General features: G+C 33.9%; 2 protein-coding genes, 1 long non-coding RNA gene and 1 pseudogene across 6 annotated transcripts; 3 read left to right on the top strand and 1 right to left on the bottom strand.

The window, feature by feature from the left end:
* Positions 1 to 19,958: 19,958 nt before the first annotated feature.
* Positions 19,959 to 30,520, top strand: LOC114321656 (oxysterol-binding protein-related protein 3C). 2 transcript variants are annotated; one of them, XM_028268849.2, is made up of 11 exons: positions 19,969 to 20,300; positions 21,663 to 21,765; positions 22,731 to 22,824; positions 23,245 to 23,361; positions 23,452 to 23,524; positions 23,612 to 23,730; positions 23,966 to 24,087; positions 26,160 to 26,336; positions 28,293 to 28,437; positions 29,470 to 29,648; positions 30,130 to 30,520. In XM_028268849.2, exons 4-11 carry the CDS (start codon positions 23,266 to 23,268, stop codon positions 30,374 to 30,376), a joined length of 1,158 nt encoding a protein of 385 aa, XP_028124650.1. In that variant the 5' UTR covers positions 19,969 to 20,300; positions 21,663 to 21,765; positions 22,731 to 22,824; positions 23,245 to 23,265; the 3' UTR covers positions 30,377 to 30,520. The 2 variants fall into 2 exon arrangements, with proteins under 2 accessions (XP_028124649.1, XP_028124650.1); XM_028268848.2 differs by lacking the exon at positions 21,663 to 21,765 and having other exon boundaries at positions 19,959 to 20,300.
* Positions 30,521 to 42,018: 11,498 nt separating this feature from the next.
* On the top strand, positions 42,019 to 45,241 carry LOC114321657 (scarecrow-like protein 9 pseudogene; annotated as a pseudogene). Of its 2 annotated transcripts, XR_014342023.1 has the most exons (4): positions 42,019 to 42,125; positions 42,534 to 44,880; positions 44,976 to 45,029; positions 45,130 to 45,241. The product of XR_014342023.1 is annotated as a scarecrow-like protein 9 pseudogene, transcript variant X2 (transcript). The 2 variants fall into 2 exon arrangements; XR_014342022.1 differs by having other exon boundaries at positions 44,976 to 45,146.
* LOC114321658 (oxysterol-binding protein-related protein 3C-like) lies at positions 45,006 to 49,596 on the top strand. The gene is made up of 7 exons (XM_082891422.1): positions 45,006 to 45,042; positions 45,910 to 45,948; positions 46,145 to 46,268; positions 46,359 to 46,431; positions 46,520 to 46,638; positions 46,874 to 46,945; positions 49,224 to 49,596. Exons 3-7 carry the CDS (start codon positions 46,173 to 46,175, stop codon positions 49,317 to 49,319), a joined length of 456 nt encoding a protein of 151 aa, XP_082747548.1. The 5' UTR covers positions 45,006 to 45,042; positions 45,910 to 45,948; positions 46,145 to 46,172; the 3' UTR covers positions 49,320 to 49,596.
* On the bottom strand, positions 48,279 to 48,642 carry LOC145801117 (uncharacterized). The gene is made up of 2 exons (XR_014342024.1): positions 48,527 to 48,642; positions 48,279 to 48,481 (listed from the first exon to the last, which is right to left on the bottom strand). It is a non-coding gene; the product is annotated as an uncharacterized LOC145801117 (long non-coding RNA).
* Positions 49,597 to 72,089: the final 22,493 nt, after the last annotated feature.

The following is a 72,089-nucleotide window of genomic DNA, read 5'->3' as shown; positions in this document are numbered from 1 at the left end:
AATTTCATATAACCATGAGTGTAATTATAACCATAAAATAAATCCATATAAAAATCCTAAACTTGGCATACACAACTAATCAAAATAATTAAAATCAATCAATCAACTAAAAACCCTAAACCTTACATACACAACTAAACAAAATAATTAAAATCAATCAATCATCTAAAAACCCTAAACCTTATATACACAACTAATCAAAATAATTAAAATCGATCAATCATCTACATGCAAATATGAAATCAATTCAACATCAAATAAATAAAAATAAATAAATAAAAACAATGAATTAAATCAAAATCAAAAAAAGTGAATTTTATACTCACAATATTTTTTTAAAAATCAAAAAATTATTTAAAGAACTAATAAAGTTACCAAAACTAAATCTAATATTTTTTTCTCCTTTCCTCTTCTCTCTTTTTTCTTCCTCCCGCCGTTCCTCTCACTCGGTTGTACTCTCTATTTTGTGATTAATCTCTCTATCTCTCGGCTACTGCCTCTGTTTTTGTTAATTTTCTCCTTTCTTTTTTATAGACTATAACCTAATCACATCCTATATAACCTAATGGCTATTCTATTATATAATACAAATACAATACAATATAAATACAACATAAATAAATATACTTTATAAAATCAATACATGTAACATCATCTTTTTTTTATATATAAATATAAATATTTGAATTAATTATATACAATTAACTAACACATTAAATTAATTAAATACCACATTAAATTCTCATGTATCCACACAAATTAATAAAGTCAAAAATAAAAATAAAGTAATAATAATAATAATTAATGACTTAAGAAAATTAGAGTCGCTACAGAACTCAAATCATGATTTGAATAAAAAAAAATTAAATTATTTTCAAAACTCTTTATAAAACTATATTTTAAAAAAAATATTCATTTTTTTATTATTTTGTACTTTAAATTATTTTTTATTTGTTATTTTTTTCAAAATATATATTTATTTTTTTTGAAGAAAAATATTTTTTATTTTTTTGAAAAAATATTTTGTTATTTTTTAAGTATTAGCCAAATATGGGCGATCCACAATTTTTTAAAATTAAAAAAAGTTTCAAAAAAATTTAAATAAAATATTTAAATAAAATAAAATATTTAAAAAAGAAATTTTTTTAAAATATTTAAAATAAAAATTATATACTTAAAATATTAAATTGTTTAAATATTTTTAAAATACAATACACGAATGTAGTCAATGCAGCGCACATTAAAAAAAATATTTACAATAAAAAATATTTACCCTAAAAAAATAAAATTAAGAATTTTTTTAAATATTTTTAAAAAATAAACCCAAAAAATTTCAAATACAACTCAAAATTCGAAAACTCAAAACTCAAAATACAACTCAAAACTCTTTTCAAAACTCATAATCAAACAACTTTTCTCTTTTCAAAACTCATTTCAAAAACTCAAAACTCAAAATACAACTCAAAACTCAAATCATGATTCAAAAACTAAACCAAATGGAGCCCAAGAAATCTCCTCTCAAGATTTGCACTAGTTCATGATGCGTGTATTTGACAACTCATGTGCAATTGGGCAATGCAGATCATTTCTGGTCTATTGAAGGGAGAAGTTATGGATTTGCTTGTTATGTCATGGTTGGTTGTAAGAATGTGGTTTCTAATGTAAAGTTATGGAGTATTTACTGATGTATGGTAATATAAGAATGAATGGAATATGTAACCTATTTATGAATGATATGTAATGGGTGAATTATTATTAATGAAAAAATCTGATTTGGAAATGAACATTTTGTGCCCATCCAATGGGTATGCTTAAAATATAAATTTTAATTTTGAATTGAAAACGTATATTCTATATTGTTTATTGGTGAAAGTATTCTTTAAGTCTATGGTTATATGTTAAAGTCTTGTGCCTCTCTTGTAACTACTATTCTTTTCACTTTTGAGATGGAAAATATTGACACTTGGCGCAAGGAAAGAATGTCACATGGCGCAAGGAGAAAAGAAAATTCATGGACACCAAGTGAATTGTTCACTTTTAATTTATTTTTATTTTTTTTGAAGAGAGAGAGAGAGAGAGAGAAAAGAAGTTACATAACTTCACATTTGAACATAGTATAAATAATATATGGAGTATTGTTTTACATGCCAAATAATTTGGTCAACATTCAATGTGATATCCGGGTACATAACCCTTCTTATTCTCCCATAATCGTGTTTATTTTATTGTGTGGGGTGTTGAAAAACAAATTTGAGGCTTCGTCGGTTGTTTAAGTTCATCATTCTTGAAGTCTTCCTCGAATTTGCATCTCCATTTTTTTGTTTTCGGAGTTGAGTTTCTTGTTTTGGTGGCGTAATCGAAGCCGGGGTTGGTAGCACCTTCTTGAACTTGCAAAATTTGGTGCTGGAGCAAAACTACACGTGAGGGGGTTGGAGCCGCACTTGCAGAAAAGGTGCCCCATGTATGGGAGGGTAAGTTGCACGTACGAGGAGGGAGAGTTTTTGGCAGATAGGGACTGAAATTATTGTAGGTGTAGAGGACACGTGCGAGGTACGTGCCGCAGTGCAGATAGGTAAAGGCTGAGTTCGAATTTTTTTTCCTCTTTTTCTTCTCCTTAGGCTGAGTGTATCTTATTTCCTTTCATCTCTCTCTCTCTAAAAACATATTTACTCTCCATTTTCTCTACAAACACCCATCCAGCACCATAAATTCTTGATTTCTTCAAATCTATTGAAGATTTGACCTAACTTCCTTCATTAATTTTGGAGAGCTCGTCAAGGGTTACATCTTGTGCGGTGAAGATTGGATTTTAACACCGTTAATTTTGGGGGTTCTTTATCTTCTTCTCCAAATTTTGAGATAGGAATTTCTTTGAGTTATATAACATATTTGCAAGTCTATGGTTATTTTGATATTGTTTGGAGTGTATTGATTTAGGATTTCATTTTATGATATTGTATTTTGTTCAAAGAGGGGTTTTCTCAAATCTTTCATCAAATCATTTAATTTATGAACTATGAGTATGTATTTGGAGTTTCATGAGCAAAAATCTTTCAAGTATAAGGAAATCCTTAATTTTGTGAAAACCTTAGACTTGAGGAAATTGAGAAAAATGTTGTATTGCAAATCAAAATATGAGTTGTGTGCTAGTTGGGGTTTCTAAAAGTGTTAAATCTTTTTAATTAGATACTTTATCTTCTTCTTTTTTTTTTTTTTGTGAAAATCCTAGATTTTGGAAATTTGGAGAAAAGTTGGAGTTTTGTGAAATCATGAAATGTTGAGATCCATTTTGAGAAATGATGAGGAAATTGTTATACTTACCTTTATTATTGAAATTCCTTATAAGAGAAGAATTGATATTGAGAAAATAGTGAATTGAATGTTGTTATATTTATCTTGAAAAGATGAAGATTGAAAAATGATGATTTTCATGTTAAGATTTCCTTGATTTAAAGAGAAAAGAAATGTATTTGATGATGTGTTTTTATATATCTCTTGGAATATATATAAATTGTATGTATATATATTGATTAGAGATGTGGAACTTGATCACAATGAGAAATTGTGTGGATGAAATGAGAAAGTATTTGAGAAAATTTGAGAAAGTTCAAAGTATTAATATTGACATATGTTGTATTGGCATTTCATTTCATGTTTATTGTTTTCCTTTTGAACTGGTATTGTTGAGATCACTTTTGGAATGGTAGGGTCGTGGAACAAAAGTTGATAATGAATGGTTTTGAGGTAAATACAGTGGGAAATCCTATTAGGAGGTGTAGTTTTAAAATTAGTTGGTCTAAATGTCCTTGGTGTAAGACCATAAACACGTACGTGTGGGTGCCTAAACCCTCCGGTTAGAAGCCAGTAAGGTAAGATTTGGTAGTGCCTAATAAACCCACTTACAGACATTGGCCCTAGGGATTGGCCTAAGTCATATTTACCACCCTTGTTGATTTATGGAAATCATTGGATTGATTATATTTTCAAACGAGCATTGTGCATGAGATTTTCAAAAGAGAAAAACTATTTTGAGCATGGTATGACATACGCATCCATCTCATAAGACTGTGGAAAATGTATATACTTTATTAAAAATTTTGCACTGAGCTTTATGAGGAGTTTTGTGTTCACCCCTAGTGGATTTGTTGTAGGAAAAGTTGTTGTAATCCAACCAAAGTAGAGGCGTGAAGAATTGTTTTGGAAGCACGAGACTCTTATCTCTTATTGTTTTATTTTGATAAGCCAAGAGTTATATTTGTATGGGTTTGAAAACCATTGATCTGTAACCAAGCTCTAGCCTCGGAACGTGTAGCCTATAGGGGCATTATTTGGGGTTTTAATTTCTGTTAAATCCTCGTTACATGTTGTAAATTATTGTCTTGAAAGTTATGAACGTATAAAGACATGCAGAGCTTTTCATCTCTAAAATAAGGCCAAGTTTGGCATGTCCAGGAAAAGCCAAAAAGCTAAAAAGTTACTAAAAAAGTTAAAAAGTTAACACTATTCACCAAAAGTCAACAATTACGGCTGCACAATTCTCAATTCTAATTTTCTCCTACAAACCAATTTTTACAATTTTTTATTACACATTTTTCCATAAAAAGTCAAAAAGTTAACCCAAACATCTATATTTTCTTCCTCAATTTTTTAGTTCAAAAAGACAAAAAGTGCACTTATTTAGGACACCCCAAACAAAAATATCTTGAATATACACATATGATTATTAAATTGTAAATGATTCATAATTAATGAGGATTGAGGATTTTTTATTAGATGCCTATTTATTTTGGGGCATTATTTGATGTTTTAATTTCTATTGAATCCTAGTTACATATTGTAAATTACTGTCTTGAAAGTTATGAATGTATAAAGACATGCAGAACTTTTCTTCTCTAAAATAAATGTCTTGAATATACACATATGATTATTAAATTGTAAATGATTCATTATTAATGAGGATTGATGATTTTTTGATAAGTTAATCAGAGTTATCATATGTCTATTTATTTTGTGGTGTTACATTCAAATCGAAACGCACACTATCACAACTTCGAAGTATTAATAAGCATTTTTAAAACAACATTGCTGGAGGTGTAATTCAGACTGATCAAACTTCAGAAACCAGAGCCTAATCCAATTTTTGTAAGGCTTAAGTAATATATTTTTTAAACTAAAGTACAAGTGTTGGCAATAATTTAGAAGTCTAAATTGAATTTTGACCGGCAAACACGCCGGGCAACTTGAGTAATTTTAAGTCTGAATTATATATAATTTAATAGAATATTAAATATGTTGGAATAATTCTTATATAATATAACTATACCAATTATATTATTCAATTATATAAAAGAATATAGGGTTTTTTTTTTAAGGTCCCTGGTATTATGATTTTATAGCATAAAGGACACTCGATATTTTTATAATGTCTAAGGTCCCTCAACATCAATCCAGAGAAAATTCAATCCAGTGAAATTCTTTTGTCCAAACCCAGAGAAAATTCAATTTCATCTTCTCTGGGTTCATTTTCAAATTCAAATTTCTTTAGATTCATTTATAAACTAGAGAAAATTCAAATTTCTCTAGATTCATTTTAACTAATTTTCTCTAGTTTATAAATTATTGTTCCATCTGATAATAGACCCTGCATTCGTGAAAGGAAAACTCCAATGTTATGCTCAAGCATCATTAGGGATGACTAGTGGATTCTAATAATAAAAAAATGACTACTCTGTAATTGTTGATACCATCACTCAAGGATCACCTTAATTTTTCAAAGATCTGCATTTCCCAGCAGACGCAAGTTTATATATTTTGAAAATAAATTACCTTGTAAACTGAGCCAAAACCACCCTCTCCTATCCTGTTTGTTGCATCAAAGTTCATAGTTGCAACTTTTATCTGTCTTAATGTAAACAATCCAGTTTGTAGGAGTGATGTTGAGTGTGAGGTTATTCTTCGCAAAGAAATTCGGAGATTCTCGAAGATGCAGAGAAGACATGGTCGCAGAGGATTCTCTCCCCGTAGAAGACCGTCTTCACGGCGATCTTCATGGCGTGACTTCACCGGACACAGCATAGTTCGGTCTATATCTCTACAGATTGCTCAGATTCGCATTGAAAACGAAAGGTATAGAGAGTGAGAGCATGAAATAGTGTCACAATGAAAAAGATGCGATTCCTTTGGGATTTGACTGGAGGAGAAGCAGATAGATACGTTTAGAGAGAGAGAGAGAAGGACCCTAGACAGTCAAATTTCTCTGATATATGTTTAGGGACCTTAGACATTAAAAAATAATTTTGTGGATCTCTTCCATTACGAAAAGTGGGAGAGGGACCCTAGACTAATTTTCCCAAGAATATAAGTTGAAAACAACGTAAATTGTTTGGGTAAAATCAAACCAAATCATATACAAAGAATCAAAAATACTTACTGACAGATTGTATAAATCTAGAATCAATAACAATTTAATCGAGGCTTGTGTTGGACATAATTTTCTTAAGACAAATTCGACCCTTGCTATGGTGCTCACGAATTTTTATTGGACGTTCGTTTCTCAGGATACAATGCTCGAACCTTGCAAAAGCAGCACTACCACTGCAAGTTTGGCGAACCTTATTGTGCATAATTTTTTTTTTTACAAAAGAAGTACAGAGTGCCAAAGAAGAGAAAAACATAAGATGACTTTGATGCTAAAAGAATGCAATGGGAGCCTGTTTATATAGGAAAATTGATGATTCTTCGAAATGTTATTGTGACTTTTCAATGAAGAGACAACTCTTCCATTGAATAGGTGTAATAGAACGAAAATGATTGTTCTCACAAACGGGTTCAAACTCTGTATCGAATCCGGTTCAATTTTGACCAAAAAATAATGAATTTATTTAAATAAAATTAATTTTAAATTAAATAAATTTTATCTTAAAACCATACTCAAATAGTGCACTTTAGAGCCAATTTCTCATTCACCTATTAATGGTTTCCAAACCATTTTTCCAACAAAATATAAATGTAAAAGTTGATTATCGGATTATCTTAAAATTATTTCTATTATTAGATTGACTCAAGTATATATATATATATACACTATTACAAAAATAGTTAAATATCACAGTTTGACAACAACAAAAAAAAATCTCATTTTTATAGCGTGATAAAAAAAATTAGATTGATATTTTAACCACACTTAATTTGATTGAGTGTGATAATATTCATTTTTTATGTCACTTTTCAATTAAGTGTGATTATATATATATTTTTTTAATCAGACATTCTAATTAAAGTGTGATTATATATATATTTTTTAATCACACATTCTAATTAAAGTGTGATTATTTATATATTTTTTAATCACACCTTCTAATTAAAGTGTGATTATATATACACTACTACTTTTTAATCATACTTTTTAAATAAGTATGATTATATATATATATATATATTTTAATCACACATTCTAATTAAAGTGTGATTATTTATATATTTTCTAATGACATCTTTTAATTAAAGTGTGATTATATATACATTACTATTTTTTAATCACACTCCACTACAAGAAAAAGCATCTTTCGCGATTTTTGGCGACTAAAAATCTATTTGGTTGCCCATATATGGCTTTTACCGACTAAAAAAATTTTAGTAGCCAAAAGTAAGGCTTTTTGGTGACTAAAAAAAATTTAGTAGCCAAAAGTGAGACACTGGGCGACTAAAAAGATGTTTGGTTGCCAAAATTGAGGCTTTTACCGACCAAAAAAATTTTAGTAGCCAAAAGTGAGGCTTTTTGGAGACTAAAAAAAATTTAGTAGCCAAAATTGAGATATTAGGCTACTAAAAAAATGTTTAGTAGCCAAAAGTGAGGCTTTTTGGCGACTAAAAAGAAGTTTAGTCACCAAAAGTGGTAATTTTAGCCCGAAAATTAAATTTTTTAACGACTAAAAAATAATTAGTTGCCAAAACTATAGAATTGGCGACTAAAATTATGTTTAGTCGCCAAAAGTGGTCTCTTTTTTTTCTAGTAAATAATTTATTTTTACATAAATTATGTTCAATAAAAAATAATTATCTTTATAAATAAATACTTTTATATTAATATGGGTCTATGTACTATATAAATAATATACGTTGCATATATAATTATATGATATTATAGAGGCGTAGTGGAAAGAGTGCCTTGTATAAGGTTTATGGTGTGAGATGGGTTGATGGTTCGAATCTTTACAAGAGTAAATGAGAAGCTATTGAGTGTATTAATCACACTTAAAAGGACCCCTTTTAATCACACTCCCAAATATCACACTTTAATAAAAATAACATACATCACACCCAAAGATCACACTTTAATAAAAATAACATACATCACACAAAAAAAGTGTGATCTTTATCTGTTTTTGTAGTAGTGATAATATATTATTATGTTGGTGTTGTAGCTTATTTGTTTTGATGTTACTTATTATTTTGTCAAAAACATATTACCAAGACTTGACTTTAAAAACCTAATTACCCTAGTCTTAAAAAATAATAATAATAATAATAATAATAATAATAATAATAATAATAATAATAAAAAATTAGACAGGCACTGAAGGTGAATTTTGGACAGATTTGGATTACTCTGAACATTATTCAATTTCGAACCCAAAACTTGATTCAACCTAGTTGAATTGTACGTTTTAAGTATTACTCTCATGAGACAAATCAATAGGCTTTTAAAATGGATCTAATATGAATAGTAACAACCATAGGACACACCACTAGACTTTTAAAATGGATCTAATAGTAACAATCGTAATCGCAAGGTGTTACTATAAAAAAAAAAAAACAAAGGTCAATATTTGTTTATCTATCCGCATGCATGCAGTGAATCCAAGCAACTCTAGTGGTCATTGGCAAAGCCATTTTTTAGCATAAAATTGTATTTAAATACCATTTCTTTGTTGTAGTATTGCAATGATACACATTTCATTTTAGCACAACCAATTCTCATATCAAATTTTGGCGATAAAAATAATTTTCTAAATAGTTTTTCGTAATCATGATGGAGTGTTACTGAGGTGGCATATTAAGCATTTGCATATGGCACAACCATTGGAGCACTCCTTTTGGAAAATCATGCCATTTTTTTGGCAATTTTTTTAGTACAATTACCTCTTCTTTCAAGCTCAAGCATGGCTAAAGGTCTTTTTTATTTATTTATTTATTTTTATCATGACTTTTGTTCAAATTCTCACTAAAATTAGACTGTGATATATAGTTAAGAGAGATTATATATTCAATAATTTCAAAGTGTATATAGAATGAAAATTAGTCGAGATGTAAAAATACTCAATATTTCAATACCTTAATTAGTTGCCAATCGTGGGATTATAATTTGTATCAATAGCAACTTTAGAGCATCTTTATCAAACTAACCATTTTTGTTGTGTAGTTAAAATAGTGAGTAAATCACTAAATTTTACTTCCATCAAACTAACTATCAAGTTAGTTATTTTAGTTTTGGTAGTTTTAACTCAATAAATGTAGGTAGTTATTTCTCACCTAATCAAACATTAAAAAATAGGGCATGGCTTCTTAATCGGACTGGACCGTGCTGTTGGGCTCGTGGAGGTCTACCACTGGTCCCGTTTTGATAATCTGAACCGGTCTATGTGTAGAAATCGTCGAGTACTATATGCCTGTAAAAAATCACGTTAATCGGATATCGATAGCTATGTGATCAAATCATTTTTGTATAACAAAAAGGAGACGGTGAATAAATTAACGGTTGACAAAAATCTATTTTGATCACATAGCTATCGATATCCGATTAATGTGATTTTTACAGGCGTATAGTACTCAATGAGTTCTACATATTGAACGGTTCAGATTATCAAAACGGAACCCGTGGTGGGTCTCCACGGATCTAACAGCACGGTCCAGTCCGATTAAGGACTGGACAGAAGCCATTCCCTAAAAAATATTACTTTTTCATAGTTTGAAATTAATTGTGTTGAGTTATAAAAAACAATTATAATTAAAATAAATAAAAATAATATTTAAATAATATAAAAAAAAGAATAGAGAGTTTGTTAGACAATGTATTTGAAAGTCATATAGCCAAAATAAAAAAAATAAAAAAAAAACTTTTAAGTCAAAATATAACAAAATTTTAACGTACTTCATTGAGATACACTTGGACTTAATTAACCAAATTAGGCAGGCCCAATAAGAAGAAAAGGCCCAAGAAGAGTAGGATCATCGTATGTGATTAACGAAAATTGTCAAAGGAAATAAAGCTATAAAATTTTAAAAAATAGAGGGCACATGAATACTACGAAGAAAAGGAAAACAAAAGAGCAACTTAACATGGTTATTGCTATTTAAATGACATGCCATTACTCGGCACACATATACTTTTTTTGGGTTTTCTATGCCCCATTTTAAATTATTTTTATTGACTCTGACCATTTAATTTTCGACCTAATATCACTAATGATGTGTGGATTTCGTGTAAATGATGAGACTTGTAGCAACCCACGGCCAATCCCTTTTCCCTTACACATCACTGATATACAATCCGTTATTGTCGTGTTATGTACAAAGTGGCCAACTCAATTAATCCATTTTCATTGAACCAACACTTAATCGTATTTATAGAGTTTCATCAATGATAAACTATCCAAATAAATTATTTATAATCAATTAAATTGACCAAGGATATTATTATAAATAACCCATAGGGGACACGCTTAGGAAACAACGAAGGCAGATTGCAAAGGAACAAACTTAGGAAATAACGAATGTAGAGAGCAAAGTAAGATTGAAGATCTTGCATATAACGCAAATAAAGGAACAAACTTGATAATAGATTGCGAAGTAAAATAGAATAGCCTCTATTCAAAATTATTATTTTATAATAATGAATGATAATTTTATTTTTAATATATATTATTCAGCAAATCATATATAAGAATGCACATTGTAATAAAATGATCATTTTATTAAATTACACTCCAGTAAACCAAAATGGACATAAGTCTACCTTTAAAACATGACCAAATATCATTTTTGGGCCTAATGTAACTCGAATATTTCTTAAGGTCATACCCGGGAACAAATTTAAAAAATTTATTTAAGAGGGGGCAAGATAAGTTTACAAAAATTATAATTTAAACAAAAGAAGATAATTTCTTATCTTTAAAAAAAGTACAAAAAATAAATATATTTCTCTTAATCATTTCTTAATACTTATCTCAATTAATTGATATAATGTCTGAGCTATATAATTAAGATCTTAACATTTAATTTACTATAATGTAATTTAAAGACATTTTATTAATTGATATAATATATATATATATATATTTTAAAAATGAGAGAAAATTACATAACTTATACAATTTACTTCTATTAATTACTTTTGAAATGCAGTCCAAAGCGGTGTAACCACTTTAGACTGCTTTTTATTTGACCATATACAAATTCCACTATTACTTTTGAGATATAGTGCATGTTTGGTGCAGTAAAAGCTGTTTATTTCAGTTTTTAACTTAATTTAAGCTATTTAATGTGTTTGGTTTAGCTTATAGCTTATAACTTTTTGGAAGTCAGAAATCAGCTTATTGTTTGAATGGGACAGGAGATGCTTAATTTATAAGTTAGAAATCAGCTTATATTCATAGTTATAAGCTATAAACTGTTTAGGCATAAGTTATAAGTACTTTCCCACAACTCTACCAAACAGGGCCATAATTAATAATATTTACATAACCATCGCCATATTTCTACATAATTTATATATGGTGTATGTACGGGAAAGAAATATACTTTCTCGTATAATCCTGTTGACTAAGTCTACGCTCCTCCGTACGACGTCGCTTTATCACCTGAAAACACAAACGTGAGCTAGCCGGCGGGTGTGTGCCGGAAACCTTTCCGATGCCTAAGTCAGCAAATTTGACAAATAGACAAAGCTCTATGTGTTCAGAAAGGAAAGTTGTGTGTTACCTCCTCCAAGGTGATGTTTGTGAGCTTTTATAGGTTTCGTGTGGCGTAATCCTAGTAGGACTTCTATTCCTCCATGCAGAGTCCTTCTAGGATTCATACTCCTGAAGGATAATGCTTATCCTCCAACACCCCCCTCACTGCTTAAACCAAGTGAGATGGTTTTTACCATGGCCGAACTTCCATATGACCGAAATAAAACTGGCTATGCTGAGCCACAGAGTAGGCCGAACTATCCTTAGTTCGGTTCCACCTTTTACTCCATCCTTATCTCGGTTCTCTTATGTACAAATCATGGTGTGTTTAGACCGAGCTTCCGAGTAGCAAAGTTCTGACCGATCTAACCATAATACGTCGTGACCGGACTAACTCTGAGACCGGACTAACTCCAAGTTCCCTCCGGACCGGAGTAGCTTTACATCATCTTGGGCCGAAGTAACTTTATCTCTTTTGGGCCGGAGTAACTATATCTCTCTTGGGCCGCAGTAAGATTACGGCATTTTTACCTAGTCCTTCGTACTTTGGGCCACAAAGGCCATCTCACAACTCGGCCAAATTTTCACCAAAAATTACCCTCTCAGTGTATATTATGTTTTTAACAGTGTAATTTACATATGGTTTATATTTATGTTTTTAACAGTGTGTATTGTGTCGTATGTTCTTCAAATATTAGGAGGTCAATGTAATTTATCAAATAAAAAAAATCATAAAACTCATCAATTTTATATTAAAAAAAATGAAAATAGATTTTGAAAATTAAGCTTTGTTTGGTTGAATTTTTAGAATCTATTTTTGTTTTTTTTAAAAAAAAATTATGAAAAAAAGGGTAAATTACAAACACCCATCCTGAGATTTACTTAAATAACAAATTACGTCCTGTGATTCTTGAAATTATATTATGTCTTCTAAGGTTTATAATTTCATAACAAATGAGTCATTTATTAATAAATCATTAAGTTAATTAATAGTTTTTAATAATGTTAAAATTTTATTGCAATTAATAATTCAGATAATTTTATTATTGTATAGGTGAACAGCTAAAAATTTCACTTTTTCAATTAATTTTGTTAAATAAAAAATTATGACAGAAAGGTATTTGTAATTTTTCAAACCACAGGAGACAAATCGTATTTTAAGCAAGCCTCAATGGTGTATTTGTAATTTACCCTAAAAAAACTACAAGCTAGTTTGACAAAAATAAATATAAAAAAGAAATTTTGAATTTTCTAAATAAAATTTTTCCCAAAAAAGAAAAATCATATAAAAATAATGAATTTTTAATTTTTAAATTTTGGTTACCAAACTAATTTTTTATTTAAATTTGCATATATATATTATGAGAAAATTGGTAATAAATTCAATTTAGAGATTTTTTAAGACATTAGGTTCGATAGATTTTTTTTGTTAGTGAGAGGTCAGCCATTTGTAAAATAGTTTGGTGAGAAATCCTTTTGTTTATTTTGAAAAAATATTTTGTTTTCAATTTTACCCCTTAATTTATCTGTTGATTTTTTTTATTGGCTGACTTTTGTTGACTATTTGTTCATATTTTACATTTACTGTTGAAATTTTTCCTATCTGTTTAAAAAATTTCCTATTTGTTTAAATTTTTTTCCCTATCTATTCAAATTTTTTTGTCTATTTGTTCAATTTTTTTTGTCTATCTATTTAAATTTTTTATGTGTAAAGTTCAAATTATTTTTATCTGTTAAATTTTTTTATCTGTTTAAATTCTTACCTGTCAAAATTTTTATCTGTTTAATTTTTGTCCAAATAATATTTATATGTTCAACAACAACAACACATTTTTTTTTACCTGTTCACTAAAAAATTATGGAATTGAAAAACTATTTGTTCGAACAAATGTTTTTCAACAAAAAATTGAAAAACTATTGTTCACTTCAAATAGATCTATATTTGTGATCTATTCAATATCATGCTCTTCACAACACAAACACAAACAAAAACATAAGCAAAAACAAATTTAAACAGATAATAACAACAACAAGTAAGATAAAATATAACAAAAAATTCAAATCTAAGAAAAAAAATATATACATATTTTGCAATACCAAGCCAAACCAAACCTTACCTATTCAAAAAATATATATTTTTTCTATCTGTTCAAATATCTCTCTCTCTTCTATCTGTTCAACACAAGAGCCAATATATATATGTGTTTGTGTGTGTGTGTTTCTTCATCATCATCAACACCAATAACAATAATCTAAACTTACATAAAAAAAATTTAAAAAAATCATATCTGAGAGAGGGAAAGAGAGAAAGTTGCATATATACATATATATAAACATATATATCACTAAGGTAATAAACATATATGGCACTAAGGTAATAATAGATCAGATCAAACATATATATAGCAATAGATATATAAACATATATAGCTAGGGTTCAGATCAAATGAAGAAAATTTGTAGTAATGGTGTAATGATCCGGACTTGTATATGATTAATTAGTCATCTAATTACATTGTTATGTGCTAATTGATTATGTGTTTGATAAGAAATTGTATGTGAATTCGAAAGATTTGCCTATATATTTGTTAAATGGAGAAAAACCTGTTGAAATTACAACTTTAAGCAGGAAATTAAAGGTCTTGGAGGCACCAGAAACCAAAACCAATTAAAGATTTGTGATCAGCATGATTTTTAGAGCCTAATATGAAATTTTGTAAAACTGTGATTCATAATGAATTAATTGGGGTTAATTCTATATATATATATATGCATGCAAGCCTTAGGCCCCGTTTGGGAATAGGTTTTTTTAGTAACTTTTTAGTTTTTTGGCTAAAATATGATATAAAACAAACTAGTATGTTTATGATGATTTTTTGATTTTTTATGAAAAAATGTGTAAAAAATAGAGAGAAAAGAGAATCTTTGATTTTTTGTTATAGGTTGTTGATTTTTTGATTTTTTTAGTGACTTTTTGGCTAAAAAAGTCACTTGCCAAACAAGGCTTTAGTGATGGCTTTAGACCTAACAAATATCTGAGAGATAGACTTCTAGAGACTAAGAGAAGAAAGAAGATAAAGAATAAGAGTAAGGGAGATTAGGGCTAAATCTTCAACAAAGAAACTAGCAAAGGTATGAATTTCTTGCTAGTCTCATAAAATAGGGTTTATACATTCATAATCTTGAGGGATTAAGACTAAGAATTGATTAGATTTATGGTTGTTTTAGAGTTGTGAACCTTACGAGCTTAAAAGAGGGAGATTGTGAATATGAGCTCTAGATTTGATCATACATGGCATTTTTTCATTATCAATCACTTGTTCCTTGCATGATTCTTGAAGATGAAGGATGAAACTCCATGGATTTTGAGTCTGAAAGTTAACATGTGCATAGTTGTTGATTTGCCCTTTAATTCAAAGTTTTGATCTTTACATGGAAACTTGAGTTTTGTTTTAAATTTATGATTTTGTTTGAAGTTAGAAAGTGATCATTCAACAAATTTTTTTTTTTAATAAGTTTTAGGCCTTGATTTTCATGAATTTGAAGTTGATTTTGCAAAAGAAGGAGTTTCCATTCAAAATAGATTTTCGGACTGGTTTTACACCTAGAACACTCAAGCGGCATGGGCCACCGCATGAGCAGCCGAGCCTCTTTTGCCCAAAATTGTATACTGCTTAACCACCGTTCGTGCGGCCAACATGTCATTTTTTTCCCCCCCACCCCCCTCCTTGTTTTTTTTTATTTACATGGTTTTCACGTGTAATAGGCATCCATAGGCATAACATGAACACGAAGGGAATTAAAGAAAGAATAAGAACGCTTTAACGGATATGTAAATAATGAGCTGACTAAACAAAGTGAATGAATGTGTTTTGTTGTGCTTGGTTATATTTCTATAGATTAAGCCGTTAAGGTGGACCATCCGACCAAGCACTGTGAGTAACATTTTTGTAAAGATATGTTTGTATGGTATATGTTTAAACTGTTATCCAATAAGCTATGTTTCTAAAATGTTATTTTGATACGCGAACGAATATCCTATTTTGATCTATTATGGCATCCACAGATAGTCCCAAGTCATGGGAGACGACATGTAAATGCGGGTCCATGACATATGATTGTTTATGAGATCTCGTTAGCCTCTTCATTGTGGTGATATGTGTTTAATTGGTATCCAAAACCGATTATTCTAGTTGAAAGACGTTTTGATATGTTCTATTAGATGTACCATTACTATGTTTCGATATAAGAATAATTGTGATATGATTTGTTTTACAAATGTGATATATTTGGAATGCGTTCACTAACCCATTTACTTTAATATTATTCACTGGGCTTTAGCTCATTATGTATATCTATATGTATAGGTGGACGACGTGAAAATCTAGCCTAGATGCACACCGTTAGTCGAGCCACTGGTTAAGCCTATGGAGTTTTGTTTTGGTGCCTTTGAGTTGGGGCTAGGTCTTGTGGACCGTTGTTAAGTTTTTGATCATGATGTTGACATTTTGATATATATGTATATGTCTATAAATTTTTGGTACAAGATGTGATGTATGTAATACAGGGTGTGTAAATTAATGTTTTGTGCACGTATTATTCCATATAGAATCACAGCTTATTGGACTACTTGTTAGATATTTTTATATAAAGCTTCTGCTAGTCTCGATTATTTGGATTTGTACATGAAGATCTTTGGTAATCTCGGATTATTGGCCTATTTCGACGCTAAACCTATAGGGGCGGGTTTGGGTCGTGACAAAATGACTTCTATTCAGAGAATGAAGCTTCGATGAAGATGAATGTGGAGGTCAGCGGCGGCGACAGGGGGGCAACATATCAAGCTAACTCCGCTGAGATGGATCTAGAGAGAAACAATACAAACAAGCAGGGACGAAACCAAGAATTCATTTGCGGGGGGGGCAAGACATAAATAAAGTTTTTTATATGAATTAATATATTGGTGGCATTGACTTCATTACATACATGGTTAATATTCTATTAGAAATTAAAACCAATTGCTAATGTAATATATATATATATATATATCACAGGACATAGAAAATTTTTGTGCCTAGAATAACAAATGTAATTAAAACAAATTTTATATAAATTTAAAAATTCAGAATTCAGATTCAACACATAAATTTTATACAAGTCTCCATTCATTTTAATTTTGAATTTATAACACTTAATCTGAATAAAATTAAATTTGCCCAAATATGATTAAAAAAAACCCTAGTAATTGAAATCATACGTCCTAATTCATTATTTTTTTTCTTAATATGTAAAATTAAAAAAATTACAATTGTATCAACATGACATTAAAAAAGAGATAATAAAAATATTACAAATTAAAAATAACAATAAAAAGAATATGAATCACATACCTGTAATAATGAGAAGATTAATAACAAAAGTAAGACTTTTCTTCATTTTTTTTTTTTTTTTTTTTGTTAATGTATCCCAAGTTTATTTAACTCAAAAAGAATCCTATGCTTGCATTCAATAAGTTGAGACGGCGTAGAGCAGGTCATAGCAGCTAGGTTTTCTTTCTTTCTTCCTTTTGTCTTTTTCTGTTTCTATTCAACCTTTTTTTTTTCCCCCAAAGAAAACACATGGCCCTCCCTGGCCATCTAATAAATAGATTAAGCCCATCCCACAAAATAAAGCAGGGCCATTTTACTTTATATTGATAATACTTTATTGAAAAGATATATATATAAGTCTTTTTTTTTTTTAAGCGAGGGGGCCGTGGCCCCTGACAGTCCCTTCATCGGTCCGTCAGTGCAAACAAGCACGCAAATAATGTAAAAACCATAAATATGAGTTCAAATGAAGTAGATCTAAGCAAGACTCTAGTTTGTAGATGATTGACAACCACAATAGAGCTCTAGTTTGTTGCCGTTGATGACGAAATCCTAAGGGAGATTGAATGAGACCACGGCGCAGGAAGGGCGGTAAGAAAGGCGGAGACGCGGGTGAGGCGGAGGGTGGGGGATGGATAACGGTGATTAGTGACAACAGAGAATGGAGAGAGAGAGCAGAAACCAGAGACAGAGAGTGGAGATGATTTTTTTGAGGTGTGAGGATTTAGTTTGTATATATAGCCGAGGATATTTTGGTCATTTTATCTAAACTTCTCCTTATGTACAAAGTATTTGAGCGCTTGAACTTCTTACAAAACAAAACCTAAATTTGGGATTTTGAATCGAATGTCCTGAAAACTTATCAAGCCGATTATTTTTGTGTGTTTATTTTTATTTAACTAATACTATGTATTTTTAAAAATAGAAAATAAAATGAAACAAACAAAGAAATGACTCATTTTGTATGCAACAATTGTAATAAAATAGTATAAACTCATAATGATTATATAAAAAAAAAAAAATAATTACACAATATAATATATAAATTGATTGCATTTTCATGATATTATAAATATTTTATGATCCCAAAAATAGGTTAAAATTCAAGCATTGTTTGGCAAGCATCTGTTTTAATCTAAAAGTTAAAAAGTTACTAAAAAAATTAAAAAACCTATAATTTATATAAAAAAGTCAAAATTTTAATTTTCTCGCTACTTTTTGCATATTGTTTTGTAAAAAAAAAATTCATTCTGAACGTATTAATTTTTTTGCCTCATATTTTAGCAAAAAAATTAAAAAATTAGTAAATTGGGAAAAAATAGTTTTAGCTTAAAAATCAAAAAATTGCTAAAAAAATTTAAAAACCTATAATCTATACAAAAAAACCAATTTTTTTTTTTCTCCACTCTTTACAAATTTTTTTTGCAAAAAACTAAAAATTCATTTTAAACATATAAGATTTTTTACTTTATATTTTAATTAAAAAATCAAAAAATTACTAAAATGAGATTTTAATGAGGGAAAAGCAAACAAATATCTCATTGTTTTTCACTTCAACCTAGGGGTGGGCGCAGGTCGGTTGCGTCCACGAAACCTCCAATTCGCCATCCGTCCGCTAGATTACTGGATTGGAGAAAATCAATCCGCATCCGTCCGCTAATCCAGCGAACGTGAATTGAGCGGATTGGCGGTTTGACGGATGGATGCGAATCGGGTTGGTGGTTTGAAATTTTATAAATTTTCAATATAGTTCAACTTATGCACTTCCTCAAAAAAAAAAAAAAAAGTATTACTTAATGGTTTAAAAAAGTATTACAATTACTGCATGCATCATTCAAAGAAAGAAAGTTTGAAACTTTAGATGATTGGTTTGGGAAGTGGGTTGGCTTTTTGACTTTTTGACTTTTTTTGCTATTTTAGTCTGGGCTAAAAAACTTGGTTTGGGAAGGGCTTTTTCGCTTTTTTGATTTTTTTTGTGAGAGAAGAGTATAATGATTATGGGTTGGATGTGATGTTTTGTTTGTTGTGATTAAAATAGCCTATTTTGTCTTTTATAGATAAAATAACCAAAAAAGCCCACAACCTATCTTCCCAAACGGAGCCAGAATATCACAATCACTGCATGCCTCATCTACATATTACAATCACAGCATGCCTCACCCACATAAAATGTTACAATATGTGGTTTTTAAAATATAAAAACATTTCAAACTACCAAAAACATGAACAGAGCAATAATAGAGATTGTCTCTATATTGTTACATTTATATATGTTTTTTAAAACAAAAACCAACCAGCATATGTTATATTTTTTATTTATTACTTTTAGAGTTAGATTTAAAAATAAAAAAAATAAATAAATAATACGTTTATTTTTTTCAATTAAAAAAATATATTCAAGTTAATTTTTTTTTTAACCGAATATTTGAACTCTTTTTCAATTAAAAACACAAATAAAATATTTAAACAAATTAAAAATACAAAATCTTATAAATTACTAAGAGTGCTCGTGATTTGACGGTTTAATTGCTGCCAAAGAAACCTCAAATCCACCATCTATTAATCAAATTGACAAATTAAAAAAAATCAATCCGTAACTAAGTAGTCATCACACATCCATTTAAAATACAACGAATCAATTCTGTTCAGTCAATTTTAACGATCGGTATATCAGCTGGTCACCGACGTCCTGGCTGTTTCTTTTTGCACACTACCTGCAGCCTCTCTTTCTCTCTCTCCTCCGGATCTTCGAGCCATTTGGGGATCCAATCACATTTTCGCTTAGCCGCCCCGTGACCTAAAGTCTGATCATTGACAGTTGTTCTTCAAAGAATTCACCTTTGAACTAAGGATTTGGCTTTAGGGTTTCTTTCACAGCGACGATGGCTTCTCAGGACAAGAAACAAGCTGGTGGGTTCTTCGCATCAATTGCTTCCAGTTTGTCCAATTTCGGCAGCGCAATGCACAAATCAGTCAATGGGTATGCCTCGAATCGTTCATATCTTATCTTTTTTCTTCTTTTCACTGTTGCGATCCATTAATGGCGTTTCAAAATTGAGATTTTTTTTTGGGTATATATTTATGGGTTTTGCATCCTTTATTGCTAGGGTTTGTTTGATGATGATTTTGCTATCACTGACGTTTCATCACATATATATATATATATATATGTATATATCTATCTATCTATCTATAATAGCGAATCACTGGTTTAGTTAATACTGGGCATACTAAACTCGAGGTTGACCCTCTGCATAAATTATGGCAAAGTTTAGTCTTTACGCAATAATGGGGATTAACTATATATATATATATATATCTGTACATCTTCTTCTAATATTCTCTCTCTCTCTCTCTCTCTCTCTATATATATATATATATATACACACACATATATACTATACTATCTATACTATTATATAAGGTCTAGGTGTCACATATTTTATTTGAATTGGTGAGCACTTCCATATGAAAATCAACAATTTCTGTGACATCGACACCAATTCCCACCTTCACTTTATAGATAGTATAGATAGATTACAAAACTCACTTGATGTCAACATCTATGTCGGCCGTGAGGGTTGTACCGTTTGATGGGTGTGCTCTCCAAACAATTGCTCAGGTTCGATTCTTGGGGCCAGGCTGGGAGAATGTAATTTCTCGTGAATTCCCTAGTCATGCATGGATGGTCTGCCTTTTACCAGACTAGGGAGAGGATTAATAGAGGTGTGTGTGAGCCCTGACCGCTGAACCAAAAGAAAAAGAACACCCATGTCACTTAATTCCTAATGCCCCAATGACAACTATGTAACTGTTCAAGTTTCTGATGTCGTATTTTTTTTTCCCCAGTTTTTTTCTCCTCCATCTACATTCAAATTTATTTTTTCAGATGACGGCTACAACTGTCTTCTATTTCTGCACACACATCGAGTGTTTGCTTAACTTCTAGTATAAAATGTATATGTATTTCCCAATGCTATTTGGTTCGCAACTTGGCTAATCTTCATGACCTATTTCTCATTTGCTCAAGCAAAATGTTACCTTGAAAAGAATGAATAAATAAAAAAGATCATATTATTGTATCTAGTAGTTGTCCAGAGTTCCCAGTACTCCCTTATTAGCGGGAGTGGTTTAACTCAGAGGAAGAGAGAGTATAGTGGAATATCCCGTGTGACCCATCTCGAGTATTGAAACTTGACCTTCGTTAGCAAACATTCTTTGGTCTTTTTTCTGATGCTATTTCCCCGTGTAGTATTTTGGAGCAAGCAAATTTTGCTTATTGATAATGTATGTGCATGCCATGATTGTTGATGTCTTTTCTATTAATATATATGCCTTGCAGTGTTGAAAATGCTTATGGAAGATTTTATTTTGCTGCACTTCGAGCATGCATCAATAGGGTGACGTACAGTTCTGCATTAATGGTCATATGCTGTTCCTGTTTGGTATGTATCAGTGTTACCAGAAAACACGCTAATATCCTAGCGATTTATGTTTTGGTATGCACGTTTTGAAACCTGGTACATTCTTATTTTAAAATGGTACATTTATCAATCCAAAGTGATCCCAAAACTTTTTCCAATTATTTAAATATAATTTTCATTGGGAGGGAAAAAAAAATCAAATATAATGAATTAAATCTAGAGAAAGTGGAGTTTTAGCTGGACAAAATGCAAAAAGTCGGTCACAATATTGAATAGCTAATTGTTAAAAGAAGATTGCTCCACCAGTAAAAATGTAGCCTATGCAAGCCTCTCTCTATCATATCACATTTTATAGCATGTGGTGTACCACATTCCTTACCTGTTTCCGTTGAACAATCTGTGTTCTATTTGACGTAGGTAGTATTGTCACATGAGTATTAACTGAGCTTGAGGGCAATGCTTCTTCCTCATTTGATCACCATGACTGTCCTATCTATAGCTTCACAGATTTTGAGATAATACCCTCTTTAGCAGCTTGGTTAATGATAATCCACTTAGCAGTGGTTGCACAATGCTATGGCAGTTTCTCCTCAATTTGTTTGACATATTAACTCCCTAAACTCTCGCACATGCATAATGAATTGTTCCCTCAAATTCTGACGTGCATTTACTCCCTAAAGTGTCACTGCGCACACATGAATGACTGGATAGCTGAGTAACGTCATTTACATTTAAATTTATGGAGACACTGACCATTGCTTCCTTAGTAATTTTCACAAGTTGTGGTTGTTAATTTTTTGGTCTATGCCCTTATTTTACCTAGTCATGTATCACAACAATGGTTTTTTTTTTCTGCTGATTGAAGCTGAAGTTCTGTTATCTTGGTTTGTCATTTTTGTACAATGTTCACAATATATATATATTAGTTTCATTCCATGTGCTGAAGATTCTGGTTGTCATTAACCTGTGTTGTTTTCCTTCTCTAGTTTGCTGGGTTATGAAGGCCTGGAAGTTATAAATCCTGAAGGGGGGACTGAAGATGCTGAAGAGGAAGCACACAAAGGAAGATGGAAGCAGGAGGTGCAATAATATATACTTTTTTGCTTCTTTCATTTTATTTTGCTGATGCTAGTTTTGCTGTGTTATTTCTAGAACTTTCTGCTTAATTTTTCTGCTATGTCATGGTTTTTTTAATGTATTTCAGTAGGCTCTTATATAGGTTGAGAAAATTCAACAGGATTACAAGGTATAGTTCAAGGCCATTAGGCATCATCTTGAATGCATTATGTATGTGTCTATGTGGGTTCTGATCCTCAAATGTGGTGTATGACAGAAAATTTGTATTTATTGACAAAAGCGGATGTCTTGTGATTCTAGCATTTCTTGTTGACGTGTGTTATTGTCCATAAGTAATGCTTAGTAAATCTCTCTCTGCCTCTTAACAGAAATAAAGGCGTATCTCTCTATTGACAACTTTCTTTCTTTTCTTGTGTTTCATAGGATCGGGACAGTTATTGGAAGATGATGCAGAAATATATAGGTTCTGATGTCACATCAATGGTGACACTCCCAGTCATCATTTTTGAGCCAATGTCAATGCTTCAAAAAATGGCAGAGGTTTGTGTTTTTGTACCATACTGATGTCTGTGTTATATTTGATGATGCTTTTCTTGTTGAATATCACCAATTGTGATATGTTTGTAACAGTTGATGGAATACTCCTACCTTATGGATTTAGCAGATGAATGTGAGGATCCCTACATGCGATTGGTTTATGCTTGTAAGTACCATTCTGCTCTCTCTCTCTCTCCCTGCGCGAGTGTGAGTGTGCATTTTCTGTTGTGAAACTTATGGTTCTCCATTTCAGCATCCTTCTTTATAACAATCTATTATGCCTGCCGACGAACCTGGAAGCCATTTAATCCAATTCTTGGTGAAACTTATGAAATGGTCAATCATGGAGGTGTTAAATTCATTGCAGAACAGGTGAGCTTGACCACATTTTCCACTGGATACATTTTTCTTATTTTCTTTGTTTAAATGCTAGTTTTGGTCATGCTGATTTTGATTATAACCAAGAAGGAATTATTATTTTCTGCCTGTATTTTAGACTAGTGGAACTTTGTTGTTAAGTAATTAACATTTTGATCATGCTCATTTCTTTCATCTTTATTTATGTTTTGCGTCATAGTGCTGTGTAATAATTGCAATCCCTGTTCAGGTTAGCCATCACCCTCCAATGAGTGCTGGACATGCTGAAAATGATCATTTTGTCTATGATATAACTTCAAAGGTGAAGACCAAATTTTTAGGAAACTCACTCGATATCTATCCCCTTGGAAGGTAATGGTTGTTTTGGTTTGTTAGTCTCAATTGCTATGCTTTTGTTCTTTAATATTGACAACTTGCAGCTGTTGTGGGATTCATTATCATTTGGTTTTAAATTATGTTATATTTAATGTTTCTAAAGTATATTGGGGAAGTGGTTGTGGAGATACGCCTGTGAGGAGGACAAATGGTGGAGAATAGTGGTTGGTTTGAATTATAGGTGTGGCTGGGGGGAGTGGAACTCTTTAGAGATATCTTTTGTCTTATGTTAAAGACCTTTGGATGGGTATTAGAGAATGGATGTGATAAGCTTGTCAGTAATGTGAGCATGGTGGTAGGGGATGGGAGTAAGATGAGTACGACTCGCATGGTGGTAAGAGGGATTGAAGAGAATCTTCCCAGCGAATAGGAGTGTGGCAGTGGTTGGTTAATGTTGTAGAGAGGACACTTTAATTTTTTGGGGACATTTTGCTTGATAGATTGGAAGCTGACAGAGTTCACGGAGAGATTGTGCATGGCAACTATTATTGGGATGATGGAAGACCCCCTAACTTGGAATCTATCTAGATTTTCAGGTCAAATCTTTCTATTGGGTGTTGATTGGTTGGGACAACTCATTATTTCCTTGAAAAGCTATTTGGGGAGCCTAGGGTTCCCCTCAATCTTACTGGTGATAATTTGATTTGACGAAGTTACATGCTTGTGAATTGTTGTTGCATGTCCAAGTATAAAGGCGAATTGGGGAATTGTCTTCATATTCACTGTCAAGTTGCAAGTGAGCTTTGAACTTGGATTCTCTCATGGTTTACGGTGCAATGGGTGTTTCCCATTGGAGTAGTAGAGTTGCTTCATAGTTGATGAGAGGTTGGGGTGGGGGATAGGAGGAAGAAGATATGGTCATTGATTGCATTATGCATTATGTGGATTCAATGGATGGAGAGGAAGCAGAGGTCTTTTGATGGTATAAAAGTTCCTTTGTATAGGCTTAAAAGTTCATTTGTTTCTTTTTTGTATGGTTGGGAGACGAGGATTGTTAACCCTTCTCTTGACCAATATTTATATTTTGTAGAGCTTTTTGATACATGTGGGAGGTGTATAGGATTTTGTTTTGCCTCCTTTGCGTCTATGTTGTATATAGGGGTGGTATCCCCTTAATGCCTTCTTAACCAAGTCAGCATGGGTGCAAAGTTATGCAATGCTTCTAATTCAATGCCGAACATGTTTTAGAGTAATTTCAAAGCTTTGAAGCTTTTTTGTGATTATTTGATTTCTTCTTCTTTATTTGTCTCTACACTTTTAGCCCCTCCTCTAAAATCCCTTCTTCTTCTTCTTCTTCTTCTTCTTCTTCTTCTTCTTTATTTGTCTGCACTTTTAGCCTCTAAAATCCCCAAATAACCAGATTGATTTGTTGCCCTTCTCGTGCCATTAAACCTTAATCTCTAATCCTAAACCCCTTTCTATTCAATCCTTCAAACTAATTTGCGAAATAATCCAAAATTAGCCTAAGGTACTGCTAATAATGCCCAAAACAGCTTTGAAATAGCCCCCCGAAGGGATTTGCTTGGTTGAGTTTTCTCACATAGCTCTCTTTCCTTGTTCCCTATTTCTCAAACTCCAAGAAGTGAGATATAATTATTAATACCCATTCTATGTGTAGTGAAAAAATAACTGTAGAATATTATATTTTGTAGTTCATTTGATTAAAAAAAAATGTGACATCTTAAAAAATAGGATAAGCCAAAAAGGTTGTCTGCTTGCTTTGTATGATAATAAGATTTTGTGTTTGTTAGCTTAGCTAGTAAAGTATCTTGGTAGTTGTATCAATGACCTGGTGTTTAATCTTGCTATCCATCTTGGTTGGGGTTTCATCCATTCCCGGTTGGGGTTTTATCCAGTCCCTAACCCCATCATCATACTTGGATTTCTATAAAAAGAAAAGGAAAAAAGAACAGAGAAAAAGTCGTTTCATCTTTCACCTGGTCTGGGCCTGACTTTTTATGGAATTTCTTTTCTTGGGGTTGTCTTTCAAAATCTTTGTGGTGAGCAGTGTATTTGTAGCTCACTTCTATATATATATACATATGCAGGACACGGGTGACCCTAAAAAGAGATGGTGTGGTCCTAGATTTGGTGCCTCCTCCCTCAAAAGTTCACAACCTGATATTTGGACGAACTTGGGTTGATGTTCCAGGTGAGATGATCGTGACAAACATGACCACAGGGGACAAAGTTGTGCTATATTTTCAACCTTGTGGCTGGTTCGGGTATGATGCCTAGCAATTATGTTAAGTAATTTTGTTAGTTCTGTCGGTTTATATATATAAAATACATGTTTGCTGTTTTTTTCTTTTTATTTTGACTAGTTCATTTTTCTGGTTTTAATGAACAATACACGAAGGGCATTGGTCTTGATGTGAGGTTGCAAATGTATCAGAGAATCTGTTTATTTATTTAGTCAATCATTCATCCATTTTCCTTTTTAGTGTGTTTGTGCGTGCATGTGCATGCACTCGTTTAAACTACTGCTTTGATACTTTGACAGATGGTTATGAGATACTGTGTAAGCTTCTTATCTAGACCTATGTTACAAGGGCTCTTCTAAATTTGTAAAGTACCCTTGTTGAACACTCACACTTGAGTAAGGATATGATATGTTTCTGACATATCTAGTTGACATGCAGTTGATTTTACATAATAACTATGCATAAAACTCCTATTTTATTCATGAAATATTTTATGTAAGTTTGTGAACACCATTTTGCCTTAATAAAATAAAATAAATATGTAAAAAAAATGATATCTAGCTGTGTTCTGGTGTCCTTGGAAATGAGAATTAGATGTATCTGACTCTTAGATACTTATTCACACCCGACAACTATACCCAAGCCCATGCAACATAGACCTAGACGACTGATCAATCTAGACCGATGTTTCCTTTATTTTTCTGTTACATCTACTACTGCAATATTATTTTCTGTTGCATTTTGCTGGTTTTCCATTGACTTGTATATTTAGTGCTTATATACCATTTTATTCAGTAAGGGTTGTCTTATGTGGGTAAATAAGACATAGGGAGTGGAGAGAGGAAGGTGTTTGAGTGCTGCTGCTGATTATGACAGAATGTGTTAGGTGAGCTGTCCATGTTACTGGGGGCCACCAAATTTGTGTTTGTAATGATAATTCTCCTATTTGGTTTTGTTTGATTTCTTAACGTGGGGCCATTTTGGAGAAAAAGGGTTGTCTTCACTTTGGTTTTTCACTCTTGAGGAAAGGCAGAAAAGGGTGTTTTTTTTCTCCTTTGTAATTAATACTCTTTTTGTATCAGCCTAGTAAATTGATGAAAAGTAAAAAAGGCAGAGCATTAATTTCTTCAATGTTATTGTGGCTTTTCACATAGGGAAGTGCACGAAAGGCGGTACTCATGACGTGAGTTTTCTGAGTATGTAACAATAAGGTGGTGAAGTAAATATATAAATAGGAGATAGCTGATCAGTTGATCAGAGTGTGAAGTGTTGTATGAAGAAAATCTATTAGTCTAAAAAGGGTGTTGGGTTTGCACATAGAAGAGTGCAAAGAGTGAGGAGAGAGGGTTGAGATAAAAAAATATCAGAGAGCAAGGAAAACGTTTACAATTTTAGGGCTTGGGTTTTTGGTATTTTTGTATCTCTTATTTGTAATCTAATCTCCACTATTTTGTAGTGTATTGTTTCTCGTCTGTGGACATAGGTGTAGTTGTGCCGAACCACGTAAATCTCTGCGTATTTTTTTGTGCATTATTTTTTTTTTCTGTATTTTTCTTTTGCATGTGCATTATTTTTTATGTGTGCTTCTGTGTGCGCATGTCAAATCCCAACAGAATGTTGTGCTCTAAAGAATTTGTGGTCTTGTAGGAACTTTCGGCTCAGCTAAGAGTTGTTTTCTTAACCTCTTTCCACGGCAATTGTTAGTAATGACTGGTTGTTTATCTTGCATTCATTCGCAAAATTAAAACTGAATGTGATCAGTGGTTTTATTTTGGGGAATTTTAAAGACTACATTTTGATTGAACATCATATAAGTTCTCTTTAAAGTATCGCCAGATTGTAATACAGTTTACTTGCATAATGTGGGGATTAAGCCCTAGGAAGTGACCGCTGTTCAATTAGTTAATTTATCTTTTCTGTTAGAATATTATCTGGAGTTCTTGGAACTCTGTTTTCATGCCTCGTGTTTGGTTGCAGTTCTGGTCGTTTTGAAGTGGATGGATATGTGTATAATGCGGCTGAAGAACCCAAAATATTGATGACTGGGAAATGGAATGAGTCAATGAGTTGTCAACCTTGTGACATGGAAGGGGAACCCCTACCGGGCACTGAAATGAAAGAGGTTGGCTCTGTTAACCTTCGTTTGTCTTCCCCTTTTCTTGCTGGTGTAAACATTTTCCTAAATTTGACTAAACAGTATATGCTGTCATTTTTAGCTGTGTTAAACTTACTCTTCCACTTCCCTCAGTGTACCTGTATCCACCGATGTGACTAAGGTAACATTATAGTTATATGTGCTTGATACCCGTATCCAATTTAGACATTTGGATCCTCTAATTTTATATGATGTTTAAAGAATAAGACACTCACATTTGTTAGTAAAGAAACATTTCTAACTTCTGACACGAATACACATAAATTCTATATATATTTTTTTATAATCCCATTTAATTTGAAGTATTTAAAAATAATTTAAACATCTTACCTAAGAGTGTTATATAATATGCAATAGTTAGCATATTCTGAAAGGAGACAGAAATTTATATAGTTAGCACATTCTAAAAGGAGATTGTGACGTGTTTGCTTCCTTTTATGGAGTGAAATTATTATTTCAATTTGCAGGAGTCTGCCGGGGAATTGGAAAGGCCGTCATTCAAATACTGAAACCATCTGTTTAGCAGAATACCAGAACCTATTGTGGAAATTGTGCAACTTAATTATATGTTACTCTTCAGCTAAGAAAAAGAAGAGGAAAGAAAGACAAGAATTAAGTTTTATATGAAACGTTATTACAATTTACATTGGTTTTAAATGTTATTCTTCATATTGTGGCTTGCCCTCCTAAGCCTGGTCTGAAAATTGCTGCAAACTGGTGTGAGGATTACCCTATATAAAGCCTCGACAAGACCCAGAGGTTTGGTCTGCACTAGGTTGTCCCGCCCTAGTGCCCTGCATTTAGTAGGAAAACATAGATAATAGCTTTCTATCATTGTTGTAAATTGTAGTGACATTACAAGACCCATGAAATCTCTTTAATAGCTTTTTTGTTTTTCCTAGACAGTTGTTCATATTGCTGGTAGTTAAGCTGGTAAACAAACTATTTATTTATCAACTAAAGCTGCTGGTAATTGTTGTGATGCTCCCCATTATGCAGGTCTGGAGAGTTGCTGAAAGTCCTGAAAATGACAAATTTCAGTACACACATTTTGCACACAAGTTAAATAGCTTAGACACTGCACCTAAGAAGTTGCTGGCATCAGATTCTCGCTTGCGTCCGGATAGATATGCACTCGAGAAGGATGATTTATCCAAAGCTGGTTCAGAAAAGAGCAGGTTTCTGTGTGTGTGTGTGTGTGTGTGTGTGTGTGCGCGCGCTTGTGCACGCAAGATGTAAAGTTTGTATGATGGCCTTTGACTTGGAACATTGTGAAGAAATATAAGGGCAAATCTGGAATTTCAGCATGCAACATGTTTAGGTCATCATGGTGGTGTACTACATCCATCTAATTTCTCACTACATCAACCTCTGTTTCACATGCATTGAAATTTGTGCCCTCATATATAGGTGAATGTAATGAGAAAGTTGGTGGGTGTAAATAGAAGCACCTGACATCATGGAATTTGAAGCATTGGGTTGATTTGAGGTTTAACTTTTTGTTTAGTTTAAGCTAGAATGTAGCTGGGCACATTTGGCGGCATTTTATTCGGTTTGGGTTTGTTTTGTTAATTTTATATGGTTAGCTTGGGCACATTTATGCAAAGTTTGGGTTGGCAAATGAGTAATTTATAGTTTCGATTGTCATGATTTTTTCAGGCTGGAGGAGAGACAGAGGGCTGAAAAGAGAATTAGAGAGTCGAAGGGCCAACAACATATTCCAAGATGGTTTGACCCATCTAGTGATGTTGCACCTACCCCTTGGGGTGATTTGGAAGTTTATCAGTATAATGGCAAATACGATGAACATCGGGCTGCTATGGATAGCTCAGACAACATTGGAGAGATTGATGTCAGATCGACAGAGTTCAATCCCTGGCAGTATGGAAACTTGGCTACAGAATGAGATGTACGTCATGTATTATTACCTTGATATTTTTTGTTTTTATTTATTTTGGGGATGCCAAATGGCTCTTGTTTTATTCTGTTAGTGTGAGCTTCAACAACTTTATAAACTAACATGCAGTCAGCGAGTTTGTTTTTGTTTTCATCACAATTTCGTTAATTTTAGTATAGAAATGAGCTGAGCTTGTGGTGTCATTGAAGAAGTGAACAGATGTGGACAATTTTGGATGTAGAGCCCAACCCGCTGCCTAAGTTGGATTCAGTTTGAAATTTTTCCACAGGAGGCTGTTTAGATTTATCTGAAGAGGCTGAAATATATATAGCATTAGAGTTTTTGTGTCATTCTGGGAAGGACTTTGAGCCAAGTATGTCCAATGAAGGATAGCCACTTGGTAACAACCCGTTGGGAAGTAAAATTTAGGGAAAATGACCATCTTATGCAGGTTATTTTCAGCAGCAATGGTCCCTTTTACTTTGAATTGAACCTTTGGCAGCTAATTTTTTATTAAACTTGTACTTTTTTTTGGGGGGTGAGAAATAGGAGACATCTAAGTCAATACATAGTAAAGATATCTATTAAGCACCTTGACTCCTCTAGTTCAAAGAAGAATAAAAAACAGCACCTTGACTCATGGATGGTGTTTTCGTTATCTTGAATAGTTTGGTTAAATCTGGAAATGATTGATTCAAAGGTAAGAGAGCATACATTTCAAGTGGAGTGTTTATTATGCTGAATATTTGCAGCCTTTGCTATTCTTTTTTGGGGGTTCTTTTGGGATTTTGTGGGATCTGCATATGTTACAGGAAAATGTGAAAGAAAGCAAAGTCGGTTTTCTATTCATGTTGCCCATACTGGTCTTTTTACAATGTAATGTTATTTATGGTTCATTCTGTTATATATTTTTTATTTGTTGCTTTTTAATCTCATCTTCTTGTGAGGAATATAAACAAGGGTTTAGGAGGAAGAGAAGAGTAGATGTGTAAAGTACGCCCTTCTTTTTTGGATGAGGATCAAGTTAAGTCTCATTTGTCAACTATGGGTCCGTTTGGGAAGGGTTTTTCTGGACTTTTTTGGCTATTTTAACCACAAAAGGCAAAATAGGTTATTTTAGCCACAAAAAATAAAACATCACATCCAATTCATAATCATTACATTCTTCTCTCACAAAAAAGTCAAAAAGTCAAAAAGTCCTTCCCAAACTAAGCTTTTTAGCCCAGGCTAAAATAGTTAAAAAGTTAAAAAGTAGTTAAAAAGTTAAAAAGTCAACCCACTTTTCAAACGGGGGCTATATGTTTTAGTCAACAAGTTATTATAAATTGTCACATTATTTTTTATTTTTTTTGTACATCTTTTTAAAAAAAATTAAAAAATTATTAAAATAGTTTATTTTCAAACAAGGATGGTGTTGTATTGAAATTGGACTCGCGATCGGCACAATCACTTGCAAAACACTTTGAACCCAAGATGTCCCAGTTTATAGTTTCAAATAGAGTTTGTCCTCCGCTGGGCTATCTGTGCAGTTTAGTAACACCTTTCTTACACAGAATGTCATGAAAGTTTAATGTTGTGATTAGTTGGGGGATTTGGGGAGGGATTTGGAAAGGGAAAGGGAAAGGGAAAGGGAAAAAGTGCGTGAAACTAGGTGAAATATAGACATATTTTATTCACATTTCACTTATCTTTTTCATTTCTCTTTCCAAATCCCTCCCTAAATCTTCTAACCAAACACAGCATTAGTGAATCTCGGGTTTGCCAGAACTAGAAGCGGACCTGAAGTGGAGATTATGTGGAATATACATATATGTATATATATATATATATATGGGTCATGTTGGGTATTATATATAAGTTATGATATAAATTAGTAATAGTTATGATTTATTATGATGTTTGATTATGCAGTATTGTGGTAGTGTGACCAATAAATTATAAGATTAAAATTTAAATTGTTTATGCCTTATTATTTTTAGGGTAAACTATTAATAGGTTTTAATAGTTGAATTTATTTTCCATTATATTGAAAATAATTTTAGTAAAATCTTCGTTAAAAATAATTTTTGTGATGATTTTTGCATATATTGTTAAAAATTGACAAATTAGTGGCTTTTTTTTTTTTGTCATGATTTTTATAAATTGTTGTTAAAATTTACAATTATTGATATTTTTTCAAATTTCTCTAAAAATTGAAATTAGTAACTTTTTTGACATTTTTTAAACTGCCGCTAAAACTTATAATTAGCGACTTTTTGTGACAAAAATTTTAAACTATTATTGAAAATTAACAATTAATGATATTCTTTTAATAGTATTTAATGAAAAATATCATTAATTATCGTAGGACTTATTGGGTAATAAGTTTACTTATTAGAATTTATACGTAAGTCGTTCTTATTTTTATTGAGCTAAAGTTAATAATTAAAAAATAAAAGTTAAAAATACCATTTCTCCAATTTTCAGATCATTAACTTTTTTAAAAAAAATTATTTAAGCTATATTTGCATTATAAATTATGATAAATTATAAATACACCTGTTAAGATTTGTTTAAAATATGAATTGGTCTTTGTAGTTGTGGAAGTACATCCTGGCTTTTTAAGTTTTTAATTTCATAACAAATGATTTATTTTATTAATAAATCATCAACTTAATTAATAGTTTTTAACAACATGAGAAATTTATTTCAATTAATAATTTAGGTAATTTTATTATTGTATAGGAGAGTAGTTAGAAATTTTTATTTTTTGAGTTAATTTTATTAAATAAAAAATTCTGATAAGAGAGCATTTATTATTTTTTAAATCACATGGCACAATTCGTATTTTAAACAAATTTTGGGGAGTATATTTGCAATTTATCCTATAAATTAGGATTGGAAATTGCATCAAACACTAACAAAGTAAAATAAATAAATTATAAACAATTCTAATAAATTGCACCAGGTGAGATTTGGCTTGAGTTACAAATAAAGTGGATTTTAGTTTTGACCTAAATTGATATTAATTACTACCCAATATTAATATAATCAATAGCTCTGATTCATTTTCTGAATTTAACAATTAAAATTGTGAATGCATATTGAGAGGGTAATTTTTGGGAAGAATTGGGCCGAGCTGCGTGATTGGGCTTTGAGGCCCAAAGTGTGAAGGACTCAGTAAAAGGCCGCAATGATATTCCGGTCCAGAAGAAGCATAGTTACTCCGGCCCAGGAGAGGTATGATTACTCCGGTTTAGGAGAGGAGTAATTACTTCGGCCCTAGATGGTATAAAGCTACTCCGGTCTGGAGGTAACTTGATGTTAGTCCGGTCTCGGGGTTAATCCGGTCGCGGTGTATTGTAGTTAGGTCGGCCAGAGCTTGCTACTCAGAAGCTTGGTCTAAACGCATCATGGTTGAACGGAGGAAAGCCGAGATAAGGAGTTGAAGGAGAATACCGAGCTAAGGATAGTTCGGTCTTCTCTGTGGCTCAGCATAGCCAGTGTTACTTCGGTCATATGGTAGTTCGACCAAAGTAAAAACCATCCCACTTGGTTTAAGCAGTGGGGGAGGGTGTAAAAGGATAAGCATTATCCTTAGGAGTATGAATCCTAGGAGGACTCTGCATGGAGAAATAAAAGTCCTACTAGGATTATGCCACTCGAAACCTATAAAAGCTCACAAGCATCACCTTGAAAGAGGTAATTGAACACAATTCTTTCTGAGAGCATAAAACTCTATCTATTTGTCAAGCTTACTGACTTAGGCGTCGGAGAGGTTTTCGGCACACACCCGCCGGCTAGCTCACGTTTGTGTTTTCAGGTGATAAAGCGACGTCGTACGGAGGAGCGTGGACTTGGTCAACAGAATTATACGAGGAGAATTATTTCCTCCCTACATGTTTCGGATTGTGTAATAAAATTTCTCTCTGTTATGATATATTTCTTTCTTAAAAAATTGTAAGTGAAAAAGCTTTCCATGTGATTCTTGAAAATGGCCCCTACACACGGCCAACAACTTGATTATCATTACGAAATGACACTAATATTCTGGCCACTAGTACTTTAGTTGGTTGACTTTTTGCCTGAATATGTGCCGAGATTGAAACTTAAAAGGAAAATTAGGACTGATTTGGCATATTTGAAAAAAATTAAAAAGTTAAAAATTTATTATTCTATTTAAGTCGGATTATTTTATTTAAGTTGTATCACCTCTCTAACACATTATTTCAAATCTAACCCAAACACAACTCATATTTTATAAAAAGTCAAAAAGTACGCTTATTTAGATCATCCCAAACAACCCCTATATTTTTTCTGTTTGCATCATGAATTTAGTTAAAGATTTAAAAATAATTTTTTTAAAAAAAATTTATATTATTTTAATTTTTTTTTATTTATAATTTTTTATTTAAATTTATAATTCAAACTCAACTTAAATCTTTGGAATTAAATTTGGGTTATGGTGAGCTTCAGGTGGAGGTATCTTGGAGGGCCCAAACGAGTGAAAAGTGTAATATATTTGATCCGTGGACCAATTCTTGGCCCTCTAAAACAAAAGGTAGGACAGCATTTAAAAATCAAAGACAAGATCTGAATGGGAGAAAGAAAAGAAGAGGAAGGGTAAAGGAGTAGTGTTAGCCCATCCAATGGATGGAAAGCATTTAGCTAATGATTATCCAATTATTTTGAGCTTCTCCCCTTATGTTTGCCCAAAAGAAGAAGGTGTGTTTTCAGTTGTTTTATTTGTACAAGGACAAATTATAAAATTGAATATAATTTTCTTATATAGATGTGAGATTTATTAAAAAATTGAACTCGTCTTATATATATGAGAGTTATATTTGAATCTGTAATCTATCTTTGTTTTCTTAAACTTTTTTTTATGCTTTTAATGTTGAGTTAGACTTTGTGAAGGAGGAAATTTAGTATCCAAACTCAACGATGATAATGGAATTGTGGCCGAAAGTCTCCTCTAACAAGAAGATAAAGAGAATTGCTTTTTAAAATAAATGATTTAAATAATTGAAATATGAGCTATGGTGGATTTCACGGGTCCGAACATCCTTCCAATTCAAATCTTAGAATGGAGGAAAACCAAACACTTGAAAAAAAAACAAAAATAAGCTATAAAAACTAGAAAAAATTATAATTTATTTTTTTATACTCATAAGTGTGATAGTTGAGTTGTCCTTTCAAATTATTTCAAACATCAAAATTTCATTACTATACGTGACATATGCAGTGAAATTTGTTTCCTTTTTGCGAGTGGTTAAACTAGCGCACATATTTTGAATGAGCTATGTTGTTGGGAGGATTGAGAATTACTATAGACTTTTCTTGATCAACAAATTTACAAAATAGGTAGGATTATTTATGAAAGCATTTACCTACTCAATGGTAGGAAATTGATTTCCAATTTGCACTTGTGTACAAATTGAGGTAGACCTACTCTTAGTTGCCGTGCAAGATGTGAAATTAGGTTTTATTTCACAATTCAATTAACCAAATGATACCTCTATTTGACTTGAGAATTCTAATATCCAAGGAAAGGGTAAATCCGATCATACATCATTCATATCATGATACAGACTACTAGTGCATGTCAAAGTCATTTCTTGATATAAACAAAATTATGACCTTGTACAGGGTTTGATTTAATTTTTAGCAATAATGTTAAATGTATAAAAACAGAATATAGAAAAATATATATAACGTGTATTGTATAATTAAAATTCATTTTAAGTATAATACAGATCAGACTTAAAATAAAAATTAGTTGTACAATACGCTTTTTATATAATTTTTAAATTATTTTTATGAACCTAACACTGTTTAATTTTTAATTATTGATTTTGGGAATCTATTTCCACACTACGCTTTCCATTGTAAGGCTTATTACTTAAAAACGTTTAACATGTTTGGTAGAAATTTCAAAATTTAGAACATTGGCCATATTTGTTTAGCGTTTTGGGAACGGGAGTTGGACTAATAATTTGTAGGATTTACTTAAAGGTTGCGTTTGTTTGAACAGACTGGAGAAGCGAGGATTTTAATCTATCGGACTATTAGTCCTGTGATACATTATTTCGGGACTATTTGATTGAACTAAATTTGTATCCTATATTTGTTTAGTCATAGGATTAGAGGTCTGGATTATTCTATTGAATCCCATGTTTGTTTTGGATATTATGGAGAAGGATAAATGTTCAAAAGACTATTTTATCTTTGTAATTTATAATTTTTATTTAATATATAATTTTAAATTTCTAATCTATAATTTATAATTTAACAACACTAAAAAAATTTAATTTATAAGGCCATAATTTTTAATTTATTATTTTCAATTAAATTAAATTTATAACTTATAATTTATATTTTTTTATTTAATATATAATTTTAAATTAACGACAATAAAAAAATAATTTTATTTAATATATAAATTAAATTTTCAACAACACTAAAAAAATTTAATTTATAAGGCCATAATTTATAATTTATTATTTTTAAATAAATTTAATTTATAATTTATATTTTTTATTTAATATATAATTTTAAATTAACAACACTAAAAAAATAATTTTATTTAATATGTAAATTTAATTTTTTAACAACACTAAAAAAATTAATTTATAAGGCCATAATTTTTAATTTATTATTTTTAATTAAATTTAATCTATAATTTATAATTTAAATTTTTTATTTAATATATAATTTTAAATTAACAATACTAAAAAAATAATTTATAAATGTTCAAAAGATTATTTTACCCTTTTCTAATTGTTTACTAAGTAATAGCATGGAGAGTAAAATGGATATTTCACAAAATAATTCCATGGGATACCAACCCCATAGTTTCTATCCCACCCTCTCATGGGATATGATAGTCTCATATTTGTGGGACTAATAGTCCGTGGGGATTATTAGTCCGGAACAAAATTTTTAAAACAAACAATGGACTATTAGTCCGGTGGGACTAATAGTCCAATCCCACACCCTTAAGATTAGTAATCCCCCATGTGATAGGACTAACAAAGCTATGAGAGGGTTGGAATTAGAAATTAAGGCCTTGTTTGTCATAAACTAAAAAAAGTCAAAAAGTCACTATTCTATTTAAGTCATATCATCTTATTTAAGTCACATCACTTCTTTACCACATCATTTTAAACCCAATTCATATTTCATAAAAAGTCACAAAGTGCATTTATTTAGATTATCTCAAACCACCTCTTAGGTGAGGGGATTAGTGAATTTTAAATAATTTTTAAGCAAAAATTATATTTTTTAAAATAAAAAAATTACAATATTAAAAAATATTAATTTTATATATTAATACTATCTATAATATTATTAATCCAGTAGTGTACAAACAAACATTCTTTAACCTACATTTCTAACCTAATAACACTATATTAATAATTTTTTTATTCATGCTCACCATACTTTTAATCCCTTTCATCGTATAGCGCCAAACAAACGTGGACATTGTGTCAAGAAATATCATAAAGGTAGAACTAAAGTGAACTTCAATGATTATTATATTTTTGTGATGATTCCAACTCAACTAATATCTAGGAACAATTCATGAAAATAAATAAATTCTTGAAAATATGATTCTCCCCTCCCCCATATTTCATCATTGAAAAAAAAGAGAGATTTTTCCATTTTTAATTTTTAATTCTAAATTTTTTTGTCTAACTTAATTTTCTCCCCCTTAATGACGATCTCTCACATCGTCCACTAAAATGTAATATCATAATATTTGAATCTTTACTCTTTACTCTTTTCATTTTTTTATTTTTTATTTTCTATCATTTTTTACGCACCTTTCTATCAACCACCTTCCTCACTCACCTAACACCCATGAGAGTGTCAACATCAAACTCGTTTTATTTATTTTTTAGGATTTGTTTAGGATGTTGGTTGATTTTTTTTACTTTTTAACTATTTTAATTTGGAGTAAAAAATCTTATTTGGTATAAATTTTTTAGTTTTTTTGATTTTTATGAGAGAAAAATGAAATGATTATAGATTAGATGTGACGTTTTGTCTTATTGGGTTAAAAAACCTATTTTGTCTTTTTGTGGTTAAAATAACCAAAAAACTAAAAAGTCAGGCATGCCAAACGAAGGATTAGTTAAAGGGGTGTTTTGAAAAGATGATTAAAAGTTACTTTTTAATTTTTTTTGACTTTTTTGTGAGAGAGAGAGGGAAGTGGGTTAAAAGTTAAAAAGTGACTTTCAACCCACTTATCAAAATGAGCCACAATAGTGAATAAATCACTAAATTTCATCTCTATTAAATTATTTATTAAGTTAGCCATTTTAATTTTAATGGTTTTGACTCAATATATAGAGCTAGTAGACCCTAGCCAAAGATTAAACAAGCATTACTTTTTATATTTTAGAATTAATTGGGTTGAGTTTATAAAAAATAATTTTAAATTAAAATGCATAAAATAATATTTAAATAGTATAGATAAATAATAGAGTTTGTTAGAGAATATATTTAAACAGATGTAAAATCAAAATAAAAAAAGTATTTAAATTAAAATATAACAAAATTTTAATTGGTTTAATGTTGATGCTCTAATTAACTACCCATTTAATTTTTTTCATTTTGCAAAAATAATGTCTTAACACAAAATTCTCCATCGTAAATTCATTCAATTGTCACTTATCATGATCCACTGTACTTCCATCAATCTTTTCTTCTCCATTCCACATTCATTTGCTCATATCACCTTCACCATCGGTTCAAATCTGTCTCCTAATTTCGTCAACTAGCCCCCAAACTTTGATTTGCAATTCCTTGGCTTATTCAATGGTACATACTGTCATTTCTCATTTTCTTTCCACAAGAAGTTGGTTTGAGTTTGGATTTAGAGACCAAAGTTAGAAAGCTTAATTTTTGTACATTAAATTGAGAAAACATATATATATATATATATATATATATATATATATATTGAGATTAGGGTTGGTTTGGGGTGTCATAAAAAAGTGTACTTTTTGTCTTTTTACGAAAAAATATGCAGAAAAGTAGAAAAGTGATGTGATGAAAAAAAGATAAAAAGATAAAAAGATGGATTATATAGGTAACTTTTTATGAATCAAGAAAAATTTGAGTTTTGAAATTTCAAAATTGGAAAAATATTAAGACATTTTAAAAATTCCACAATTTACTTGTAAAGGTCTAACAAGTATATGTTATTTTTTGATTTATCACAAATTTAACTATGTAAGATTTAATTTTCTTACCACATCATTTATGAGTGAATTACAGGTTCTAATTTGTAAATATCTAGCATTCCTCTTTCAAATTTTTTTTTTTTTTGATTGTGCAACATTTCTTCTTATTCTTGACGAAAGTTGGTGATTCAACCAAAGTGGAAAATGTCAAATTATTTAGTCTGTATTTACATTATAGATTTAGGTAAATTTATAAGATGAAAGAAAAATGATGAGGGAGATGCATATGAAATATAAATTAATTTTTTTTCAATTTTCTTTTTTTTTCCAATTTTTTTTATTTAAATTGACTATCTAAACGAAATGTTAGGGACTAAAATGAAAATATTTTCTTTCATAGAGCCAAAGTGAAAAATAATAGTTTAGTGATAAAAGTTTTCGTTTGGAATATGAATTAACTTTTTAAATTTTTTAATTTGAGATTAAAAAGTCTCATTTGTGATAATTTTTTTTAATTTTTTTGACTTTTATAAAAAATAAAATAAAATAATTATAAATTAAACGTAATATTTTATTCTATTTAATTAAAATAATCAATTTTATTTTGTATAATTATTTTACTCCAAAATATTATCACAAACATCGAAAAATAATTGGAAGCACCTCGTAAATGCGTCAAAGGCGTCTGACCCCACATCCAAACTGGCGGTCAACTTATCCCACTGGGTACGCACGCACTGCAAGTCTACATCCACTACGGAAGGCCAGTTTCGCAAGAGCTTTTTTTAATTATTTTAGTCGCAATAAATAAAATATTATATTTAATTTATAATTATTATATTTTTTTTTAAAAAAAAATAAAAAAGTTAAAAAATCAAAAAAATTATTCTCAAATCAAACATTTTAGCCTAAACTAAAATAATTAAAAATGTCAAAAAGTTAAAAAACCAACTTACTTTCCAAACGGAGACATAGTCCACTTGGGAGAAGATTTAAAAATGCAAATCAATCATAAACTTTTTAAATTAAAAATGATAATCAATTAAAATTAGAGATGATTTGAGATGTTCTAAATAAATATATTTTTTGATTTTTTATAAAAAATATGTTAAAAATTAGAGAAAATAGTTAAAAAAATATAGAGAAGATGTTAATAGATATTGATCGATATGACCTAAATAAATATATGTAAATAAAAATAAGTGTATTTTTTTAGTTTATTCCAAATACCTACTAAATGGTTGTTAATAAATCTAAATTTTGAAAAAAAAATGTTTATTTTTGTGTTTTTATGCAAAAATGATGTTAAAAAAAATAATAAAAAGCTTATTTGACACAAACAAATATTTTGAGAATATATGAAAACAAAAAATTAAAAACATGTTTAATGAATTGTTAGAAGTGGTGGTGGTTGGCAATGAGAGGTGACAGTAAGTGGTTATTGATTGTGGTAGCAGGTGACGGAGACAGTTTCAAATAGCAAGTAGTGGTGGATGGCTATGGTGGCTAGAGGTGGTGGAAAAGAAAAAAAGGGATTAAAAACTTATTTTGAAAATAAGTGAAAAAGATTTCTTTCTTTTTAAATTTTAGACTTTTGTCATTTTTTAAAAAATAATATATTTACCTACAATTTTCAAAAACTATTGAAAAAGGCCCAAGAAAGTTTATAGTTTTTTTGGTGCACATATAAGAGTATCAATGTGCTGTTTTTCTTCCTGGTTCAAAAAAAAAAAAAAAAAAAAATGTGCTGTTTTTCTTAAATAAAAAATTGATAATTAGATGTAGTAGTTAAAAATTTCTCTCCTTCAACTTTTACATAATTAATTTTTTTTTTAAAAAAATTTAGGCAACATCTAAAAAAGCTAGATTTTTAGATTATTGACTTATTTTAATTACAACATCACTTTTCTATACGCTTTCTTATAATAAAAAGAAAAAAGAAAAACTAATTTATAAACGATATTGAAAACAACCCTAAACTAATTTTGCCCACTGCATCAAACACTTTAATACAAATATTTAAAACAAAAAAAGAAATTATATGAACAACTTGGCCAATATGTCCTGATATAAATTTTATTTATTTATTTTTCAAAAATGAGCATGATTGATTAGTAGTTTAAGAAAATAGCATTCTTGGATTCTAATTTTAAAAACTTTCAACTTACCTAACGTTAATTATCTCTACATTATTAACCATTTGACTGTCCAAATCAAAACCTCGTCGTCACCTTTAAGGTTGCCTATGCTACTAGAAATAAGCGGTGCGCCATTTCATTGAAATACCCATTTTACAAGCCACGTGCAAGCTTCCATCTTGAGGGCAATTTTGTAATTTTACATGGAAAGTGATTAGGTGTCAGCCTACGGAGAAAAAAGCTCTGCACCGAACGGGAAAGTGTCTTTCTCACAAGACACGTGTCAGTTCCTAATAGGCCACAACTTAATATTGACGACCTGAATCAACGGCTGTGATTGCCTCCCCTCTCTCTTTGAAAGCTTTTTCTAGAGAGTCTCTCACAGTTCTCTCTCTCTCTCTCTCTCCCTCTCTCTGTGATTCTTTGTTTCTCTCTCTAGGTTTGAGTGAGGTACGTTTTTGATATTCTTTCGCTAAGTTCTTCTCCAATTACCCTTTAATTTCCATTTCTAGGGGTTCTTGAAGTCTTTTTAGTACTGTGTTTATGGTTCTGTTATGTAGGATTTAAAAGTTAATATCAGTTGATTTCAGTATCTTGATCTGACTATATAAGTATGTATATATATGGAAGTTATACTTCTGATTAGTAACTTAAAACTTCAGTGTGTCAGTTTATTAATTTAGCTAAAGAGCTGTTTTTACCTACTTGAGTTGAGTGTATTTGTATTTGATTTGAAGTTTGTAAAGTTTGCTTTTTTGAAAATAAATGCATGAGTTTTACTGGATTTTGTGTGTTGAAAACAATAGTAAATGAATTTTACTGGAATTGGGGCTTGAGAAATTTGTGTTTTGGAAACAGGTTTGAACATAGATGATAATGGATCCTCGGCTTCATGGATTTTCGGGTTCCATGAATGGAATCCCATTGGGAAATCAATCTGTTGCTTTTTCATCGGATCAAATCCAAGTTGGTGAATCCAGATTTCGTAGGAACACCTTTGTAAATCACAAATTTGGAGGAATCCCAGTCCAACCAAACGATCCCTCATCATCGAGTAATGTAATTCCGAGTTCCACTGTGACTTTGGAGGAGGATCCCGTTGAGGACTGTGATTTCTCCGATGCGGTTTTGACATATATTAGTCAGATTCTCATGGAAGAAGATATGGAAGACAAAAGTTGTATGCTTCAAGAATCTTTGGATCTTCAAGCTGCTGAGAAGCCATTCTATGATGTCCTTGGCAAGAAGTACCCACCTTCCCCTGAACAAAACCCAATTTATGTTGACCAAAATAGTGAGAGCCCAGATGATTGTTTGTCTAGGAATCACAGTAATTGTCTCAGCAGTAGCAGTAATAGTAGTGATTACTTGGTTTATCCAAGTTGGATTAACAATCAAGCTGACTATAGCACCTCTCAGATTAGAAGTCCTCCAGTGTATGATAATAATCCATCTCATTCATCAGTTACTTCATCAAATAGTGTGAACAAAAATATTGATGGGTTCATGGATTCTCCAATAAGCCCTCTTCAGGTCACTGATTTATATAGTGGGAACCAATCTATTTGGCAGTTCAGGAAGGGAGTTGAAGAAGCGCGAAAGTTCTTGCCAACAAGTAATGGAATGTTCATTAATTTTGGGGTCAATGGACTTTCACCTCAGGAACCAAAGGGAGAGACTAGTGAAGTGGTTAAGGTGGAGGAAAAAAAGGAGAAAGAGTACTTGCCTAATGAGTCGAGGGGGAGGAAGAATCCTCATAGGGAGAAGGTAGATTTAGAAGAAGAAGAAGAGAGGAGTACTAAGCAACCAGCAGTTTATCCAGAATCCACTTTGCGGTCTGAGATGTTTGATACAGTCTTGCTTTGTAGCATGGGGAAAGGTGAGGCTGCCTTGATAGCTTATCGTAAAGCCTTGAAAGATGGGACAAGCAAAAAAACGCAGCAGAATGGGCAATTGAAAGGGCCTCCTAGCAGAAAGGGTCGTGGTAAGAAACAAAACCGGAAAAAGGAAGTGGTAGACTTGAGAACTCTCTTGATTCATTGTGCACAAGCTGTTGCTGCTGATGATCGTAGGAGCTCAAATGAGTTGCTAAAACAAATCAGACAACATTCTTCTCCTTGGGGGGATGGGAATCAAAGATTGGCTCATTGCTTTGCCAATGGCCTCGAGGCACGCTTGGCTGGCACTGGTAGCCAGATTTATAAAGCCTTTGTCAGTAGAAGAACATCCGCTGCTGATTACTTGAAAGCTTACCACCTGTATCTTGCGTCATGCCCATTCAGGAAGATTTCAAATTTTGTCTCAAACAGGACGATTACGGTGAAGTCAAAGAGTGCAATGAGGCTACACATTATAGATTTTGGTATTCTCTATGGTTTCCAGTGGCCCACCTTTATTCAACGAATTGCGGCAAGAGATGGTGGACCACCAAAGATTCGGATTACTGGGATAGAATTTCCTCAACCTGGCTTCAGGCCGGCAGCAGGAGTTGAGGAGACAGGACGTCGTTTGGCGGATTATGCTCAAACTTTTAATGTCCCATTTGAGTACAATGCCATCGCAAAGAGATGGGATAGCATCAAACTTGAGGATCTGAAGATCGACAGAGATGAGTTCCTTGTTGTCAATTGTTTGTATAGGTCTAAAAACTTACACGATGAGACTGTGCTAGTGGACAGTTCTAGAAATATCGTTATCAATCTGATAAGAAGGATCAATCCTGATCTTTTTATCCACGGGATTGTCAATGGGGCATTTAGTGCCCCCTTCTTTGTTACCCGGTTTAGGGAGGCTCTGTTCCACTTCTCTGCACTGTTTGATATGCTTGAAACTAATGTTCCTCGTGAGCATCATGAGAGGATGCTTATTGAGAGGGAGATTTTTGGGAAGGAAGCTCTGAATGTAATAGCTTGTGAGGGTTGGGAGAGAGTTGAGAGGCCCGAGACATATAAGCAATGGCAAGTACGTAATTTGAGGGCAGGCTTTATGCAGATCCCTTTTGACCGGGATATCATGAAAAGGGCAATAGAAAAGGTGAGGAATCACTACCACAAGGATTTTGTGATCGATGAAGACAACCAATGGTTGCTGCAGGGATGGAAGGGGCGAACAATTTATGCCCTTTCGTGTTGGAAACCTATTAGCGAAACTTGAAAGGCATTCCAGGACTACTCAAATATTTGCAGCCATACTTGACTAACCAAAAGTACGTTTTCTGGCTTAAATCTAGTTTCTTTTCTTTTGTTTCCTCCTTTTTTGTTTGATTTACTTACGACTGATGTGGATTTGTTAACCCACCAGGTGAATGCTAGCTGATTTTGAAGGTTTGCTGGTTGTCAATCGTGCCAAAGAGAAGTAGGGTCATTTGGTACATAATTTAGACTTGCTAGAGTAAATTGCTTGTACTTTATTCCTCGCATGAGGCACTTACGATTCAGTGTATATTTTGGTAAAGATAAAGTGATTTGACCACATGCTTACTGGGTATCTGACTTGTGCAAGAGAAACCGCTGTTACACAAATCAAGTATGAATAAATAGAGGCTTTTTTATCTTTTATTTTTTAAATTTTTTTTCCTGTTTTTTTTTCTCCTTCTTCTTCTTCTTCCTGTTCTTGTTGCAAGCCTCTCTACATTAGTGTACACACGTGATATCCAGGTCCGGGTTTTGTGAAGCAAGTAGTGTTTTTCATTTCACTGTCAAAAGGAAACAGGGTAAAAACTTAGTAGTCATTAACATCCCCTTGTGCTAACTCATCATATGATTTGTGATTTTATTTTGTTACATGAACTTTGGCAAACCCATAGGAACTGACCCCTGGGAGTTCCTATAATTCTACAGCTTTAGAATTTTTTTATATTTTATATATATATATTTTTGGTTTAAAAGTATTTATTTCCTTACATGAGCATTGGCAAAACAAAACCATAGGAAAATGACCCTTGGGAGTTCTATAATCTACCTCTTTTTGCATACTAAAAATGGCATTGAGAAAAGTTCCTATGAGAGTTGGGGCAGTCTTAACTTGCTTAGATGATGTGTAAGAACTGATTCTTTGGATTGGGTATACTTTGTCTGTCTCTTTCCCTCTCTAGCCTCATTTCAACCCGAATTTGGGAGGTTTGAGGCAAGGTAGATTGGTATAGTGTGTGCTCAAAGTTTTGCTGTGTTATTTATAGAACTTTCTGCTTAATTTTTCTGCTATGTCATGATTTTTTTTTAATGTATTTCAGTAGGCTCTTATATGGGTTGAGAAAATTCAACAGGATTACAAGGTATAGTTCAAGGCCATTAGGCATCATCTTGAATGCATTATGTGTGTGTCTATGTGGGTTCTGATCCTCAAATGTGGTGTATGACAGAAAATTTGTATTTATTGAAAAAAACTGATGTCTTGTGATTCTAGCATGTCCTGTTGACGTGTGTTATTGTCCATAAGTTATGCTTACTAAATAACTTCTGCCTTAACAGAAATAAAGGCATATCTCTCTATTGGAAGATGATGCAGAAATATATAGGTTCTGATGTCACATCAATGGTGACACTCCCAGTTATCATTTTTGAGCCAGTGTCAATGCTTCAAAAAATGGCAGAGGTTTGTGTTTTTGTACCATATTGATGTCTGTGTTATGTTTGCTGATGCTTTTCTTGTTGAATATCACCAATTGTGAAATGTTTGTAACAGTTGATGGAATACTCCTACCTTATGGATTTAGCAGATGAATGTGAGGATCCCTACATGCGATCGGTTTATGCTTGTAAGTACCATTCTGCTCTCTCTTCTCACTCTCTGTGCGAGTGTGAGTGTGCATTTTCTGTTGTGAAACTTATGGTTCTCCATTTCAGCATCCTTCTTTATAACAATCTATTATGCCTGCCGACGAACTTGGAAGCCATTTAATCCAATTCTTGGTGAAACTTATGAAATGGTCAATCATGGAGGTGTTAAATTCATTGCAGAACAGGTGAGCTTGACCACATTTTCCACTGGATACATTTTTCTTATTTTCTTTGTTTAAATGCTAGTTTTGGTCATGCTGATTTTGATTATAACCAAGAAGGAATTATTCTTTTCTGCCTATATTTTAGACTAGTGGAACTTTGTTGTTAAGTAATTAACATTTTGATCATACTCATTTCTTTCATCTTTATTTATGTTTTGCATCATAGTGCTGTGTAATAATTGCAATCCCTTTCCAGGTTAGCCATCACCCTCCAATGAGTGCTGGACATGCTGAAAATGATCATTTTGTTTATGATATAACTTCAAAGGTGAAGACCAAATTTTTAGGAAACTCACTTGATATCTATACCCTTGGAAGGTAATAGTTGTTTTGGTTTGTCAGTCTCAATTGCTATGCTTTTGTTCTTTAATATTGACAGCCTGTAGCTGTTGTGGGATTCATTATCATTCGGTTTTAAATTTTGTTCTATTTAATGTTTCTAAAAGTATATTGGGGAAGTGGTTGTGGAGATACGCCTGTGAGGAGGACAAATGGTGGAGAATGGTGGTTGGTTTGAAGTATAGGTGTGGCCGGGGGGAGTGGAACTCTTTAGAGGTATCTTTATCTTATGTTAAAGACCTTTGGATGGGTATTAGAGAAACAAACATGCTGGAGACCCCCAGTCTTCAAGCACCCCCACAACCCCCACACACCCGTGGGGGTTGGTTATTGGATCAAAAAAAAAAAAAAAAAAAAAAAAAAATGGACCAATCACACCCCACTGGGGGTCTGCCGCTTTTTCCATTAGAGAAAGGATGTGATAAGCTTGTCAGTAATGTGAGCATGGTGGTAGGGGATGCGAGTAAGATGAGTACTACTCGCATGGTGGTAAGAGGGATTGAAGAGAATCTTCCCAGCGAATAGGAGTGCGGCAGTGGTTGGTTAATGTTGTAGAGGGGACACTTAAATTTTTTGGGGACATTTTGCTTGATAGATTGGAAGCTGACAGGGCTCATGGAGAGATTGTACATGGCGACTATTATTGGGATGGTGGAAGACCCCCTAACTTGGAATCTATCTAGATTGGGGTATTTTCAGGTCAAATCTTTCTATTGGGTGTTGATCGGTTGGGACAACTCATTATTTCCTTGAAAAGCTATTTGGGGAGCCTAGGGTTCCCCTCAAGGTGGCCTCTTTTTTTTGGTTGTGTAGCTCGAATTAAAAATCTTACCAGTGATATTTTGGTTTGAAGAAGTTACATGCTTGTGAATTGTTGTTGCATGTTTAAGTATAAAGGTGAATCGGTGAATCGTCTTCATATTCACTGTCAAGTTGCAAGTGAGCTTTGAACTTCGATTTTCTCATGGTTTACGGTGCTATGGGTGTTTCCCATTGGAGTAGTAGAGTTGCTTCATAGTTGATGAGAGGTTGGGGTGGGGGATAGGAGGAAGAAGATATGGTCGTTGATTGCATTATGCATTATGTGGATTAAATGGATGGAGAGGAAGCAGAGGTCTTTTGATGGTATAAAAGTTCCTTTGTATAGGCTTAAAAGTTCATTTGTTTCTTTTTTGTATAGTTGGGAGACGAGGATTTGTAACCCATCTCTTGACCAATATTTATATTTTGTAGAGCTTTTTGATACATGTGGGAGGTGTATAGGATTTTGTTTTGCCTCCTTTGCGTCTATTTTGTATATATGGGTGGTATCCCCTTAATGCCTTCTTAACCAAGTCAGCATGGGTGCAAAGTTATGCAATGCTTCTAATTCAATGCAGAACATGTTTTAGAGTAATTTCAAAGCTTTGAAGCTTTTGTGTGATTATTTGATTTCTTCTTCTTTATTTGTCTCTACACTTTTAGCCTCTCCTCTAAAATCCCTTCTTCTTTATTTGTCTACACTTTTAGCCTCTAAAATCCCCAAATAACCAGATTGATTTGTTGCCCTTCTCTTGCCATTAAACCTTAATCTCTAATCCTAAACCTCTTTCTGTTCAATCCTTCAAACTGATTTGCGAAATAATCCAAAATGAGCCTAAGGTACTGCTAATAATGCCCAAAACAGCTTTGAAATATACCCGAAGGGATTTCTTTGGTTGAGTTTTCTCATATGGCTCTCTTTCCTTGTTCCCTATTTCTCAGACTCCAAGAAGTGAGATATAATTATTAATAGCCATTCTATGTGTAGTAAAAAAATAAATGTAGAATATTATATTATGTAGTTCATTTGATTAAAAAAAAAGGTGACATCTTAAAAAAGAGGGATAAGCCAAAAAGGTTGCTTGCTTGCTTTGTATGATAATAAGATTTTGTGTTTGTTAGCTTAGCTTGTAAAGTATCTTGGTAGTTGTATCATTGACCTGGTGTTTAATCTTGCTATTCATCTTGGTTGGGGTTTTATCCAATCCCTAACCCCATCATCATACTTGGACTTCTAAAAAAAAAGGAAAAGGAAAAAAAAACAGAGAAAAAGTCGTTTCATCTTTCACCTGGTCTGGGCCTGACTTTTTATGGAATTTCTTGTCTTGGGGTTGTCTTTCAAAATCTTTGTGGTGAGCAGTGTATTTGCAGCTCACTTCTATATATATATATATATACAAATGCAGGACATGGGTGACCCTAAAAAGAGATGGTGTGGTCCTAGATTTGGTGCCTCCTCCCTCAAAAGTTCACAACCTGATATTTGGACGAACTTGGGTTGATGTTCCAGGTGAGATGATCGTGACAAACATGACAAAGTTGTGCTATATTTTCAACCTTGTGGCTGGTTCGGGTATGATGCCTAGCAATTATGTTTAGTAATTTTGTTAGTTCTGTCAGTTTATATATATAAAATACATGTTTGCTGTTTTTTTCTTTTTATTTTGACTAGTTCGTTTTTCTGGTTTTAATGAACAATACACGAAGGGCATTGGTCTTGATGTGAGGTTGCAAATGTATCAGAGAATCTGTTTATTTATTTAGTCAATCATTCATCCATTTTCCTTTTTAGTGTGTTTGTGCGTGCATGTGCATGCACTCGTTTAAACTACTGCTTTGATACTTTGACAGATGGTTATGAGATACTGTGTAAGCTTCTTATCTAGACCTATGTTACAAGGACTCTTCTAAATTTGTGAAGTACCTGTGTTGAACACTCACACTTGAGTACGGATATATGTTTCTGACTAGGGCTGCAAACGAACCGAGCCGGGCTGAGGCTCGTTTACCTATTAAGCTCGTTTATTGAGCTCGAGTTTGGCTCGGCTCGTTAACATTAATGAAACTCGAGCTCGGTTCGGCTTGGCTTGATAATATTTTTTTTAAATATTATTGATATTATTTAAATAAAAGTATTTGAATAAAAAATATTATTTATATTATCTAATATATAAATAATGTATTTATACAATTATTTATATATATTTATATATTATTTAATATATAAATAATATATTTATTATATAATATAAATAAAGATAAACGAGCTGAGCTCGCGGCTCGTTTACTAAACGAGCCGAGCCGAGTCGAGCCCTTAACGAGCCGAGCTGAGTTTGTTCATGAACAGTTCGGTTCATTTACAGCTCTATTTCTGACATATCTCGTTGACATGCAGTTGATTTTACATAATAACTATGCATAAAACTCCTATTTTATTCATGAAATATTTTATGTAAGTTTGTGAACACCTTTTTACCTTAATAAAATAAAATAAAATAAATATGTAAAAAAAATGATATCTAGCTATGTTCTGGTGTCCTTGGAAATGAGAATTAGATGAATCGGACTCTTAGATACTTATCCACACCCGACAACTATACCCAAGCCCATGCTACGTAGACCTAGGCCACTGATCAATCTAGACAGATGTGTCCTATTTTTCTGTTACATTTACTACTGCAATATTATTTTCTGTTGCATTTTGCTGGTTTTCTATTTACTTGTATATTTCGTGCTTATATGCCATTTTATTCAGTAAGGGTTGTCTTATGTGGGTAAATAAGACATAGGGAGCTGAGAGAGGAAGGTGTTTTGAGTGCTGCTGCTGATTATGAGAGAATGTGTTGGGTGAGCTGTCCATGTTAGTAGGGGCCACCAAATTTGTGTTTGTAATGATAATTCTCCTATTTGGTTTTGTTTGATTTCTTAATGTGGGGCCATTTTGGAGAAAAAGGGTCGTCTTCACTTTCGTTTTTCCCTCTTGAGGAAAGGCAGAAAAGGGTGTTTTTTTTTTTTGTTTTCTCCTTTGTAATCATACTAGTAAATTGATGAAAAGTAAAAAAGGCAGAGCATTAATTTCTTCAATGTTATTGTGGCTTTTCACATAGGGAAGTGCACGAAAGGCGGTACTCATGATGGGAGTTTTCTTTGAGTATGTTGTGAGAATATAAAATATATTATTCTGTGTTTTACAAATTAGAGTCCTATTAGAGGCATGATTGTGTTAGAATCTTGTTAGAGACATAATTATAATTGTATTTGTATTTTCCTTTTTGGTTTAGGATTTAGGGCTATATAATCTAAGGTTTGATTGTAATCTTTGATACAATTGAATATACAGAAAAGCTTTCAGGATTCTTACATGGTATCAGAGCTAGGTTTTAAGCCTAACCTTAGACGTTGATGTTGTAAGTGTCAAGTGACTGCCACAGTGTCCCACGGCTATTGGATCGCTTCTGGGTGTGTTTGGAACTACCCTCAGGTTGCAGATATTCCCATTCGAGTTGTTCAACAAACTTGTCTGGTACTGCCCTCTCTTCTTCGTGATCGTCTAGCTGTTCCTTCCACTTCGTGACTCCATTGATGCTCTCTCTCTCTTCGTGGTTTCATTGTGGACTGGTTTGGTGGGCTTGATTGCTGTTTTTGTTGCAACAGAAGTTCAATTCCTTAGTTCTGTTGCTGTTCTGGTTTGGTTTGCTGGTTTCGTTGTCTTCCCTACTTTGCCCTGGTTTGGTTTGCTGGTTTCGTTGTCTTCCCTACTTTGCTGGAGATAGTTTGATTGCTTCGTTTAGAGTTTGTTGCCCTACTATTGTCTCTCTGTTCTGCTGCTGCTACTCTCTCTATTCTGGTTCTTTCTTTCGACTTCATATTTGTGGGTCAGGGTAAAAAAAAAAAAAAAAAAAAAAGTGGTTTTTATATTTTACGTTCAGATCTATAACACTCTTCTGATTATTACACTATGGTTTTGGATTTATTGGTCTTACCTCTATCAGATTTCTGTGCCCTTCGACCCCTGTTTTGGCTATTTTATTGAATATAGGGTTTATTACACTTTAACCCCTCCATTTTCTAGTTATTATGATGTCTCTGGCTTTTGATGAGTGTGCCTTCTGTCATCAGAAGGGCCATTGGAAGTACTACTGTTCCAAGAAGGGACCTCAGCCTACTTCATTTTTTCAACAATCTCAGAACCACTTCCGGGCTCCTCCCACTACGTATGTTACACCTGCTCCGACTCTTGATCTTGACTTGGCTTCCTTGACTGCTCAGATTAGTCAACTTCAACATATATTGTCTACCTCCCAGCCATCTCCATTTGCTTCCGTTGTTTCATCTCTTCCTTCAGGTTTGCTTGGGTCTTCTTCAGGTATCTCTTCGTCTGTCTGGCTTTTTGACTCTGGTGCTTCTCATCATATGACTCCCCATCTCTCCTTACCTTAAAATTGTACTCCTCCTCCCTTTCCTATTACCGTCAATGCTGCTAATGGATCTGGTATGTCTGTTCTATCTGTTGGGTCTGTCTTACCCTCTGCCATGTTTGCTGTTACTATTCCTTCTGTTTTTTATGTTCCTCAGTTATCTGTCAGTTTGTTTTCTATCAGTCAACTTGATGCGTCTGGTTTTGATGTTATCTTTTCCTCTTCTGTCTGTTGTGTGCAGGATCGGGTGTCCAAGAAGTAGATTGGGACCAGCCGTAGAATTGGAGATCTCTATGTGGTTGAAAGCTTGCATCTCCCCTTCTCCACCTCTCCAGCTGCCCTTTCTTCGTTTCAATTAGATTCTCAGTCGAGTCAGTTTTACTTATGGCATTCTCGTCTCGGTCATTTGTCTGTTGACCGCTTACGGTCTTTAGCTCAGTCATGATTGTTGGGTAAAGTTTCTCCTAGTCAAATTGATGAATGTCGGGGGTTTAAACTTGCCAAAATGTCAGCCTTACCTTTTCGTAAAAGTACTTCTATATCTGATACACTGTTTTCTTTAGTTCATACTGATGTTTGGGGCCCTTCTCTTGTTCTCACCAAAGGGGGTTCTGCATACTATGTGTCTTTTGTTGATGACTGCACCCGTTACACTTGGGTTTATTTTATGACTCATAAATCCGATTTCTATCAGATATAGCGTACTTTTCAGTCTATGATTACTACTCAGTTTGGGTCTACAATTAAAGTGTTATGGTCTAACTTGGGTGGGGAATATTTTAAAAATGAGTTCTGTGAGTATTTGGCCAATTTGGGTACCATTCACCAAACTTTCTGTACAGATACACCTGCCCAAAATGGTCGAGCCGAACGTAAACGCCGTCATCTTCTTGAGACCGCTAGGTCTCTTCTTTTCTCTGCCTCAGTTTCGGCTCCATTCTGGGGGGAGGCAGTTCTTCTTACCGCTTTTCTTCTCAACCGCATGCCTACTCCCCTTCTTTCCGGTCGGTCTCCTTATGAGGCTTTGTTCTCCCAAATTCCTAACTATTCCCTCCTTCGTGTGTTTGGGTCTGCTTGTTTTGTTCTTCTTCCCCGCAAAGATAGGACCATACTTAGTGCCCGGTCTGTCCTCTGTGTCTTTTTGGGTTATAGTCCAACTCAGAAAGGTTATCGGTGTTACGACCCTGTTTCCCGTCGTCTTTTTATCTCCCGTCATGTTGCCTTTCTTGAACGTTTATCTTACTTCCAGCTTCCCCCTCTCACTGGCTCCAGTTTCCAAAGAGGATTTGGTTCACATTGACCAATTTCCTTCAGAGGTCTCGTCCGATGAGTACATCTCCACTGTTTCTCCTGAGCTTGTTCCATCTTCTCCTCCTATACCTTTAGCTGCTTCTCCTTCTTCGGCTTCTCTTCCCTCGGCTTCTTCTCCTCCTCCGTTGCTAGTTTATTCTCGTTGCAAGGCTCCTCCTCCACCGGTTGTCTCTACCCCTGCTACTGCTCCCTCTGCTTCTGACGACTCTGATCCTACTGCACACCGATATCCTTCTCGAGTACGTCATCCTCCAAACAGGTTGGGTTAGTCTAATACTTGTTTTTCTACTTCTTATCGTACATTTTTGTCTGCTATTCACTCTTTTGTAGAATCTCAGTCTTACAAAGAGGCCTGTCAGGATCCTCATTGGGTTCAAGCTATAGAGGATGAGTTATCTGCTTTACAAAAAACTGGTACTTGGGAGTTGGTTCCTTTGCCTGTTGATAAAGACCTGGTTGGTTGCAAATGGGTTTGCAAAGTCAAGACTCATTCTGATGGTTCTCTTGAGTGTTACAAACCTCGTCTGGTTGCCAAAGGTTTCTCTCAAGAGTATGGTATTGATTATGAGGAGACATTTGCTCCTGTTGCCAAAATGATTACTGTTCGTACTTTGATCTCTGTTGCTGCTGTTCGTTCTTGGCCTCTTTATCAGATGGATGTTAAGAATGCTTTTCTTAATGGCTATCTCACTGAGGAGGTTTACATGCGTCCTCCCCCGGGCTTTCACCATCCCTCTGGTCAGGTTTGTCGTCTTTGGCGTGCTCTGTATGATCTGAAGCAGTCTCCTCGTGCTTGGTATGATCGATTTCAGACTGCTGTTACCGAGCTTGGGTTTCATCCTTCTGCTTCCGACTCTGCTTTATTTCTGCGACATACCTCGGTTGGTTTTGTTGCTCTCTTGCTGTATGTGGATGATATGAAGCAGCATCTCTTTCGCACCTTCAAAATGAAGGATCTGGGTCCATTACGGTATTTTCTGGGTATTGAGGTTGCTTTTTCTCCCAGGGGCTATTTTCTGTCTCAGGCTAAGTATGCTAATGAAGTCATTCATCGTGCTGGTCTTATTGATACTAAGGTTTCTGATACACCTCTTGAGCTTAATGTGAAGCTTAACTCTACTGATGGTGTCCCTCTGGATGATCCCACTTTATATTGCGAGCTTGTGGGTTGTTTAGTTTATTTGACTGTCACTCGCCCTGATCTTGTTTATGTTGTTCATGTGGTTAGTCAGTTCGTTTCTGCTCCTCGCTCTACCCATTGGGCTGCTTTGGTTCGCGTTCTTCGCTATCTCAGGGGTACCATCTTTCAGGGCTTATTGTTGTCCTCTACTTCCTCTTTGGACTTGGTGGCTTATGCTGACTCTGATTGGGCCGGTGATGTTACTGATCGTAAGTCTACATCTGGTTTCTGTATGTTTCTTGGAGATTCCTTGATCTCTTGGAAAAGTAAGAAACAATTAGTTGTTGCTCGCTCTACTGCCGAAGCTGAGTATCGTGCAATGGCTCATGCCACTGTTGAGATTGTTTGGCTTCGTTGTCTCTTGTCTGATTTGGGTGTTTCGCAGTCTTCTCCGACCTCTCTCTATTGTGACAATCGCAGTGCTGTTCAGATTGCCCACAATACTGTCTTTCATGAACGGACGAAACATATTGAGATTGATTGTCACTTTGTTCGCCAACATCTGCAGTTTGCCTCTATCTCACTTTCTTTCATCCCTTCGGCTTTGCAACTTACGAACTTCTTCACCAAGACTCACACTACCGCTTGGTTTCAGTTTCTTCTTAGCAAACTCTCAGTGTTTTCTGCTAAAACACCTTGAGTTTGAGCGAGGGTGTGAGAATATAGAATATATTATCCTGTGTTTTACAAATTAGAGTCCTATTAGAGGCATGATTGTGTTAGAATCCTATTAGAGACATAATTATAATTGTATTTGTATTTTCCTTTTTGGTTTAGGATTTAGGGCTATATAATCTAAGGTCTGATTGTAATCTTTGATACAATTGAATATACAGAAAAGCTTTCAGGATTCTTACATATGTAACGATAAGGTGGTGAATATAAATAGGAGATAGCTGAGCAGTTGATCAGAGTGTGAAGTGTTGTGTGAAGAAAATCTATGAGTCTAAAAAGGGTGTTGGGTTTGCACATAGAAGAGTGCAAAGAGTGAGCTCTGGTTGAGATAAAAAAAAATATTAGAGAGCAAGGAAAATGTGTACAATTTTAGGGTTTTGGTTTTTGGTATTTTTGTATCTCTTATTTGTAATCTAATCTCCACTATTTTGTAGTGTATTGTTTCTCGTCTGTGGACGTAGGTGTAGTTGTGCCAAACCACGTAAATCTCTGCGTATTTTTTTGTGTATTTTTCTTTTGCATGTGCATTATTTTTTATGTGCGCTTCTGCATGCGCTTGTCAAATCCCAGCAGAATATGGTGCTCTAAAGAATTTGTGGTCTTGTAGGAACTTTCCGCTCAGCTAAGAGTTGTTTTCTTAACCTCTTTCCACGGCAATTGTTAGTAATGACTGGCTGTTTATCTTGCGTTCATTGGCAAAATTAAAATTGAATGTGATCAATGGTTTTATTTTGTTGAATTTTAAAGACAACATTTTGGTTGAACATCATATAAGTTCTCTTTAAAGTATCACCAGATTGTAGTACAGTTTACTTGCATAATGTGGGGATTAAGCCCTAGGAAGTAACCTCTGTTCAATTAGTTAATTTAGCTTTTCTATTATCTGGAGTTCTATATATATATATTTTTAAAATCCCATTTAATTTGAAGTATTTAAAAATAATTTAAACATCTTATCTAAGAGTATTATATAATATGCAATAGTTAGCATATTCTGAAAGGAGACACAAATCTATAGTTATCAAATAGAGTTTGTCCTCCGCCGCTACCTATGTAGTTTAGTAACACCTTTCTTACACAGAATGTCATGAATTTGGTTGAGTTTTGGTGGATCCGGGTTTGCCAGAACTAGAAGCTGACCCGAAGTGGAGATTATGTGGAATATATATATATATATATATATATATATATATATATATATGCGTCATGATTGATTATCATATACATGGGTCATGTAGCGTATTATATATAAGATAAATTAGTGATAGTTATGATTTATTGCTATGTTTGATTATGCACTATTGTGGTGGTGTGACTAATAAATTATCAAATTAAAATTTAAATTGCTTATGCCCTGTTATTTTTAGATTAAATTACCAATATGGCTAATAGTTGAACTTAATTCTCATTAAGTTAAATAGAAAATAGTCTTACTAAAATTGTCGTTAAAAATAATTAGTGATATTTTTAATAGTGTTTAATGAAAAATGTTATTAATTATCGCAGGGTTTATTAGGCAATAAGTCCACTTATTACGTAAGTCACTCTTATTTCTATCGAGCTAAAGGTTATAATTAAAAAATAAAATTTAAAAATACCATCTTCTCTAATTTTTAGATCATTAACTTTTTTTAAAAAATTATTTAAGCTATTTTTGCATTATAAATTAGAATAAATTATAAATACACCATTCAAAGTTTGTTTATAATACGAACTGGCGTTTGTAGTTGTGGAAGTACATTCTGTCTCTTTAAGTTATAACAAATGATTCATTTTATTTGTAAATTATTAAGTTAATTAACAGTTTTTAATGACATCATAAATTTATTTTAATTAATAATTCAAGTAATTTTATTATTGTATAGGAAATTAGTTAGAAGTTTTATTTTTTTAATTAATTTTTTTAAATAAAAAATTCTGATAAGAGGGTATTTGTTATTTTTCAAATCACATAGCACAATTCGTATTTTAAACGAATCTTGGGGAGTATATTTACAATTTATCCTATAAACTATGAATGAAAATTACATCAAACACCAACAGAAGAAAATAAATTAATTATAAACAATTGTAATAAATTGCACCAAATAAGATTTGGGTTGAGTTACAAATAAAGTGGATTTTAGTTTTGACCTAAATCGATATTAATTATGACCCAATATTAATTTAATCAATGGCTCTGATTCATTTTTTAAATCTAACAGTTAAAACTGTGAATGCATATGATATGTACATGTTTCGGATTGTGTAATAAAATTTCTCTCTATTATGATATACTTCCTTCTTAAAAAATTATAAGTGAATGTGATTCTTGAAAATGGCCCTACACGGCCAACAAATTGATTATCATTAAGAAATGACACTAATATTTTGGCCCCTAGTACTTTAGTTGGTTGACTTTTGCCTGAGTTTGTGCTGAGATTGAACATAATTTTTTTACATGAACATGATACACACAAAAAAAAAAAAAAAAAAAAAAGTGAACTCATCTTATATATATGAGAGAGTTATGTCTGAATTTATGATCTATTTTTTGTATTCTTAAACTTTTTTGTGTATTTAATGTTGAGTTAGACTTTGTGAAGGAGGTATCCAAACTCAATGATGATAATGAAATTGTGGCTGAAACTCCCCCTAACAAGAAGGCAAAAAGACTTGCCTTTCAAAATAAATGATTTAAATAATTGAAACATGACTCGTGATGGATTCTACGGGTCTTCACATCATCTTCCAATTCAAATATTAGATTGAAGGAAAAGTAAACACTTCAAAAAAAAATTAGTTTTTTGCAAAAATAAGTTATACAAACTAGAAAAAATTATATAATTTATTTTTTTATACTCATATGTGTGATAGTTGAGTTGTCCTTTCAAATTATTTTAAACATCAAAATTTCATTACTATACGTGACAAATGCAGTGAAATTTTTCGCCTTTTTGCAATTTTGTTAAACTAGCACACATATTTTGAATGAGCTATGTTGTTGGGAGGATTGAGAACTACTATAGACTTTTCTTGATCAACAAATATACAAAATAGGTAGGATTATTTATGAAAGCATTTACCTACTCAATGGTAGGAAATTGATTTCCACTTTGCACTTGTGTACAAATTGAGGTAGGCCTACTCTTAGTTGCCGTGCAAGATGTGAAATTAGGTTTTATTTCACAATTCAATTACCAAATGATACCTCTGTTTGACTTGAGAATTCTAATACCCAAGAAAGGGTAAATCTTGTTCCAAACAAAAAGAAAAAATAAAAAAGGGAAAGGGTAAATCGGATCATATTTCATTCATACCGGAAAGTAACCACTATGCTTTCCATTGTAAGACTTATTATAACTTAAAAACGTTTAACATGTTTGGTATGAATTTCAAAATTTAGATAAGGCAAGTGGTTTAAGTTAAAACATTGTGTTAAGAAATATCATGAATGTAGAACTAAAGAGAACTTCAACAATGATAATTATATTTTTGTGATGACCCCAACTCAACTTATATCTAGGAACAATTCATGAAAATAAATAAATTTTTTAAAATATGACTCTCCCCTCCCCTTGTTTCATAATTAAAAAAAAAAAAAAAACATTTTTCCACTTTAATTTTTAATTCTAAAAAAAATTTGTCTGACTTAATTTTTCTCCCCTTAATCACGATCTCTCACATCGTCCACTAAAACGTAATGTCATGGTACTTGAACCTTCACTCTTTTCATTTTTTATTTTCTATCATTTTTTATGCACCTTTCTATTAAGGGTGTTCATGGATTTGAATCACCCGATAAATCCGAATCAAACTGTCTAAACCGACCCAAGTATGGGCGATTTTAAGACTCTCACGGTCGGCAGCGATTAGAATTTAGAAAATTTGTTCAAATTTCGGTAGGATATCAAGCTCCGCATATAAAAAGTCATTTAAACCGTCTGATTGACCTATTATTATACAAATTACACCTGCAATTTTACATTTAAAACAATGAGTTATGTTTTCTAAGTTTGACTATGGTTCCAGGATTTACTTTTCCAAGACAAGCCTTTTATCACTTTAGTTTAAACGTTCAGACTTCATCATTGCATCCACCCACTCTCTCTAACCTTTTTGTCTTCCTTCTATTTCATTTCTCTCTCTCTCAACTCAACCTTTCATATCAGTGCAGTCGGTTGTTCGTCTCTATATCTCTCTTACTGTCACGACTTAAACCCGCCCCTATAAGTTTAGCACTGTAATCGGTCAGTAATCCGTGAATTACCAAAGGCCTCTAAATAGATTAACAAATAATAAAGGGCTGCGGAAGCAATAATACAAAATAGACAAGGTCCACTGAGCTGTGACAACGTACATGGGACAGAACATTTTAAAACTTATTTATATATACATAAACATGCTAGTCAAGGACACCAATATTTACAAAATAATTACAGAATTGAACTTCCCAAGACTTGACTGTACAGAGCAAACACGAAGACTAGCATGATTACAAAAAAAAAAAAAAAAAAACAGCTATGACATTAGGCTTCGATTGGAACCTCATCGGAGGCACAACGGTTGGCTGACAAAAACAGTACAGAAGGCCGTCAACTCTGGCCTTGGTCAAGTGCCGGCTCACCTACATATATATAATATAAACTGTGAGCGAAAGCCCAGTGAATAATAACAGAGTAAAGGGGTTATATGAATGATGTCCAGTACAAGTTAGAATCCATCATTTAAATCAGAGCATAATCGGACCTCAAAACAGAAACAGATTCATATACATTTTCATATTCAGATTTTGCATAAGATCATACGTGGTACACCCATTAGTTATCAGATCAGATTGGTCTAGAGACCCACATATATAGTTGGTACCAACGACTACAAAGGTCCATATCTTGCGCGCAAATAGCCATGGTATTGTTTCCCCCAGGCAAGGGCCACGTGCAGATTGGCCGCGGTATTGTTACCCCCGGGCGAGGGCCACATGCAGATTGGCCGCGGTATTGTTACCCCCGGGCGAGGGCCATGTGAACTAAGGATGCCACAAATACTTTTCAAAAAATTTGACATTCATTCATCATTCGTAAGATAGCATTTCAGAAAACAGATTATACCGTACCAGTCAGAAAATACATAGGTTAAACATAACTTTACAGAGTTATTACTCACAGTGGGTCTTGAGACAGACAGACGGAGTAAACTTGGTCAAACGGTACGTGGCATGTGACCTACATAACACATAACGGATGCACACTTGAAACACACGATCTAATTGCACAAAACTTATTTTATTGGCCCTTAGTGTGTTTCTAATTTCTTATCCTCATTATGGGGTCTAAAACATGGCTTAGGAATGCTTAGGATGGAATGAGGATGCAAAGATGTCTTGAAAAATATTTTTCAAAACTTGCTGAAAACAGGGTTCTCGCTCGAGCGTGGCTTTCTTCGCTCGAGCGAGCTTATCAAAACAGAGGGGTCGCTCGAGCATAGACTCCTTCGCTCGAGCGGTCTGTAAAAATGCAAAAGTACTGGTTGTTGAAATCTTACGCTCGATGCTCGCTCGAGCGTGAGACACAGCTCTTCGCTCGAGCGTAGGTCTCGTCGTTCGAGCGTGCGTCTGCGTGCACCAAAAACCTGAGAGCTTGCAATTTATGCTCGAGCCACCATTCCTTCGCTCGAGCGTATCTCTGAACAAACGATGGCCGCTCGAGCGTGGAATCATTCGCTCGAGCGAGGAAGCCAAATTCTGGAATTTCCAGATTTGCCTCCCAAGCTCAAACCAAGTATTCAACACCTCAAAACTCGACCTCTTGGGCCCATTTTCTGGAAAACACTTGTAAACTCATAGTATAAGGTGTTTCAAAGATCAATTTGTAAAATCAAAGCCCAAGGGTGAGTCAATTGAATACAATTTCAAATAAAATCTCAAGAACAAAACTTGAATGTAACATGCAAGAATCTCCTTGAAACCAAACCCTCCAAAACATGATCAAACTTGATAATTTGATGGACAACAAGATAAATGGCCACAATGTGGGTGAAATTAACACATGCATGGAATAAATCTTAGAATTCAAACTCAAAACATGGAAATGTATGCATGCATGCATGAATTACTACTCAATTCAACATTTAAACCAATTCTTGACTTTAATCTTCAATTTTACCATGGATCATTCAAAGTATAACTTAAATGCACAAACAAGAAGGTGATTTTCCTACCTTGGGTCTAGAATTCAAAGTCTACAAGCTCAATTTTGCAAAATCCTTCAATTCTTTCTAATTCTCCAAGTTAATCTCTTGTTGATACCAATTCCTTACCTCACACTCTCTCTCTCATACGTTTTTGGTCTAAAAAATGACTGAGGAAATAATGTAAAGAATGTGCTAATTGAGTCCCTAACAAGTGTATGGGAATGGTGTGACAACCCTCACTATTGATTAGTGCTAATCTATAATTAGGCATGTTAACTGATTGACTGACTAAATTACTAAACTGATTGATTGATTGTGTTAGTTTGAATGCAATTCTATCTGTTGACTGTTAAATTATCTGTTCATGTTTTATGCCTTAAACTGCAAATTGAAGGCCTTATTGGCGGCCGAACCATAAATTGATTAGTGTTTTATGCTAATTGAGATTTATATGATTTTATGGTGTATTTAGTTGAAATGTGATTTGGTACGTTTAAATTGGATTAAATAATGCTAAATTACAAGAGTTGGCCTTATTTGCAACTTTGCCACATAGTGGCCCACTTCCTTACACATATTGAGGCTTGAATACACTTAGGAAAAACATTTCCTCAGCCATTTCCTTAGACTTAACCGACTAGAGAGAGAAGGAGCTAGGAGAAACTTGTCTTCATCTTGCATTGCTTGGAAACTTAGTAGTTTTGAAGAGAATTTGGCAAATTGAGCTTCCCTTCCTATAATTCAAGACTTAAGGTAGAGTCTTCACCTTCTTGTTCATGTAATTGAGTTAGTTCTTGCATGGCTCTTGTCATATTGGAGTTCAAAGTCGAGATTTGGTCTTGTGATGTTGAATTATAGCATATATCCTGCATGCATGCCTATATTGATGAGTTTAAAGTTGTTTTCATGGAAAATTGTTATATGCATGTTCATATTAGAGTTCTAGTGCATGAATTCACCATGTTTTTAAAAGAATTGGCTCATTAGAGCATGGTTTGAAGCTTGGAAGCTAGTTAAATGCATGCACGTTGCATTGAAGTCATGTTCATGAAATTCGGCTCAAAATTGTGTTTAATTGAACTATCTTTGGGCTTTGATTTCTCAAATTGATCTTTGAAACATGTTATATTATGAGTTTGAAAGTGTTTTCCAGAAAATTAGCCTAAAAGGATCGAATTTGGTACATTGAAACTTGTTTTTGAGCTTGAGGTTCAAATCTGGAAATTCCAGATTTTGGACTCACGCTCGAGCGGAGTGACTGGCACTCGAGCGTGAAATTTGTGCATCCATCATTTTACATTGTTTTACAGTCCACTCGAGTGGGGTATTGGACGCTCGAGCGAGGACTTGTGTCACACACTCGAGCGGGTATCGAGCGGCCAATCGAGCGTGATTTTCACACATCCAGTACTTTTGGTATGTTTTACAGTTCGCTCGAGCAGGGTAATTCGCGCTCGAGCGGAGTATTTTGTTTGCCTGTACGCTCGAGCGAGTAAACCCACACTCGAGCGGGACCCCTGTTTTCTGAAAATTTGTTAAGTGTTTTAAAAGGGCATCTTTGCATCCTCATTTCATCCTAGGCATTCTTAGGCCTAGTTTAAGGCATCTTGATGAGGATATTGATGTAGAACCACACTGAGCCAAAGTAGGGACTAAGTCTTTGATTCCCGAATATGTAACTTAGTGTGAGTTCGTTCTGTCACTCTATAGGGTTGGCTTTCGGAGACGTGCTCTAGCTGCTTATAGCCCAGAACTCTGTGAGTAACAATGTTGTAAAGATATGTTTGAAAATGAATATTTTCTGAATGATCAACTGAACTGTTTTCTAAACTATTTACTGTTAACTGAATGAATGTTTGTCCTCTATTCTGAACTATATTGTGGCATCCTTAGCAACTACTGTTACTGTCACTGCTACTGTTATAGAGATCTCTGTCAGTTCCTATCTTGGAACTTCTATTTACTGTTACGATGACCATCATTGACTGTTCGGTCTTTTAAGACCTACTGCTTACTATACTGTTTTGCTAATGAATGTACCACATATGACTGTTATGACTGAATGACTGATATACTGATTCAATGAACTGTTTTCGTTCCTGTAAGGACATTCATTCTTAACCTCTTTACACATTATGTTATTCACTGGGCTTTACTTCACTGTTTTTATATATATGTAGGTGTTCAGGCACCAGACTGGAGCTAGGAGCGTGGGTTAGACTCCCTTTTGTCAAAGCCAACCACTGTGCCTCACTGCGAGGTTTCGAGCCTGTCAAGCTACGACTTTTGGGGTGTTTTAATTTTTCCCCATCTGTCTCTATACCGGTTTTGTAATACTGTATAGACTGGTACTGCACTGTGATGATAGGGATTAGGTCCCTGTCCTGGATGATTGTACATGTATGTATAGACTGTTCTGTTATGAATGTGCATATGAATGAAAAGTCTTTTTGCATGCGGACTGTCACAGCTCATTAGACATCGTTTAATTACTGTTTTGGTTTCCGCCATGCCCCTGTACTTTATATTACTGTAATTACTGTTAAGCAGGCCTTCGGTAATCACGGATTACTAGCCGGTTACGGTGCTAAACCCATAGGGGCGGGTTTGGGTCATGACAGAGTGGTATCAGAGCGATACTAAACCATGAGTTATACCGCACACACGTGTCCAAATGAGCTATAGGATGTCCTAGAAAAGTAAATAGGGCATTGCATGAGCATGAAAAGTGTGTGTGGCCATGACATGAATATCTGTGCTAATGTGCTAATGTGTTTAAGTATGCAACTGCCTATGTTTATTATTGCTGTAATTGTCTATAGTGAAATGGATAACGCAAGAACTACTGATGAAACTGGATCCTCTGAGGCAAGAATGGCAAGGTTGGAGAGAATGGTGGAACTACTAGCTGAAAGACTAGGGCAACAACAGAACCAACAGCCCCCACCTCCTCCAGTTCAACCAGAGCCACCTATGAATGATGATATCATAGCTCTGACACAGAAATTTGGTAAGATGAAACCGCCATCCTTTCAGGGAGGCCTCGAACCGCTAAAAGCTGAAGCTTGGGTTCTTGAGACTGAAAAGTTATTTGAAGTTTTTCCATGTTTTGAAGCACACAAAGTGCTACTGGCCACCTTTCTTTGCAAGAAGAAGCTAGAAGGTAGTGGATGCTTATCCGTAATGTCAACACTGTTATGACTTGGGCTCAATTCAAAGAAGCCTTCTTCGAAAAGTACTTTCCTCAGTGTGTCAGGGACAGAAAGGTGACCGAGTTCGAACAACTGAAACAAGGCGCCGTGTCCGTAGCAGAGTATGAAACAAAGTTCACTGAACTTGCTAGATATGCACCACACATGGTGGACACCGACTACAAGAAGGCCAGGAAGTTTGAAGGCCTCAATGTAGAAATACTGGACAGAATCAATGTGCTAAAGTTACTGAAATATGTGGATGTTCTTGATCGAGCCATTATGGCCAAAGCAAATATCAAAGCTTTGAAGCAGACTGAAACACCCGCAACTGAGTGGTGCGGGAAGAGACGGGGTTTTAAATTCAAGAAAGACAGAAACAATTCATCGAATAAGAAGCAGAATACAGGGTCAACAACCAGTTCCAGTTGGGGAAGTGGTTTCATACCGCCCTGTTCTGAATGTGGTAAGAAACACAAAGGGGTCTGTTATGAATTACCTGGTGCTTGTTACAGGTGTGGCAAGGTGGGCCACATGGTCAAAGATTGCCCTTCCACTCCTCAGGGTAATTGTAAAGCTGCACCAAGCGCAGCAGCATCAACTGCTCCACCAAAACCCAACCCCAAAGCTACTGGGAAAGAGCCTATGAGGCAAGGCCGAGTGTTCGCACTCGTACCGGGAGACGTACAAAATACCGAGACCGTCGTGTCAGGTATACTCTCAATTTGTGCTCAAAATGCGTATGTTTTGATTGATTCGAGGTCTACACATTCATATGTATCGCATGCTTTTTTGCGAAAATTGAATAGACCATTGGAACCCATGAATTACTTGTTAGCTGTATCTTCACCTGTTGGGGGATTTGTGACTTGTGCTTATATGTACCCTGCATGTGAAATTATTGTTGGGGATATGCATCTGTATATTGATTTACTGCCTCTGAACATTGATTATTTTGACGTGATATTGAGAATGGACTGGTTAACAAATTGTCATGCTACTATAGACTGTGTGACAAAACAAGTTGTTTTCCGTCCACCTAGCCTACCCAAATTTGTGTTTAACGGAAGTGGAGTGGTACCTTCCCCATATTTGATTTCATGTATGAAAGCATACAAATTGATTAGAAAGGGGTGTAAAGGGTATTTCTGTTCTGTATTGACTGTATCTACTGATGTTAACACTAAGGTGAACAGTATTCATATAGTTAGAGAATTTCCAGATGTATTTCCAGATGATCTGCCAGGGGATTTGATTGATAAGGAGATTGAGTTCACCGTTGATGTGATTCCGGGTACACAGCCAGTATCTAAAGCTCCTTACCGAATGGCTCTGACTGAACTGAAAGAATTGAAAGTGCAACTGCAATAACTGTTGGATAAGAAGTTCATCAGGCCCAGTACTTCGCCATGGGGCGCACTTGTCTTGTTTGTGAAAAAGAAATACGGCTCACTGAGACTTTGTATTGACTACCGTGAACTGAACAAGGTAACTGTGAAAAATAAATATCCATTGCTGCGTATTGATGACTTGTTTGATCAATTATAGGGTGCTCAAGTGTTCTCTAAGATTGATCTCAGATCCGGATATCATCAGTTGAAAGTTAAACCAGAGGACATTGACAAAACTGCTTTTCGAACGAGGTATGGACATTACGAATTCCTAGTTATGCCTTTCGAAGTTACCAATGCACCTGCTGCATTTATGGACCTTATGAACAGAATATTTAAACCATTCCTCGATGACTTTATTGTTGTATTTATAGATGACATTTTGATTTATTCTAAAAGTAGAGAAGAACATGAACATCATCTGAGACTTGCTTTACAGACCCTAAGAGAACAGAAACTATATGCGAAATTGAGTAAATGTGAATTTTGGCTTGATCATGTTATGTTTTTGGGACATGTTATTAGTAGAGATGGCATTTCAGTTGACCTACAGAAAGTTGAAGCCGTGGTAAATTGGCCTAGACCAACAAATGTTATAGAAGTCCGAAGCTTTTTGGGGTTAGCCGGGTGTTATAGAAGATTTGTCAAAGACTTCTCCAAAATTGCCTTACCACTGACACAGTTGACTCAGAAGGAGATATCATTTGACTGGACTGACTAAAGAGAATCAGCATTCCAAGAGTTGAAAACTCGATTTGTGACTGCACCGGTTGTTACCCTACCTTCAGGTACGGATGGTTTTACCATTTTTAGTGATGTTTCTCAAAAGGGTTTGAGATGTGTTTTAATGCAGAATGGGAGAGTTATTGCCTATGCTTCTCGACAACTGAGACCACATGAAAAGAACTACCCGACCCATGATTTAGAACTTGCTGCAGTAGTGTTTGCATTGAAAATCTAGCGTCACTACCTTTATGGGGCAACATGTGAGGTGTATACAGACCACAAGAGTTTGAAATACTTCTTCACACAAAAAGAACTAAATATGAGGCAGCAGAGATGGTTAGAACTGATAAAAGATTATGATCTATAGATTTTGTATCATCCGGGGAAAGCTAACACCGTTGCCGATGCACTGAGTCAGAAATCGATTGGAAACTTAGCTTGTTTACTCACCGGACAGAAAGAGTTGTTTTGTGACCTTGAGAAATCTGACATTGAGATTGTTTTGCGAGAACAAGGTGGAACAATAGCTGCTATTTCTGCTCAACCGGCACTGATTGAAAAAATTAAAGAGAAACAGTAACATGATGACTTTTTAAGGAAGATCATCGATGAACGGGAATCCAAACCGAGGTCGGATTTCCAATTTGAGAACAATGTGTTGAAATTCCAGGGAAGATTATGTGTACCGAATGATTTTGAACTGAAAAGAAGAGTTCTGCAAGAGGGCCACAATTCGAAATTGTCTATTCATCCAGGAAATACAAAAATGTACCAAGATTTGAAACTGAATTTCTGGTGGCCGGGAATGAAGAAAGAAATTGCTGATTTTGTGTCAAAATGTCTTCATTGCCAACAAGTTAATGCTGAACATTAACGACCCGCAAGTTTACTGCAACCCTTACCGATACCGAAGTGGAAATGGGAACATATCACTATGGATTTTATTGTTGGTTTACCTCGCTCCAGTAAAGGTATGGATTCAATTTGGGTTATTGTTGATAGATTGACTAAATCTGCTCATTTCTTACCTGTCAAAACAATTTATAATGTGGACAAATTGGCTGTAATCTATATTGATGAGATTGTTAGATTGCATAGAGTGCCTGTGTCCATTGTTTCTGATAGGGACTCGAAGTTTACATCGAGATTTTGGCAAAGTCTGCAAACTGCATTGGGTACTGAATTGAAACTGAGTAATGCCTACCATCCTCAGACAGATGGTCAGTTAGAAAGAACCATCCAAACTCTAGAGGATTTACTGTAGATGTGTGTTCTTGATTTCCAGGGAAATTGGGAAAGTCATCTACCCTTAGCTGAATTTGCCTACAACAATAGCTTTCATTCAAGTATTGGTATGGCGCCTTTCGAGGCTTTATATGGCAGGAAATGTCGATCTCCAATTTGTTGGGCAGAAGTTGGAGATAGGCATTTGCTTGGGCCCGAGATTGTACAGGAAACCACCGAAAAAGTGAAATTGATTCAACAGAGATTGAAAACCGCACAAAGCCGACAGAAAAGTTATGCGGATGTCCGAAGGCGAGACAGAGAGTACGAAGTAGGTGATCATGTGTTTGTAAGAGTGACATCGATGAAGGGCCAGACTCGTTTTGGAGTTAAAGGCAAGTTAGCGCCGCGATATGTCGGACCGTATGAGATTATTGAGAAAATCAATCCGGTGGCGTATCAAGTAGCGCTTCCTCCTGAAATAGAGCATATGCATAACGTTTTCCATATTTCAATGTTGAGGGAATACCTTCGGGATCCCTTCCACGTGATTGAGCCTACCCGTGTAGTGCTAAGTGATGACTACACTTATGAAGAACGGCCCATTCAGATTGTGAACAGACGGATCAAGAAGTTGAGAAACAAAGAGATTCCGTTAGTGAAAGTTGACTGGCAGAACCATGGTGGCATGTATGCCACTTGGGAGAGGGAAGATGATATGATAAAAAGATATCATGTCTTGTTCCCACTGAATCCTATTTTTTTCCAAAATGAAGGTAATTTGAGTTTGGAGGACCAAACTCTTTATAAGGGGGGGAGACTGTGACAACCCTCACTACTGATTAGTGCTAATCTATGATTAGGCATGTTAACTGACTGACTGACTGAATTACTAAACTGATTGATTGATTGTGCTAGTTTGAATGTAATTCTATCTGTTGACTGTTAAATTATCTGTGCATGTTTTATGCCTTAAACTGCAAATTGAAGGCCTTATCAGTGGCCAAACCGGAAATTGATTAGTGTTTTATGCTAATTGAAATTTATATGATTTTATGGTGTATTTAATTGAAATGTGATTTAGTACGTTTAAATTGGATTAAATAATGCTAAATTACAAGAGTTGGCCTTATTTGCAACTTTGCCACTTAGTGGCCCACTTCCTTACACATATTGAGGCTTGAATACACTTAGGCAAAACATTTCCTCAGCCATTTCCTTAGACTCAACCGACTAGAGAGAGAGGGAGCTAGGAGAAACTTGTCTTCATCTTGCATTGCTTGGAAACTTAGTAGTTTTGCTCGGAAAAAGAGTGTTTAGGCCGAAACTGTGAAAATTCATCTTTTTCGAGCCATCTAAAGTGGCAATCCAGTCTCAAAGCCTATTGTTTGGAAGAATCTCCATTTTGAGAGCAAAATATCAAAATTTTGTTGTTCTGCCAGAAAAACAGCTTGGGATCACTTTTTATAGACTTTGAGAAGGAGCAGTGTATGACAGCTGCAATGCACTGACCGACATCACTTTTTGAGTCGGTTGGCTTTCATTGGAAGCCAGCCGTACCTATTAGGAGCCGGCCGGCTCTCAAAGATTGCCTAGATCAGAGCAGTTGCACGGAGAACAGGTTTTTGCCTTGGTGTATCAGAGCTGTGTTTTGAGTCTTGGCTTGTTTGCATCAAGTGTTGTTTAGTGTTTTTAGGTTGTTTTCATTTTGTTTTTTTGTCATCGAGTTGTATTTTGTATTTTGACTGGTTGTAAGTTATTTTTCGATTCAAGAATCAATGCAAGAGCAAGCATTCACAGTTGTTAACAATCTTGTACAAGATTATGATGCAAGCGCCATTCATTCATCACATGCTATGCAATACAAGAGAAGTCATCCAGAATATTCTTTTTATAACGAGAGGGTCCACCCCCGATCATTGTTTTACAAAAGCAAATACAGCAAAAACAAAAGAAAAGTCTTCAAAAACAAACTACGAGGGTCTATTTGAAGCTAGTTCCTAACTATAAAGAAAAAAAAAAGAAAAAAGAAAGCAAAATCATCACTCCATCCTGGTCCTCTTCTTCCTCGGCTACGGAGGAGGTGCATCACTATCATCACTGGGGCTGCTAGACTGCAAGTCAACTTTTTCTCCCTTGTCCTCGGGGGTCATAGACTAAAGACTCCTCAGAAGGTGAGCGCTACCTTGCTCGGCCTCTCCTCCGATCAGCTCCTCCTCGGCCTCTCACTGGGCCCCGTCTCTTTCTCCTCCTAGCTGGAGGAGGTCCTGCGGGTGTTGCTGGCGTTGGCTCAAGATGAAAAGAGTACAGGCATCAATAAGGACTAACATGAATATACACAATATGGCGACAACAGTAAACTATGGACAAAGTATACCTCAATCCCGTGAGTAACCAAAGTGGTCTGTCTCCTCCGCACCATAAGGAGTAGTCGGTTAATCGTCTGGAGGAGATCATCAGCATAAGTCTAGGGTACTTGCAAAAGGAAGATAATTTGAGAATAGTGGACAGAAATGACAAAAAACAGGGAACAGAAATAACAGAAGACAACAAGAGTTAAAGTGCAGTGGGTAGAAGTATAAAGAAATATGTACATGCTCGATGTCGGGAGTTGTAGACGCGCCCGCGAGGGACCCCGCTACAGTTCGGACTCGATTTGTGTCACGGTTCTTAATCTGAACCAAAGAGTCCAAATCTGGCAAATCGTTTTGAGAAACAGATTTTTAGAAAAAAGAAGTGTCAAACATGGACTGCTTCGCCAGATACAGAGTCGCCACCTAAATATTTTTTACGGGGGAATTTAGGAAACCCTGACTCGGTGCCGAAGGCCACATGTCCGTCATCACCAGAGTTGCCTCGGCTCGGGAGCTAGGGTACGATCGGGGAAGGTCAGCTATGAGCACCCCCTCTCGCCCGATCCAAAGATCGGCCTCTACTAACCGTGATATCCGTTTTTGAAAACGTTACGTGTTCTTATTCCATTTATTAGCCTAGAATTACTACGTTATGCGCACAGCAAACAAGTATAGAGTAGATTGCCTAATTTGGAAATAAGCATTGCATATCCGTTTGTTTTGGAAAAATGTTTTGGAATTTGCTACTCGCAAGTAGGATAAAATACGGATTTCAACAAGTTTTTCCAACTCAAACAATCCAACCTTCACCCACAGGCATTCAAACAGTTTATCACATAAGCATTTAGCCACATGGTAATCATGCTGTCATGTTAACATTCACACGCATGCGGTATGCTAAAGCATAAATACTTACAATGTACTCCGTGCCAAAACAATAAACTAGTTAGCAAACATGCGTGATCATAGTTCATGTTAAAGCGGCTAATGCAACACACACAGAATGCAATTAGAGTAGGCTCGACTAACTTAAGCATGGCATGTGAAATGTAATCAATTGATGCACGTATTCAATTTGGAATTGAAGTACAAATGCAGTTAGCATGATGTACCGAGCCCGGTGCATGCAAGACAAATGTATAGATGCACGCATACATAGCATAAGGTATGCTAATTTAAACATGCCCTAATCTACCATCATAAGCAGGTAAATAAAAGGGAAGAAAGAAGTGGGGTTGGAAGACATACACACTCACCCACGCTTATTACAGATTCATCCTCGCTCGGAGGGACCAAAAGAATAATACAGATAATTAACCTATAAGCTAATTAAATATTACAAATTGCCTAATTAGCTAACAAACTAACTAAGCTAGGAAAAACAGTAAACTGCCTCGGGAAGGGAACCCAATGCAATGTGTGCTCGGGTCTTGCTCGGAAGTGCACCGCCATGCATAGGCTGCCTCTGTTTTCCTTTCTTTACTCCTCTGGAGGCTGCCAAAACCTCAGGATTGCTTCTCTGGATACTAGAGAATGCCATCGGCTGGGTAGAATGCTCACCGGCAGTGGCATGTGATCACCGGCCATTGGTGAAGCTATCGGCAGAGGGAGGATTGCCGGTCGGCACTTAA

The sequence above is a fragment of the Camellia sinensis genome, chromosome 10, assembly GCF_055761805.1.
Source record: "Camellia sinensis isolate YWXY chromosome 10, ASM5576180v1, whole genome shotgun sequence".
Lineage (NCBI taxonomy): Eukaryota > Viridiplantae > Streptophyta > Magnoliopsida > Ericales > Theaceae > Camellia > Camellia sinensis.
Note: the sequence above shows the minus strand (reverse complement) of the source record. Positions and strands in the feature narration are given on the sequence as shown.

What these genes read in the sequence shown, in the direction of transcription:
- LOC114321656 (XM_028268848.2), top strand. Translation starts at nt 20,203, where the DNA reads ATGGCTTCTCAGGACAAGAAACAAGCTGGTGGGTTCTTCGCATCAATT. An exon ending in TGCTTCAAAAAATGGCAGAG is followed by an intron (nt 23,362 to 23,451) that starts GTTTGTGTTTTT and finishes TGTTTGTAACAG; the next exon opens with TTGATGGAATACTCCTACCT. An exon ending in CGGGCACTGAAATGAAAGAG is followed by an intron (nt 28,438 to 29,469) that starts GTTGGCTCTGTT and finishes CCCATTATGCAG; the next exon opens with GTCTGGAGAGTTGCTGAAAG.
- LOC114321658 (XM_082891422.1), top strand. Translation starts at nt 46,173, where the DNA reads ATGATGCAGAAATATATAGGTTCTGATGTCACATCAATGGTGACACTC. An exon ending in TGCTTCAAAAAATGGCAGAG is followed by an intron (nt 46,269 to 46,358) that starts GTTTGTGTTTTT and finishes TGTTTGTAACAG; the next exon opens with TTGATGGAATACTCCTACCT. An exon ending in CATGCGATCGGTTTATGCTT is followed by an intron (nt 46,432 to 46,519) that starts GTAAGTACCATT and finishes TCTCCATTTCAG; the next exon opens with CATCCTTCTTTATAACAATC.